We start from the raw sequence: 56,074 nt of genomic DNA, 5'->3' as shown, positions 1-56,074 counted from the left end.
GACTGTAGCAACAGGACAAGGGGTGATGGGTTCAAACTGAAACAGGGCAGACTGAGCTGAGCTCTTAGGCAGAAGCTCTTCCCTGTGAGGGTGCTGAGGCGCTGGCCCAGGGTGCCCAGAGAAGCTGTGGCTGCCCCATCCCTGGCAGTGTTCAAGGCCAGGTTGGACACAGGGGCTTGGAGCAAACTGCTCCAGTGGAAGGGGTCCCTGCCCGTGGCAGGGGTTGGAGCTGGAGGAGCTTTAAGGTCCCTTCCAACACGAACCAGGCTGGGATTGTGTGATTCTATATCCCACAAGCATCTGGAGGGGGTCAGTGACCGCAGAGGGACAGCCAGCCCCATGAACACACTCATGTATATTGCATTGTCTATTTCCTTCTCTTGTCCATGCCTGCCTATGGAAACTGCTCACACATAATGCTCAAGATGTACAGGTAGATTAACTCCATGCTGTGTTAACTTTTATGCCTTAAAGCAAAAAGATGTTGAAGCATGAGGGTAGAAGCTGTTAATATGAAATATAGCCGTGGCTGTAAGGGGAAGTTATCACAAGCCTCAGATTTAAAGAACAGATATTTGGTGGTTTGCTGACTGCAGTTAGAAGGCGCAGGGTGACAGTTTGGTTCATGATGGGTGAGAGAAGTTATAGAATCAGCCAGGTTGGAAAAGCCCTTTAAGCTCACCCAGTCCAACCCTTACCCCAGCCCTGCCAAGGCCACCCCTAACCCATGGCACTGAGGCCTCGTCTCCACGGGGTGTGAACCCTTGCAGGGACGGTGCCTGCAGCCCTGCCCTGGGCAGCCTGTTCCAATGCCTGAGCACCCTCTGGGGCAGGAATTGTTCCTCAGCTCCATCTAAACCTGCCCTGGTGCAGCTTGAGGCCGGTTCCTCTTGTCCCATCCCTTGTTCCTTGGGAGCAGAGCCCAGCCCCTCCTGGCTCCATCCTCCTCTCAGGCACTTGTAGGGAGCGATCAGGTCCCCCCGAGCCTTCTCTTCTCCAGACTAGTCTAAATTCATGAGGAAAGCTGCCACGGGAGGTGGGAATGGGATGAGTGGGCTGAGGTGACTGCCGAAGAGCTATACTACACGCCAGGGACCCTGTTTTATAACCTCGATGTGGTTACACCACGGCAAATACGCGTTTCAAGCAGGACTCCCTCAGCACACACCGCCACGGGACCAGTGTGAGAGCCCTCCCGCTCTGCCCGCCGCCATTTCCCTCCCGGCGTCCCCCGCGCAGCCCGCGGGGCAGGGCGGGAGCGACAAGATGGCCGCGCCCGTGTGAGGAGGAGGCGCTGCCGCCGCCGGCACCGCGCTCGCCTCAGCCGCGCTGCCGCTGCCCGCGGGGCCCCGGGCGGGCCGGCAGCCGGAGCCCGGCGCGGCGGGGGTGTGCAGTGCGCGTCCGTCCCGGAAATAATGAGGATATCGGGCCCCCATGTCGGACCACTCTGACGAGAGGGCGACGATGATTGCGGCCGGCGACCTGCAGGAGTTCGCCCCCCGGGGCCGCGAGCACTGCCGGCGCCACCCCAGCGCCCTCACGCTCCAGCTGCGGCGGCTGCAGCCCGCCTCCGAGCTCTGCTCCTCCGACGGGGCCGCCGGCCTGGTGGGGTCCCTGCGGGAGGTGACGATCCACGAGCGGCAGCGGGTACGGGGCAGCGGTGGCTGCGGCTCCTCGCTAAGCCGGGGCCGCCGAGCGGTAACCGGTTGTTGTAGCACATCCTGCACCTTTTCCTTACAAACCCGTGTTTTCCAGGAAAGCTGGCAGTTGCGGAAGGGCGCCAGCGATGTTGGGAAGGAGGTGGACTACGATGAAGAGCTGTACGTGGCCAGCAACATGGTTATTTGGAGCAAAGGAAGCAAAAACCAGGCGTCCACCGTTTATAAGGCTTTCACAGTTGACAGCCCCGTTCTACAGGTATGAAAACGGGGAGAGGTGGTGGCTGAATGAATGAACATCAGCTAGGAGGCGCTCAGCGGGTGTTTTGAGGCAGTGTTCTGAGGTGGGGTGTTCCGGGATGGTGAGCTTGTGCAGTAGCATCAGCTCCTTCTTTATGAACAATAACGCTGTGTTTGGTTCTAGGCCTTGTGGTGCGACTTCACTATTCCCCAGGAGAAATGTGACAAAGCTGATGGTGAGTTTCCTGCTTATTGTAATGGCAACAGATGCTTTGAGCTCAGCTTTCTTGGCGTGATGTGCTTATTTATCAAGGCTTGTGCTAAAACTGCCCCAGATTTACTTACTGTGTATGGGGGGAGTCTTAAGAAATAGAAACTTCACGGTAACTTGTTTTCTCCTCTAGTTTCAGGCAGTGGTGAAATAGTAGAGAAATGTATCTGCATATTGCAGAATTCCTGTATAAATGTGCATAGCATAGAGGGAAAGGATTACATTGCTGCTTTGCCTTTCCAGGTGAGTGCTGTCCTTTTCTTTTGGCCCACCAATAGGCCTCTCATCTGTTTGCACGCTGTGATGGGGTGGGGAGGTGTGTAAAGTGCTCCTGGTTCCGGCTGTCTGAATTCACAGAACCCCAGCCTGGTTTGTGTTGGAAGGGACCTTAAAGCTCCTCCAGCTCCAACCCCTGCCACGGGCAGGGACCCCTTCCACTGGAGCAGCTTGCTCCAAGCCCCTGTGTCCAACCTGGCCTTGAACACTGCCAGGGATGGGGCAGCCACAGCTTCTCTGGGCACCCTGGGCCAGCGCCTCAGCACCCTCACAGGGAAGAGCTTCTGCCTAAGAGCTCAGCTCAGTCTCCCCTGTTCTGGCAGGTTCAAGCCATTCCCCTTGGCCTGTCCCTACAGGCCCTTGTCCCAAGCCCCTCTCCAGGTTTCCTGCAGCCCCTTTAGGCACTGGAGCTGCTCTCAGGTCTCCCCTTCAGGAGCCTTCTCTTCTCCAGGCTGAACTTCAAAGTTCTTCACTCCATGGCTGGTATGGCTATGGCTGCTTTGTAGTCTGAGAGCCTGCTCCCATTTACTCTTCTCAAAAGAAAACAAACATCTTATTTTACTATAGTGAGATACTGAGACCTCACTTGGAGCATTGTGTGCAGTTCTGGTGTCCTCAACATAAAAAGGACATGGAACTGTTGGAACAAGTGCAGAGGAGGCCACGATGATGATCAGGGGCTGGAGCACCTCCTGTATGGAGACAGGCTGAGAAAGTTGGGGCTGTTGAGCCTGGAGAAGAGAAGCTGCGTGGAGACCTCAGAGCAGCTTCCAGTGTCTGAAGGGGGCTACAAGGATGCTGGGGAGGGACTCTTCATCAGGGACTGTAGTGACAGGACAAGGGGTAATGGGTTCAAACTGAAACAGGGGAAGTTTAGATTGGATCTAAGGAAGAAATTCTTTACTGAGAGGGTGGTGAGGCACTGGAATGGGTTGCCCAGGGAGGTTGTGAATGCTCCATCCCTGGCGGTGTTCAAGGCCAGGTTGGACAGAGCCTTGGGTGCCATGGTTTAGTGTGAGGTGTCCCTGCCCATGGCAGGGGGGTTGGAACTGGATGATCTTAAGGTCCTTTCCAACCCTGACTATTCTATGATTCTATGAAATACAGTCAGTACAATAAGTGTGTGATGCTTTTATTTGGTCATAACTCTGTTTGTTGGTTTTTTAGGTTGCAAATGTCTGGCCAACAAAGTATGGTTTGTTATTTGAACGCAGCAGTTCCTCACATGAAGTTCCTCCAAGTCCCCCCAGGTATGAAGCAGTTCATAGTTTTGTTATAGGCTATTTGCTAATCCAATGCAGGAGCTCAGGAGCTGAAGAGCAGGAATGAAATGATCCATGTGGTTGTGATGGGAGCAGGTGAAACCTGAGCTATTAATAGGAAAGGACTGCATACTGACAGCCCATGATGTTCTTCTGGTACTGTGTTAAGGATTAGTTGGAAGTGGTGATGCTGGGAATAGGAGCCATGATATGGGTGTTACCAGCCTGATTTCACTAAGGTTTGTTCTGGGGATTGGCTCCAGGCTGTGATGGATGACTGGGAGATTCACTGAGGGATTGTCATTGAGACACTTTCTCTCTGCTGCTTCTCAGGATGCTTTAAATCTATGGAGCATCCTCTTCCTCTTTGGGGAAGATCCTGGACCCTGTGCTCTCTGGCTGGGCATACAGCTGAGCAGCAGAGGAAGGAGTTGGATGGTGCACTGATGAATGGCTTTAATACAGCTGCTTGCTCTCTTTTGGGCTTTGTGTCCATTCCAAGCACTTGTGATTCTCTAATCCTCGGAAGAGTTGGGATTAGAAAGAGAGGTCCTGAAAATGATCGAGAGGGTACAAATATCATGACTGACCCTACTCAAGCCCGCCTTTGGTGCTAATTCTTCCTTTTGCTACTGTCACTGCCGATGGGTGGCTTGACTGCTGCTCTGTGATGGGTACAGATGATCTGTATCCATCACATACAGATGATGGCTGGCTGCTTGTCTGGGAGCTGTGGAACCTAAACTCCTAAATTGAGTCAGGGTTAAGGGCTTTCTCCTCTTCCTATTCCTCCTCCCAGCTCAGCTGGTGCCAGCTCTGTTCACTCAGACCAGCCAAAGTCTGTCTTGTGGCCACCAGGTGGGGTCATTCTCAAGTGCTCTGAGATGCAAACCAAGACCCAATCACCCTGTTTTGTACACCAGCCTTCGACTCTACTCTGTGAGTCCAGCAAGCTTCTGTGCATGGAATATCTGTCTCTGTTGTTAGATCTCAGGCTCTGATTTGTTAAGGTCTGAGGAGCTGGTTTGGGATCACAGCACCAGCTACAGGAGAGAACAGTTCTGCTTTTTAGCATTTGGGTTTGAACGTGCTGTGTTTGGTTTCTTTCTAGAGAACCTTTGCCTACGATGTTCAGCATGCTACACCCCTTGGATGAGATAACACCTCTTGTCTGTAAGTCTGGCGGTAAGTTTATGTCTGTAGCTGTATTGATTGGAGTCCGTCAGTGCGGTATCACATGCTCCATGTGCCACGTGGGCTTTGTCTGCATTACAGAACGTGCAGATAATGACACTTCCAAGACTCCAGAAGTGGGTGTTTTACCTGCTTCATGCACAGGGAAACTGCTCAGGGAAAAATCCCAGAGTGTGGAAGAGAGAGGATGTGAAAGATGCTAACCCTGTAATGGGTAACACTGCTGTAGAAGTGATCCTTGTGCCTTAACCTCTTCTTTAGCAGGCATATTTGGCTCTGCCAGAGTGCAGTATGTTGCTGATTATACCATGAGGATTGTGTTCCTTAACACTGAGCCTTCCATTGTGATGACCTACGATACTGTGCAGAGTTTACACACTGTTTGGGCTCTTCGGAGAGTGAAGCCAGAGGTACAACTTACTGCTTGCTAAATGACATTATAGGAAAAGCTGTGTGTATGTTTACGTGCCCTTATAGCTGTGTGCGTGTTACAAATGCCTGGTAATTGTGGTTTATTGTATTTATAAGAGAGTAAGAAATCTGTGGGTGGGTATGTTTAGGTTATTTGTTTTAACAGTTTCTTTCATGTATTTGCCTGGGCTTTTCTTTCTTTGCCTGTTTCTTTCATTTGTATTTGCCAGGGAGAGCACAGGAAGAGTCCCAGCCTGGTTTGTGTTGGAAGGGACCTTAAAGCTCCTCCAGCTCCAACCCCTGCCACGGGCAGGGACCCCTTCCACTGGAGCAGCTTGCTCCAAGCCCCTGTGTCCAACCTGGCCTTGAACACTGCCAGGGATGGGGCAGCCACAGCTTCTCTGGGCACCCTGGGCCAGCGCCTCAGCACCCTCACAGGGAAGAGCTTCTGCCTAACAGCTCAGCTCAGTCTCCTCTGTTCTGGCAGGTTCAAGCCATTCCCCTTGGCCTGTCCCTACAGGCCCTTGTCCCAAGCCCCTCTCCAGGTTTCCTGCAGCCCCTTCAGGCACTGGAGCTGCTCTAAGGTCTCCCCTTCAGGAGCCTTCTCTTCTCCAGGCTGCCCCAGCCCAGCTCTCTCAGCCTGGCTCCAGAGCAGCCCTCAGAGCTCAGAAGGATTGGACTCAACTGTTGAGTTCTACAAGGAAAATAACAAACAACTTAGTGCCATGGAAAGCATTGGAGTAGTTTCCATGTCTGTGGATGAGAGACCATGGTAGGTAGGAATAACTTCATAGGCTGAGTACCTAAGGCATAAATCGTTAACACCCAGCTGACACAACAACCTATTTGAGCACCTTGCTGGCTGTTCTCACCCATGTGCTGTTTATGCACACACAGCTCTGTTTTCTCCCCCAGGAGCAGAACATGGTGCTAAAGTTCTCGGAGCAGCTGGGCACACCACAGCACATGGCCACTAGCAGCTCTTTGACTGCTCATCTCAGAAGCTTCTCCAAAGGAGACTCTCCTGTGGGCTCCCCTTTCCAGAACTACTCCTCCATCCACAGCCAGAGCAGATCAGTGTCATCACCCAGCATGCAGTCCCGCTCGCCATCCATCTCCAACATGGCTGCTTTGAGGTGGGCACTGAACACAGCACATAGACAGATGATAGCAAAGAATATGAGCAATGGGATAGACGTCTGGTAGTGCTGTCTCTCTTCCTTTACTGTTACAAGTCTAAAATGCAGGTGCCTCTTTTATTATAGCACTTGAAAGCCCTCTTGGAATGCTCTTGTGGCATTTGGTGTGCTATTATTCCTATAGTATTGGGCCATAATTGATATGCCAGAGCCAAAGAGGCTGTTGTGTCATTACACAGCCAGTCTGTGGTGGAGTCGAGACCTGTCTGCAGGTTGTGTGAGTCCCAGGGGTGTTTTCAGTTAGCCTTTCTAAAGAAAGGCACATTGAGAGAGAAGAGATTGGGAGAGATGTCAGATAAAGTGGACCACACAACTTGAAATGTTGGTTTTCTTACTTTTGAAATCTCATCATTGGATTCTGACAGAGATGACTGGAAATTACTTGGAGAATTGTTCTCCTGTGCTGGGCTCTATTGCTAAAGGAAACCAATACTGAGCTAGCTACTGGTTTTGGTTTGGTTTTAAAGCCTCTACCAGTGTATGAGCTCCCTGGGGTTCTGCACCTGCTTTTGAAATCCACTTCTCAGCAGTGTCTTGTGTCTTTGCCTGCAGCCGCTCTCATTCCCCTGCTCTGGGAGTTCATTCTTTCTCAGGAGTGCAGAGGTTCAACTTCTCCGGTAGTGCTCAGTCACCGAGGAGGCACAGTATTACCCATTCACCCAACAGCACCTCCAGTGATTCCTTCCTTGTACCAGAAACAGAACCAATTGTTCCTGAGCTGTGTATAGATCATCTGTGGACAGAAACAGTCACAAACATGAGGTTAGGTGCTTGTGCTGGGATGTGGGAAGTTCCGGAGTTCCGTTGCGGGAGGGGAGGGGGTGGAATAAAATGACAACTTAGTCTGCCACCTTGAAGGAGATTCATGGGCTTGTACTTCCTAATTCCTTTTTAAATGATGCTCACTAGATGTTTGGCTTCCTTCCAAAGAGGATTGGGCACTTGGAATGCTTTAATTTCTTGTGTTATTCCTGGCTCTCTGAACATGGGAATGGTTTCAAGAGATCTGTAAAGCAAAGTAGGTTCTAACCTGGTCATTGCTTTGGGTATTTCTGATCTAGGGAGAGTAACTCTTTCTCTGTTACCATCAAAACGGGCAAAACACAGCATAAACCCTGAGACTGAACAGGAGAACAAAGCCAAAGAGAATTCTCTGTGTGCCAGAAAGTGGGGAATGTGAAGACTGGAGTGCTAGGAAATCAGTTTCAGGAGTAATGATTGAAACTGGTGCATTCTGTCAGCTGATGCACTGCAGATTGAAGGCTAGTGTGAGACTGTGTTTCCCAGTAGACCAAGTGAATGTGCTGATCCCTGTGTCTCTCTTACAGGGAGAAGAATTCCCAAGCATCAAAAGTGTTCATTACCACTGACCTTTGTGGGCAGAAGTTCTTGTGCTTTTTAGTGGAATCCCAGCTCCAGCTGCGGTGAGCATCCCAGTCTTGGGGACAGAGAGGAGCACTCCAGATATTACCACCTTGTTTTTACCTTACCAATTCCTCCAGCTAGTGGAATCTGTTGTGGCAGCATGTGGTACATCACTTGCTCTTGTGTGACATGTTCTTAACTGTGGTGCATTGATGGTTTAAGCTATTTAAGTAAAACTGAAGTTGCAAGAGAACATTCACTGTAATTTAAATGGTCTTCTTGTTTGTCTTCCTCTGTACCCTTTAGAAGTACATTTGGGGGTTTTAATTAGGCTTGCAGAGTAGAAGGAACTTGACTAGCAGGGCAAAACAAGCAAAGGAAGGAGGAAGGAACCAGGTATACCACAATAAAAGTAACTGCACCATGCAGTACTGCTGTAGTCCTCTGTCTTCATTCTGTAACAACAGCTAGGACAGTCCTTTCATGTTTCCTGTTGTTTCTCAAATCTCTAGGTGTGTAAAATTTCAAGAGAGCAACGATAAGTCGCAGCTGATCTTTGGTTCTGTTACCAATATTCAAGCAAAGGATGCAGCTCCAGTGGAGGTACGTACCTCTCCCTGGGGACTATGACATGTGGAGCATCTGCTTTGTCACTTATCATCCAACTGTTGTCTTCCTACTTGCATACAAGAAGCTGAACGTGCTGCTTGATTCTCACAGGGCATCGATACACTGCTGGTTCTGGATGGCAGTGGGAATCTGGTGCTCTATTCTGGAGTGGTTCGGGTAAGTAACTGCCTTTCTATCCCAAAATAGATGTTTGAATCTTTGGTTACAAGCTGGGCTGTCCACAGGGATCCTGTGTGCATCATACCCTGTGGTACAATCAATCTCTTGAGCTTGTTGTCAGTGATAGTGAAGTACTAAGGTAAGAAAATGCTTTCGAAGACAGAAAAAGTCAAAAACATGGAAAATAAGAATTGTTCCTGAGCAAAACACTTTCAAACTTCTGTAGCATGGCACATAGCTTTCGATGTCAAATTGTTTTGCTTTACCAAGGGCTATTGTTATATTGGTGCAGAGAAGGTACTTGGCTTTCCTTTGCTTTGTTCTTTTGAATATAAGTCTTTGAGTCTTTTAGCATTCATGTCTTCTCACCTATCATGTCAGATGGACATGGTTCATCCAAAATAATTAAAGCTTCTTCTTAAACTCTGTAGAGATGCGCTGTGCTCTCTCTGTGTATGCAGAACCTTGGACACTGCAGTTGGTACCTGTCTATGCACACACATTGGTGTGCAGGTGTGTGATGGTGTGTGTGTATATATATATATGTATATAAAAAAGGTTATACTCAGAGCTTTCTCAGGGCAGCCCTGCTAGAACTACTTCTAGTGGGAGTAGATCTGTAGTAATAATATACAATACTGATCATATATGGTAGGTTTTTCATCATGTCATCATCTGAAGACAGTAATTGGATGAAGAAGTCATTAATCTTCTCTTCAGAGACTTTAGCCACTTTCTTCACACTTTTCCTTTAAGATGTTAAATCTGATCGTGTCTGTATCTGTAAGCAGCCTATGGAAGCACAGGCATGAAACCCAACCGTGTGTTTTCCTACCTGTTGTTCACAAAAGGTCGGGAAGGTTTTTATTCCCGGGTTGCCTGCACCATCTCTGACAATGTCCAACCAGATGCCTCGGCCAAGCACTCCGTTGGACAGTGTCAGCACTCCATCCAAGCCTTTGAATAAGCATCTGGGGCCCTTGGAAGAGGTAAGGAGAAAGAAAGTCCTGCCTTAAAAAGGGTTTAGTTGGAACAGCTTCAAATGGTGGGTTGATTTTTAACTTTCAAGGCATCTTTGGAGTGAAATCTTTTAGTTTTCCTTCTGTAAAACCCCTGAATAAATAGAGTTTAAAGAAGATCTGTTTAGTGCTTCCTTATCTATTTATTTATGACTTCTGCAAAATCTCTGAGGCAGAGATGGGAAAGCTTTATAGTTGTTTTCAAAACACTAGTCCATTAGAAATGTCAATTTTAGCTGTCCTTTGCTCAGATCCTCTTATTTCAACAGCTCTAAGCCATCATTTACCCCTTTTCAGGGTGTGCTTCTGTCACCAGTTCCAGAACTAAGGGATTCCTTGAAGCTTCACGACTCCACTTACATTGAAGACTGTACTTTCCAGCAGCTTGGGACTTTCATTCATGCTCTGAGGGATCCTGTCCACAACAGAGTAACTTTAGTAGGTATTACCTGTAACTCGAGTCAGGACTTTGTTAGTAAAGCAAAGTGAGGCTCACATTTACTTCTACTGCACAGTGAGACTTTGCAGGTCCTGACCAACAGCAAAATATCACACCTGAATTGGTGGCTTCACTTCTTTCTGTCTGTAAAATACTCTTATTTCTTCAAGGGATTCAGCTCAAGATCTGTTTCAAGTGTTTCAGGGAACTAACATCTGAGGTTATGACTCTCCAGTGTAGCCAACAGCCAGGAATTAGGAATATGCTTCATACATAAAGGATTTCTGAGTTGGTAGAGAAAGACCCTGGCTTTACTTTATACATTTCATGATTTGACTCTTACCTGTTTTATCTCTTCAGGAGCTCAGCAATAACACAATGGTCCGGATTGCTATTCCTGAAATTGCCACTTCAGAACTGGGTATGATTCAGATCCACCACATGAAACATGTTCCCTAATTTTGAACTAGTTTCTGCATAGCTTGGACTGTACCACATATCCCAAGCTCTTACTAACTTATCTTTTATTGCTGGTACCATTTATTTAGGTGTGCTCTGTTGTTTTCAGTGCTTCCAGCCGCACTCTTAGAACTTCCTTTGTTCTTTAGACACTTTGTTCTCTACTATTGTTTGTATAATTGCTTGAGGAAGGGCTGAGATGCCAGTTCAGACAAAAGTTGGCTTCAGTAGTGAGCAAAAGGAACTCTTTTTCCCCTTGGTGTGGTGAATTAGAGGGGCTGTGCTCAACCTGCACTAGAGGAACCTAGTGTTGAAGCTTGCGTGATTGTCCTGTTGTGTGTTGAAGCTGTTGAAGGTTGTGAGATGTGGCTTTACTGAAAGAGTTTCCAGAGAGTTCAGAGTAGGTCTAGTAAGTGAGTCTGTAGAGATTTATACCACTGACTGAAGCACCAGGAGGCAAGATGGAAAACACACCGAATCCCTTATTTTCTCTTCTTTTGCAACAGTGAAAAGATGTCTGCAGGGAATCAAAGCTGTCCTGCCCAAGGAGATAGCTGTACAGATGCTTGTCAAGTGGTACAATGCTTACAATGCTCCAGGAGGACCAAGCTATCACTCAGAATGGAATTTATTTGTAACATGCCTCATGAATATGATGGGTTATAACACAGAGAGACTGTCCTGGACACGTAATGTAAGCAAGCGTGTATGTTTATTTTCCTAGTTCACTTTGAAGCTACTGATAACTCTTAAAGGTTCAAAATGGTTAGAGTCAGAACTGACTGAAATCGATTGTATATTATCTTAAATCACAAGATGCCATCAAATCAATTCTGTGTTCATAAATTTCTGGTATATATTTTAGTCTGTGTCTATCATGAAGCATATTTATCAGGTACTTACCATCTGTCTTGGTCAAATAAAAAATAACTATGAAGATTTTGCTCCAGTTCATAACTAACACTGGCGCAATTAAAGATTTGTTTCATCTAATCCGTGTTAAGCTGCTTCTCTCTAGAAACACAAGGTACCACTCAAATCCCTGTTTCCTAAAGAGGATTTTCTATGCAGTTTTCAAATCACAATGTTTAAAGTTCTAGGGTTTCTTTTTCAGCTGTTTTTGTTGAATGTATTTGGAGTTTCCTTTACTTGCTAGCAGGAAACACACTGAATTTGCAGTACTTGTAGGGGTCAAAAAGGCACCAAGTATATGTGTACAGCTGGAATGAAAACAGTTATGGTAGATCTACATTACTAGCATTAGTTCATACACAGTTTTTCCTCTGTCCTAGAAAATGCCAGATATTAATTAGGCAGTCAAACTGTGGAATTCAAGCACCATGCACTAGAATAACTAGCTGTGTTTAGAATAATCTATTTGCGAAGTGTAGAAGTACCTAACGCCATGTCCTGTAATACTGGGGTTGAATTCAGATGTTGTCATTGGAAATTTACTTATAGAACCTTGAGAATTGTAACTCTCAGTTACTTTTGATAATTTTATTTCTTGCAGCTTGATTTTGAAGGATCCCTTTCACCAGTTATTGCTCCAAAGAAGGCCAGACCGTCAGAAACAGGGTCAGATGAGGTAAGGAATGGGTCTATCTTAAAAATAAGAGGCAGGGGGTGGGGAAGAGGTGTTTGGTTTGATGTTTCTTTAAAGGCAAAGCATAGGAAACACCCTCTGAATATTGTATTTCATCTGAGATTACAAACCCCTGGGGGAAGAAAAGGTATTTTGCCCTTTGTAGTGGCTGCATCATGTGACCCATCAGGGTTCTGTCTTCTAGACAGGTAGGTTGGACTCAGGAATGAATTTGGTAGGGATCACAAAGCAATCCCAGATAATCTCCTGGCAATGTCACACTTCTCCTAGATGCTTCTTCATCTATTTAAAATGAAGTTCTCACTCCCCTGGCTACTCAAGCAAATAGCAAGTTAGGAACATCAGATTACATACCTCACTAACTGCACTGATGCTCACTGAAGTTAGTAGGGTGGTTAAGATTAATTCACTGAGCTCTACCTAGGCAGGAATAGGAAGGTTTGGCTTCAGGGAAAGTGAGGCTTATTACCATCCCATCCTAAGAGGCTTGTGAGTTGTGGTGGTCCTGTTGAGCTGTGGGCTAACAGTTCAATGAGCCCATGGGGTTATGGATTATGGTCTGTGTGGAATAAAGATCAGGATCTAATGCATGATGTTGAGCTGCGGCAGGGGAAGCTCCTAGGCTGGGAGCACTAGGTGAATGGTATGAATGCTCACTGAGGTCTTGTGCACAAAGTATTGGTACAAGGAAGGTACTTGTTTTGTCTTGTTCTTTTAACTACAAGTTTTGATTCTTTTATACATAATGTGGGGGTGAAACTTGAACAGTTGAACCTTTGGGTCTGTGCAGCACTTTTGCAATACAACAGTCACATTTGTATTGTTTTATGGGGAGAAAAACTCCTTTGAAACAGTACTTTGGAGTTGTCTTGTTGAAGGTTATGCTCACCATGAAACCTCTGTCTCTCTCCTGTTTGCTTGGTGTAGGACTGGGAATATCTCTTGAGCTCTGACTACCATAAGAATTTTGAGTCTCATCCTGTTGCCAAGGCTTTGCGACTGGACCCTCTGGAAGCTTTGGCGTCAAAGGATGACTTTTCACAGAGCCTTAGTTTGGATTCCTCAATGCTCCTTTTCACCCACATTCCTGCTATTTTCTTTGTTCTTCATCTCATTTACGAGGAGCTCAAACTGAACAGTCTAATGGGAGAAGGAATTCGTTCACTTGTTGTTCTTCTGGTTCAGCTGGCCAGGTATGTCCAGCTGACTGAAACTGCAGCTCTTTTGTATCATGCAGTGTCTCTTGTTAATTATTTTCATGGGGAATTTGGGGATTGCCCAAAATGGAGCAGACTTTCCATGGATCTGAAGAAAATGAATCCTTAAAACCTTACCCTGGTGCTGAAAGGGCTGGCCTGTCCTCTAGTCTATCATGCCAAAGAGAAGCAAGCCTGAAATAAGCCTGTGTCTCTTTGAGGCTGTTATATGCATTCATGTCTTGCAGATAACCCAGCATGTTATCTACCTACTCAATAGAAGATGTCACAAATGCAGGAAGGTTTTTGTCCCCTCTGATGTCACTCACCTCTTTCTCATTCTAGGGACTTAAAACTTGAGGCTTACATAGATTATTACTACAGAGACTATCCAGCCCTTGTCAAAACCTCCAGGCAGACTTGTGTAATTGATCAAGGTGAGTTGAAGGCTTTGCAAATCTGGATATTCAGTGATAACGATGTGCAAATGCAGTGATGATGATCTGCAAACTATCTGTGCTACCAAGCACCTTGGTAACTGTTCTCTTTAAAGCTGGTCAGGACTTAATCCCTATATGTAAAACTGTGCTCATAGTGCTGAGATTGTCCCTTTGTTTTTCATACCTTCCTAAGAAGCCTGGGATGAAATAAGCACAGTAGAACTGGTGCTCTTCACAGGACAAGGGCTTGAGAGAGGAATGATGGTTTCACCTTGGCAAATCTCAGGCTGGCTGAGAAACCTCAGCAGATGACTGGGGAAACCCTAGCAGTGAAATGTGCCTCTTGGGGGAAGTATGGCTGGGCTGGCAGGCTCTTGGGTTACAGTTGATAGAAACTAAATCAGAGCTAAGACCACAATACTTAAATTTAAATAAGGTCATTGATTGTCCATGCCCTTGTTTAGTGTCCTACCAGCTTGTATTTACTAGTCGTGTAAGAGAAACCACTGTTTCTCCTGACCCAAAAAAGTAATCTCATAGCTTTGCTACCCCCGTTTGTGGACAGGAGAGGCAGAGGTTGTAGGTAGGTTGTCTTCTCATGAGACCAATTTAATGTTGTTGAATTACAAGACTGTTCCAGTGAGGTTTGGGGGATTATTCTGTGCTTATTCCTTTTCATGGGCTGAGATAATTTTGTTCTTGAGAGTTTGGTGCCTCACATTTTTCATCACTGTCTAGCTATGAGCTCCCATCTAACAGGAGAGATGTGATCTGTAACCTGTAGGGAAGTGCTTTTTGTTGTTAAAAGAAGCACTTCAGGGTTTGCTTTGGGAATAGTGGAGGGTTATTGTGCATTCACCATGAACTGTGTCATGTCTGTTCATATGGTTATAGTCCAAACAGGTTTCATGCACCATCCTGCATTTTTCTCTGCTGAGCCGCCAAGTATCTTTCAGTGGCTGAGTTCCTGTTTGAAGGGAGAAGGAGTGCAGCCTTACCCTTACTTACCAGGGATCTGTGAGAGGAGCAAACTGGTAGTAGTGGTATGTACTGTAGCAAAACCGATATGTTTTACTCTGTCAGCTCTGGCTCCGTGGCCAGGGTTTGCTTCCTATGAGTGGAGCATCCCCAGTGCCAAACAACAGGGTTTGTCAAACAACAGGGTTTAATCGTGGTGTGTGGAGCAGTGGGGCCATGCTGGAGGAGTATTGAGCCTGTGATCAATAACTCTGCTCTAGCTATACTGCTGGAGACTTAAAATCAGAGGATCATAGAATGGCTTAGGTTGGAAGGGACCTTAAAGCTCATCCAGTTCCAACCCCTGGCATGGGCAGGGACACCTTCCACTGGAGCAGCTTGCTCCAAGCCCCTGTGTTGCTGCTCCATACCAAGACTCATCTACCTGCATGAAATCCTCTTGAGCATCCCCCAGATACAGTAAGGGGTACAGCATCTGACTCTCCTCAGGGAAAACAATCCATGTCTAGCAGAGAGAAATCCCTGTGAGCCCTCTCTTTTATTACTTGAGTATTACTGAAGGGTGTGGATGGGTTTTAGCAGGTGGGAGGAGGTATCTGAGGTTGGAAAGGAGAGCTCATGAGTAGCCTGTGCTTCACTGCTTATGTTTTTTTGTGGTTTGCAGTAGTGGCATGTGCAGAGTAATACTGTAACTCCAGGTTAACTGTAATTGGTGAGTGAGAATTTCCCTGCTCGCTTCTTGGGCATGTATCAACATAAATACTGAGTCGCATGAGTAGTTACAAGTGCTGATGTTATCTCCTGGGCAGCCTCCCTCCCTTATTCACAACGTATGAGGTGTTGAGCCTGAGGTGCCTGGAGAGGAAGAACAGGGAGGAGAGACTGCTCTCACCAGGCGTCCAAGATGAGTTGCAGAGTCTATGATAGGAGTTGCCAGGAGTTGGCCTCTCCTCTGCTTCAGTGTGGAGGCTTGAAGCAGGACTGAGGCAGATTAAAGTGCTGGCTGGCATAGCTGAGGTGGACCCTGCTTTGAGCGGGGAACAACTTCCCACTTGGAGCCTTCCTAAAGTAGTCCATATTCAAGATGTGGAGGAGACAGTGAAAAATTATGTCTGTAGATGATATATTTCACAAGAGAAATGAAATGTGAAAACCATGGGAAAGATGACCGGGAGCATGTGTTTCTCTCTCTTTTCTTATCTTTCTACCTTTGAAACAATTGTCCAGGAACATTCAGCTGATTGCTTCAGGATGAATGTTTTCCAAACTCCAAGATAAAAATCTGAAGCATAAAAGTTGAGTGGTTCAGTTGTTTCAGTCTCCCTTTATTAACAGTGTTTTCACAACAAACCCATCCCTCTGTCTAAGTTACTAAAGTTATCTTCTGCCTGTTTGGACCCTAAGTGACTGTATTACGATGTCTGTTTCCTATCCAGAGTGTGGCTCTGTATATACTTGGGGATGAGAGCGCTGTGTCTAATGAAGCCTCCCATTATTTGTACAAGATTACATCAGGTAATGATGCTTTGATGCCATGATACTATCTCCTGGTGTCTTGTGCTGCTTGTATGCTGGCCTTTTGCTTGGGGGATGTGGAATTAATGTGCCCTTGTCTTTCCTAGGCCAACGAAAGCAGCAAATGGAACAGGATGACAATAGGTATAAGGCTCTTTAGTATTTAAACTCATGAGGTTTGGACTTGCTGCTGACTTTTGGACTAGCTTTCATTGGCTTCCCTTTTATTTTACAGATGCAGTTTCAGACACAGCACATCTGTTTCCAGCCTGGCTGAGAAGTTAGTTATTTGGATGACTGATGTTGGTAAGAGCAGCTTTTATCATTGTGCAGAATGGTACAATCACAAGGAGCAGCCTTGTGCTTGTGCAGTACGAAATACACTTTATCTACTTTTGATAATAGCTTGTGTTTTCCTTGTTATTTTTGAGGTTTCACCTTAAGAGATCTGGAGTCTCTCCCCTTTGGGGTAGCTCTTCCCATCAGAGATGCAATATATTACTGCAGAGAGCAGCCTGCCTCAGACTGGCCTGAAGCTGTTTGTCTCCTTATCGGGCGTCAGGATCTGTCCAAACAGGCGTGTGAAGGGAACCTGCAGAAGGGTAAATCTGTGAGTATGGGCATCAGGGGATTTCACAACACTGGGGTTGGGCAGAGCACTCTGTTCTCCTCAGAGAACACCATCTGCTGATGCTCAGGGCATCAGAAGGTGCAGATTCAAGGTTGAGGGCAACGCTTACATGAATAGGAGGGTTTCAGTATAAAACCAGCATCCGGCACAGGAAGGCCACGTGCATAGCTGTGGAAACTGTCAGTATAAACCAGATTTTCAACTTCATTTACACATGATGCTCAAAAGCTTTGCCTACAGAGCTGTTTGATTGCCTCTGTAAGTCCTCTTCCTCCTCTGCAAAACAGCTGCGCCTTTAAGAGGTGTCAGAGAGGTTTTGGTACTCAGTCCAGAGACAAAACAGGAAAGCACAGGGAATCATAGAATCAACCAGGTTGGAAAAGACCTTCAAGATCATCAAACCAAGAGTGCCAAACCAAGGGCACCCCTAACCCATGGCACTGAGGCCTCGTCTCCACGGGGTGTGAACCCTTGCAGGGACGGTGCCTGCAGCCCTGCCCTGGGCAGCCTGTTCCAATGCCTGAGCACCCTTTGGGGCAGGAATTGTTCCTCAGCTCCATCTAAACCTGCCCTGGTGCAGCTTGAGGCCGGTTCCTCTTGTCCCATGCCTTGTTCCTTGGGAGCAGTGTTGAGGACACTGAAAGCTGACATGCACAGAACTGCTTTAATAGTAGCAGATTATAGCCTGTAGTCAAGAAGAGGAATTTATAGTCTCAAGTACATCTTGGCCAAGATCCTTTTTGCTGTCTTAGCTTTGGAAGTGATATTAGCATTACCCGATTCTTTATATCAGAGGCTTCATAACTAACATTCATAACACAGCAAAAAGTTAATCCATTGAGCAGAAAGATTGGAACATGGAGTTCATTTACCATGTGCCACCGTTCATAAAACCCTGTTTTGTTTTCTGCTGGGGAGGTTTTGCCCAACTGTAACAGTACTGAATCTTCAAATGGTGATAAATTGATTTTATCACTTACTTTATAACAATGCCTCGAATGTGCGTTACCTTAAAAGGAGAAAATGAGCTTCAAACACCAAATTGTTTGTCATTTCTCAGGAGGGCAGGGTGGAGTTTCCTGTTTCAGACCGGACGCTGCCTCTATGGGTGGTGCAGTTCTCTATTGAGATCTGGGGGGTATTTATCAGAAGAAATTGGGTTTCATTCATCAGCTGGTCATTTACTTGTGCTTTGGTGTCATGTGTTACCCGTGAGCCTTAGGAAGAGCCTGGCTTCAATCTGTGATTCTGTATCTTTCCAGCTTGCTGAGGTATAAAACAGGGAAAATGACCAGTTTAGGGAGAGGTGTGTGGGGTTTGTGCCTAGTTTTATCCTACCAGTAATTCTCAGTGCTTGCCTTGTTATTTTTTACATTAATCTCCCATCTATGACAGATGGAAAAGAAAGGAATATACTGGCCCACCTTAGGGGCAGTGTCCGGATTATTCTGTCAGACTATAAGGAAGCTACATTCAGGAGAGCTGATTTCTGCAGAACTCTAAAAATAAAATGAATCATAGCATCCCACCCTGGTTTGGGTTGGAAAGGACCTTAAAGCTCATCCAGTTGCAACCCCTGCCATGGGCAGGGACACCTCACACTAGACCATGTTGCCCAAGGCTCTGACCAACCTGGCCTTGAACACTGCTGGGGATGGAGCATTTACCACTTCTTTGGGCAGCCTGTGCCAGGGCCTCACCACCCTCATAGTAAACTTCTTCCTTATGATGCTTCATGCACTGTGACAGCCTTGTCTGAAGCAAGTGTAAGACAAGCAGATTGTGGACAGACTCTGTTGCATCCTGTGCTGTTCTTGTCCTATGTGTCGCTTGTGTGATGTGACTTGATCTTAAAGGTCTTTTCCAACCTGGTTGATTCTATAGGGGAGGACAGAGTCTTAAACAAGCATTTTGTATAGAAAAAGGGCTTTTCCTCAGTGCTCCTAAGTTATGAAGTCCTTCAGTGGGGTTTTTTCTGGTCATGTATGGATCTCTGGTGTGGAGGTTCAAAACCATTCTTGTACTGTGGTGATGCCAGGGTTGGCCAACAGCAACAGGCATTTGGAATTCACTGCCATGCAGGCTGACTTTATTTTAATAGGAACCTTGGTTTTCCCAAGGTGGTTGTAGGAGGGAATCAAAATTAAAGCTCTAATTCATTCAAATATCAATGATCAGTCAAATAACACAGGTTTCTGACCAGAGTGAACAGAACAGGTTGAGGGTCAGTAGGTACCGGCACTTCTAAAAGCAGGTTGTCACCATGGTACTGTCTCTGGAGTTTAACCTCTGGTTTAATACCCATCCAAATGCTCATTTGGGTTCTGTTTTTCACTCTGAGAAAACAACACGTTTTCATATCCATCATAGATAACTATTTGTGTAGGCAGGAGGGGAAAACCCTTACCTAGATAACTGACAGTTACCAACATCCATGTGCATTACCAGCAACAACATCTTCCTTTCCTCTTGCCCTTGCAGTCTGTGGGCCCAGTGCTGTCCTCTGATATTCCCTCTGGGACTGAATCAGAAGAGGATGAGGATGGAATGAATGACATGAATGAGGAGGTGATGTCCCTGATCTGGAGTGAGGATCTGAGAGTGCAGGAAGTGCGCAGGCTCCTGCAGAGTGCCCGTCCTGTACGTGTCAATGTAGTGCAGATGCCAGAAGCCAGTGACCATGAATACATAGAAGAGAAAGAGAACAGGTAAAGAACTCTCTCTACTTATATCTTTCGTGTTAGTATTTCACTCAGGTGAGAAATGGTGTGAGTATTGTTGTTGGCTTAATGAAGTATGTCTAATCACACAGTGCAATGTAACTTAGTCTGACCTGAATGTTAAAGTAGGCAGGCCTGAGCGAAGGACACATGGAAGAGGGTTTGATTTCATAATCTGAGTCTTTTAAGCTCAGTCTACATCCAAACTCTGCTGTATTTGAGTTGGAGGACTCCTGGGATTGGAGCAAGATACTGGAAAGACTTGTAGTTTGAACCCCAAGCAGCGTGTTGAGCTCAGTTAGGGTTTGAAGGCAGATTGTAGCATCTTTTCCTCAGAATGAAATACAAGCAGGGCCTACTCTGTAGATAAAATGCCTCTGTAGAGAGCAAAGCATCATCTATCCCCTGCCTAAAACCGGAGAGCCCTTTGCTCAGGGCTGATCCTAGTTCTGAGCATAGCTTGGGTCAGGGGACTTAATTCATTCTACAGAAAGCAAATGCACTGTCCCATCCCTCTTTTTGTTGAAACCTCATATTGGAGCCATTCTATACCCAGTGGCCTCACAATTATCCCCATCCTGCTTCTTTATTGCCTTATTTTGGGGGTATTAAAAAGTATCTGCTTTAAAAAAACAGAAGCAAAGCAGAGTGCAGAACATCAGTAACATGTAAAACACCCTGCAGAAGTCGGCAACTAAAGGAATGCATCAAACTACAAGCTGAGTAATTTAACAAGTCTAGAAAGTGTTTCCAGAGTAAATGACAGAGGGCTGTGGTCAGCATTCTTGGAAGCACATCATTAATTCAGTGTACAACTTGTTACTAGATGTGATCACAGTCATAGCAGGATCCCATACAGCAATCAGCTTGGTTTGCTTTCTCCTTTCACCTTGTTTCTGAGATGGCCGCTGAATTCTCCATAGCACGGATTTATTTAACAGCACCTACCTTGAAGGGAAGATTCAACATGTTGTCAGCTGAAGTATAGCATTGAGATTAAACTTTTAAGGACTAAAGATTTGGTTCAGAAGTTTGGCCTGCTAAAAAAGGAAGGATAGTATGTTATCTTATCAGGGAAAAAATGGTCTGTCCAGTGCCTGTCGTCTGTAGGTTCATTTTACGTCATGTATTTGGACAAATCTTCCATGTTGGCTTGGTCTTGCTTTCATCTCCCCAACAGGTTGTTGCAGCTCTGCCAGCGAACCATGGCCCTACCTGTTGGACGAGGGATGTTCACTTTGTTCTCATATCATCCTGTTCCAACTGAGCAGCTGCCTATCCCGAAGCTCAATCTAACGGGTATGTTGGTCAGTGGTTTAGAATCATGGAATGGTTTGGGTTGAAGGGAGCTTAAAGCTCATCCGGTTCCAACCCCCTGCCACGGGCAGGGACCCCTTCCACTAGAGCAGCTTGCTCCAAGCCCCTGTGTCCAACCTGGCCTTGAACACTGCCAGGGATGGGGCAGCCACAGCTTCTCTGGGCACCCTGTGCCATAACCTCACTAGTTTTCTTCCAGAGAAATTCATTATTTAACAGAATGTGGTGGAATTTACCCATTTCTTTCTGAACCTCTTGTAATTTTTGTAGTATCTTTCTGCAAAGGGTTTCATAGCTTAAGTGTGCTTTCTGTGAAGAAGTAGCTCTTTCTGGTTTTGAACCTGCCACCTTCTGCTTTCTTCTCCTGGAATGGTCAAGGCCAGTGTTATCAAACACTGAGATGTTATGTCAGGTATATTCTGAGAAGCAGGGAGAAGTGAAGCAGCTGGTCAGTGTTGGGGTCATACAGGACACAGATGCTGCAAAGTCATAGAATCATAGAATCAACCACGTTGGAAAAGACCTCTAAGATCATCAAGTCCAACCATTACCCAGTAATAACATAACCATTACGTTACTCCATGTTGGTGGTTTTCTTGCTGTGCTGTGCTGCTGTCTTCTGACGTGTCTAAAGATACCTGAGGCTGTCTCAGATCAGAACTGTTACCTCACAAGCTGTCAGTGTTCACTCACTTGGCACCCTCCTGAAGCGGAACACTATTTCTGAAGCAGTTTGGCTTAACTGACTGCTTTACTGGTTCTCTCACTGGCAGGCCGTGCTCCTCCCAGGAACACCACTGTGGACCTGAACAGTGGGAACATCGACGTGCCTCCTAACATGGCTTGCTGGGCCAGCTTTCACAACGGGGTGGCTGCTGGCCTGAAGATAGCACCTGCCTCACAGATAGACTCTGCTTGGATTGTCTACAACAAGCCCAAAATTGCTGAACTCGCAAATGAGTACGCTGGCTTCCTCATGGCTCTGGGGCTCAATGGGCATCTCACAAAGCTTGCCACGCTCAACATTCACGACTACTTAACTAAGGTGAGCCCTTCCTTCAGAAACAACAGAGAAATAGCTATAGGACTTGAATTCTTTAAAGAAAACAGGAAAGAAAAGTGAACAGATGTCTTGAAACACTGAGTTGGGAGATGACTGGTGCAGGAGGATGAGAGTTGCTTCATTAATGTCAAGTGCTGCAGGACTTCATTTCTGTTTAAAAGATTTTCAGCAGTTTTGTCACTAAATCACAGAATCCCAGCCTGGTTTGGGTTGGAAAGGACCTTAAAACTCCTCCAGCTCCAACCCCTGCCACGGGCAGGGACACCTTCCACTGGAGCAGCTTGCTCCAAGCCCCTGTGTCCAACCTGGCCTTGAACACTGCCAGGGATGGGGCAGCCACAGCTTCTCTGGGCACCCTGGGCCAGCGCCTCAGCACCCTCACAGGGAAGAGCTTCTGCCTTATCTCCAACCTGAACTTCCCCTGTTTCAGTTTGAACCCGTTACCCCTTGTCCTCTCACTACAGTCCCTGATGAAAAGTCCCTCTCCAGCATCCGTGTATCCCCCTTCAGACACTGGAAGGCTGCTCTGAGGTCTCCACGCAGCTTCTCTTCTCCAGGCTGAACAGCCCCAATGTTCTCAGCCTGTCTCCATACAGGAGGTGCTGCAGCCTCTGACATCCTCGTGGACTCCTCTGGACTTGTTCCAACAGCTCCATGTCCTTATGCTGAGGACCCCAGCACTGCACACAGTGCTGCAAGTGGGGTCTGACCAGAGCAGAGTAGAGGGGCAGGATCACCTCCTTCACCTCATATTGTGCACAGCTCGTTGGGATGGGTGAATGGGACACTGGGACAAGTGTTTTTCCTTTGCTGAACACTTCTGATCTCTTTGGTTGTTGCTCTTTGTTTCCTTTCTCAGGGCCATGAGATGACAAGTATTGGCCTATTGCTTGGTGTGTCGGCTGCCAAGTTGGGCACTATGGATATGGCCATTACGCGCCTCCTAAGCATCCACATACCTGCCCTGCTACCACCAACCTCCACAGAGCTGGATGTCCCCCACAACGTGCAGGTGGCAGCTGTCATAGGAATAGGCCTTGTCTACCAAGGCACTGCTCACAGGCACACAGCTGAGGTTCTGCTGGCTGAAATAGGTACGTGCTGACACTGGCAGAAATGGGGTGGACACTGGGGGAGTCACAACATGTGAATGCACAACGCATCGGGGAGATGAGCATTTTAGCTGTGCATTTCCCACCACAATATTCACCTCTCATTTTCCAAACCTCATCTTTTGTTTTCAGAGGAGCAGAAGTTACTGTGACCTGTGTGTTTGTGTAGCATAGAACAATCATTGGATTTAGTGGAAGAAATATGGCAGCAGCATTGCTGGACTTAGATATTTTTCCATCTGGAAATGTTGTCTGATCAAAGGTGATCTGGAGTGCCAGAGACTTAGTAAAAGGAGATGTGTGACTACACATTCCTCCTGACCCAGATGCCATATCTGCAGAGATCCTGACCCCTGCAGCTTTTGAGCAGACCTGTTGTACACTGTATACCCAACACATCTGATGCTCCCCAGACATCTGTTGTTTCTCATGTCAGTCCGTGAGGTGGCTGCCACTGTAGAAACCAGAGGTGGAGGCACCGGGTGAGGGAAAAATGCTTTCCTCTTGCAAAGCCAAGTCCTTTTGGCTCACTAGGGTGGTGGAAATAGAGCCATGATGTCCTAAGTTCTCCTGTTCTGAATTCTGCTCCCCAGGCTTTCTAAACAGTAGTCAATAAGAGTTGATTCTGAACAGTAAATCTGATCCGAATTGTGTCTTCATTCTGTGCATAGTTCTTCTGATTTTATTTGTAACACTTAAGTTCTTACTCATGTCTATGTGTAACTTTAGCTGGAAGAGGCTGCATGGTCTATTAAATAGAGAATGGGATAAAGATCAGGGTGAAATTGTATCTGCTATGATTCTGGTCATTTGATCTGTGCAGTCTTTTCTAGCAGCAGCTTTTGAACTCTGCTGACAGCATTTGGGTAGGTTTAGAGGTCTTAAAGTTTGCATGGTTGTGACATGGTATTTTCACTGTGTCTCTGAATTCCAACCATACCATTTAGTGACAAAACCTGGTTCTGGAGGGTTTGCCTTTTTTGAATTAAGTGACAGTTACTTGTAATTCCACTGAAAACTTTCCTGACTTTTTCCTCATTTCATTAGGAATATAGAGCTTTTTTAAACACTGTTACTTGGCTGAATTCTAGAAGATGAATTTCAGTGGTTTGTGTTCTCCAGGCCGTCCCCCTGGACCAGAAATGGAGTACTGCACTGACAGAGAGTCCTATTCCCTTGCATCTGGGCTAGCCTTAGGCATGGTTTGCCTGGGGGTAAGTGTCTGAATTGCAACTGCAGTTAGTAGAAGAATCATTATACGTTGAAGTGGGGTGATAAGAGCTGTTTCATCCTTGACTCCCAGCTGCCTTGGACGAAAAGCATTTTTATTCCTCATGTAGGAAGGCATTCCCATATTAATTCTTCTCCTTCTCTTCATCCCTTAGCATGGAAGCAATCTGATAGGCATGTCAGACCTCAATGTTCCCGAGCAGCTTTACCAGTACATGGTAGGGGGTCACAGGAGATTCCAGGCAGGGATGCACAGAGAGAAGCACAAGTCTCCCAGTTACCAAATCAAGGTGTGTGTTGATTTTTGCATGTTTAAGCTGAAGACAGCAGTAGTTGGAAGTCTGAGAGGTCTGTGTCTACCCCAAGTGACTTTGAAAGTCTACATCACTACAGGTTTTGCTGCTCTGAAAGCATGTGTTGTGTTTTCATAGGAGGGAGACACCATAAATGTGGATGTTACTTGTCCTGGTGCCACACTTGCCCTTGCTATGATCTACCTAAAGACTAACAACAGGTACAAACCTTGGAATTGCTCAGACGTGTGGCAGTGACTTGTGATAGCAGTTTAACCTGCTGTTATGTTGGCTCTGCTTTGTGTGGCTTACTCAGTTTTGTGAGCTGCTGAAATCTGATGTGGAAACCCAATTCCTTCACTGTGCTCTGCAGATCCATTGCTGACTGGCTTCAAGCCCCAGATACCATGTATTTACTGGACTTCGTAAAACCAGAGTTCCTTTTATTGAGGGTAAGATTTTCTTCTGTGTCATTTCTCAGTCTATTTAATGATACAAAAACTGTATTACTTGGGTTTTTAAATCCAGCCACATCCAGAATCCTTTTGAGAGCTGGTAACCCTGTTGCTTGCCAACCAAACTAGTACCTTCACTGTCTGCTTGTAGTAAGCCGCTTGTCAGACAGCACTAGAGACAGAATTTATTGAGGAAATACTTGAATGATACGTTTTATGGGATGTTTAAATGTTTAAATGTTTAATAAGTTTAATTAGTTAAATGTTTAATAAGTTCTTATTGCTTTTCCCATTAATTATGAATTAATTTCACAATAGAATATAAGTTAGGGCTCAGCACCTAAGCCCATAGTGAATTTTCATCTCAGTTTACCACCTAAGGATACAGACTTCGTTATACAGGATTTATTCTGTGGTTCTTTTCCCTGCAAGCAGAACTTGCATCTCTTAAAAGCTACTTTGTCATTTCTGACAGGAAGGTTGAGAAACAGTGAAAAGCTGCTAGCGAGTGGCTGGATTGTCTGTGGATGCAATCAGCACATTAAAATATACCATTGATGTTTGTGTAGCTTTATTTCCTTCCTTATGTCTTTGGCTTTCTCACTTGTTTTCAGACCTTGGCTCGATGCCTGATCCTGTGGGATGACATCTTGCCCAACTCCAAGTGGGTTAATAGCAACGTGCCTCAAGTAGGTATTTATGTTTCATGTGTTTCATTCCCAGTTTTCATCTCACTGGGTTGTTCTGCGTGTGAACATTCCCATAGTACATGAGCTGCCCAGGAAAATGTATGTTGTGTTCACATGGCAAGGATGAATGTTACATCGGATTCCTGAATCATTAGGGGAGCACTGAGGACTCCCATGCCATCATCCTAAAAAGGAAAGGGTGAAGGAGGGATGAAGCTGCTCAAGACAGAAAATGGTGCCAGAAAGAGTTTAAGCTTATCTCCACACTGACCAAGCAAGAAGTGAGGTGCAGCACTGCTTCAGTTTCAGTTGAGCATTAGGAATAGCTTTTCAGCAGTAAAATTCCAAGATATGTTGTATGGAATTTTAAAGAGCAAATTAGGTCAGTATCTATCAGAAATACAGGATGCTGATGGTCTATATGGCCTCTTGGGGTCTCATCCTGTTCTGTTTTCTCTCATATTTGAGTACATACAGAAACACAAATCTTGCCATTGTTTTACAAATCTTTAAGGGACCAGATCCAGCAGCAGTGAAGGGTGTCCCTTTGGATCAGAAGTACAATGGAGCAATAGCATATGGGGGGAAAAAACCCAAACAGCTTTATATGCCTGTGAACAGACCTGCTTTGTATCCCTTATGAACCCTTGATACCCAGTTTCAGTTAGTTAATCACCTTCTCTGGATTAGTGTCATTATCTCATATCTTTCTATAGATCATAAGAGAGAACAGTATATCTCTTCAAGCAACAGAGCTGCCTTCATCTGAAGACCTGAGTTTAGAAACCCTGGCGTAAGTAACATGGAAAAAGTTATTCTGCAAAATGCAGCTGAACTCTATGGAGATACCACCATGAAAACCCCTCTCCCTTGTTATTTAGGGGATTTTACTCTGTTTTCTCCAAAGGATAAGTCTGTCTCTTCAATCTTTTCCTCTTTTACTACTTCTAAAGGAGTTTGGGATGTGTGTTCAGATGAGGACAAGAGAAGCGTTGAGTCATTTCTTGCTTGTGTTGTTTCTTAGGCAGGCTCATGTCTACATCATTGCTGGAGCGTGTTTGTCACTGGGATTTCGATTTGCTGGGTCAGAAAATCTGGCAGCATTTAAGTGCTTGGTAAGAGGGTTTATTTTCCCCTTCACTTTCCATTGAACTATAACTTACCTTTTGTGGCTATATTTAATATGCATTTCTCTTCTTTCCAGTACAAATATGCAACAGATTTCCTCAAGTGTTTGTCAGCACCAACAGCTTCAATAGTAAGTTCTTTCCAGTTTTCTCTCGGTGAAAAGGAGGAGGTTTTGCTGTGTAATGCACTTCGATAAACCTCACCAAAACCTTAATGGAAACAAAACCATCCCTTTTACTTTTCAATATTACTATCGAATGTGGCAGGGCTATGAATCATTTTTAAGGACTTTGCTGGTCTTCACTCTCCCTCTCTCTGTAGAATGTGGTTTTTGAACTCTGGGGTAGAAAGCAGTGTATTAGGTCAAGCAGAAGTGTGTGTTTGACCGCAGAAGTGTAATAATGCTCTCCCTATTCTGCTTGAAGACAGGTCACTATAACCTTGAAACATGCTTGAGTGTGCTGCTGCTGGCTCTTGCAATGGTGATGGCTGGCTCTGGAAACCTGAAAGTCCTTCAGCTTTGCCGGTTCATGCACAAGAAGACAGGTGGAGAGATGAACTATGGGTTCCATCTGGCTCACCACATGGCTTTGGGGCTGCTCTTCCTGGGAGGAGGAAGGTAACTTCCCATTTCCAAAGACAAGGGTTTTATCTTTCATCTCTCCTGCAAAAGCTTTAGCAGTGGGTACTTCACTTGATTTAATAACATCTGGATGCATAAAGACATCGAATCATAGAATCAACTAGGTTGGAAAAGACCATCAAGTCCAGCTATCTTCTGTTGCAAATGGAAGTCTTGTTTTCTTCTAGATACTGCATCACTTAAATGCCATAGGAATGTTTCTGGCTTGTGGCTTGTGTTTATTTCCTGCCACTACATGGTTATTTTGGCTGCTGTAGGAGCACACTTGTAACTTCCTTACCTATATGTACTTTACAACTGTTCTTCCCTTCCCTGGGACACCAAAAGACTTTGAACACCTCTGGCCAGTGTTTGTTAGCCCAGAAACTAATAGATAATGTTGTTCTACAGATACTCACTGAGCACTTCCAACTCCTCCATTGCTGCTCTCCTCTGTGCTCTGTACCCGCACTTCCCGGTTCACAGCACGGACAATCGGTAAGAGTTTGCAAGGGTTCATGTTTCCTGCAGCTCAATCATCTTACAAAGCTGTTATCTAGAGGCAAGTGATCCAGAATTTGTACCTATGTGCTCTGCAAATTAATGTTTGGAGGTTTAAACAAAAAAAGAAGTGGAAAACAGAAGAAATAAGTGAAGATACAAGGTGATGGTAGTGATCTTTGAGCAGTGAGGAACTGCAGGCAGGTTTCTGCAGGCTCTAAGGTGTGCTCCTGGGACTTGACTGTTCCAGTTTGCTCAGCTGAAAAGATTTTCATGCAGGATGTGTTCATCTGTGACTCTGAATTGGTTTTAGTTATAATTTGTTACTCCCTGTTCCGTTAGCTAACGCATTAGAGAAATACAAAGCCTACTGTATTACTCCAGGTTTCTCTGCTGGATTTGGCTATTGAGGTGTGGAGTTGATGTTTGGGGGTTATTCCCTGCCTGTTCTGCACAGTGCTGAATTCCTTATTCCCACACACAGGTACCACCTTCAGGCTCTGCGTCACCTCTATGTGCTGGCGGCAGAACCGAGGCTCTTAACGCCCGTTGATGTGGATTCAAACACTCCTTGCTATGCACTGATAGAGGTGACATATAAGGTAAACAGTCTGGAGGAGTGAGGGCCTTTGAGAAGGTGGGGGAGACAGCTGAAGGCTCTCTGCCAAAGGCGTGCTCTTCTCATTGTTGTGGTCAGCAGTCTTGGTTTGTGGTCAGCTTGTGGTGGAGAGGAGCCAAACTCTACGCAAGTAATAGAAGGGTCATACTCAGCCCACTCAAACCTTATGTGTGCTTTGATGTCACCTTGAGAGCAGAATACAGGGCAAGGAGAAGGCACTACAAAGTCTTTAAACAGTCAATTGTGTGATGACTGACCCAGTATCCTCTTTCTAAAGAGGAAGGGCTTTCAAAGGCACAGAGGTGGTTGAAGCCATCCGTGGTTTGAAAAGCCTTCTCCTAATGCTGCTGGAATGGGCAACTTGGCATTTGTCCGTGGTGTTTGGCTGATGTGTCTTTTAGGAAAGGTTCGTTTTTATGGGATCTATTTTGTACAGGCTCATTTGAGACAGATGATGCTTATAAAAGGACTAAAAGGGATTTCAGGTGAGAAGAGATGCAGCATAGATCCCTTGTGGCTCTGGCAAAGAGTTCTGCATGTTCAGGACATAGTTTATTATTCAAACGTTCAGATTTCAGTTGAAGTGTGCCTGACTTGCACAATGTTGTGTTGATACATTGATGGGAAATACCTTTAGTTTAGGCTTATGTTTCCTGACATAAAGGTAATGCTAAGTCATGTATTTACTCAGAACTCAGGAACAGAAACTGACTGAAGCTGCCAGTGAAGTTGTTGAAAATGAGATGAAAGTTTTCTTTCTTTTCACACAAAAATGAGCTTTACTAATGTGTGAACACTGGTGTTTTGAAGGGCACACAGTGGTATGCAGAAGCCACCGAGGAACTGATGGCACCCACGCTCCTTCCAGAGCTTCACTTACTGAAGCAGGTAAAGGAAGTCTCCCTTTAATGAAGGACTTAATCACCCACTTTGTGTCACAAGCAGTGCAAGAACGGATTGAGTGACCTTTCTTTGATTCCCTGTCCAACCTTAGCCACACTCTGGACAATGCTGTCCCATAGTAATGACTCCAAAGACAAGTCTGTCACTGTGGAGCATGTGCTCAATCATGCCACATGCTTCTCTTTGGTCTTTATCATAATGCTTTCAAGATCTGTTGTAGCAGGGAGTTCCCTGTGCCAGCAAGCTTTGCTGTGGGACAGCAAAACTAGGTGCTCTTCTTTCTGAGTTTTCTGGGTGGGCAGCACTGCAAAAGGGCACGTGCTATTGTAAGGGCTGAGGAACTGTAAACTTGTGTACAAACTCTTTCATTTAATGATTCTGTCTATATCTAGTAACAATAATGCTTCCATTGACAGATCAGAGTGAAGGGACCACGGTACTGGGAATTAGTAATAGATCTAAGCAAGGGAACAAATCATCTGAAGTGAGTATTCTTTATAATACATTATAGTACAATGCTTAACTGACTAATGACCTTGTAGTAATAGTTTTCAAGTGCTTTTTTAAAGCATCCTGTACTCGTAACACCTACAGTTTAGAAAGAAATCTGGTTTTGATGGCTTCACTGTTGTGCATTTGACAGCATTTCAGGGTGAAAAAAGAAACTGCGTAGTTGGTTTCACCTCTTGATGTGAATAACTCATGCAAAAACAGAGCAGGGGAAAACCTGATAGTAGAAACCGCAGCTATTGGGATTGAGTAGGAGCAGAAACCCTCTTCAACTCATGCTTTTAGTTTAGTTTTGAGTTGATGTGATGTCATATTTCCCAGACTGTTGATACAGTGGTTCAGTAACTGTTACTGCTTTTCTCACGTGAAGTATACAAAGTGCTGCTGCTGCCTTTAACCTCTATGTTTAAATGTGTGGCAACTGAAAAACAGAAGTCTTACCAGAATACACTATCTGTGGGTAACATCGTTCTCATCTTTGCCTCTAACAGCCTACAGCGTAACTTGCTGCTGTGAGTAGTGCTGAGAAGCCAGCTGCATCTTTCATCAAAAACATGGGTTTTCTAGTTCATTCAGATGCTTCTACTGAGATGAAATTAGGCACCACAATGCAGCATCTCTGGGTCCTGCCTTTAATGATGACAGGCAGGACTGATGTAGAATGCAGATTCCTCCAGATCAGGAGGCACATATGGATTCATTTGCTGCACCAGAGCTCCAGCAGCCAGCCTTGTTCTGCTGGCTTCACTTTACCATACTTGAGTGCTTGTTTGTCCAAAAGAGCCTTCCTGTGCCACAGCAGAAACCGGGGTAGGTGACTGAAGAGCTTGCTGCTTTTGGGACTTATCTGTTCTTACCTGTTCTCCAGCTGCTTTGCATCTGTCACATCATCTCCTCAGCCCATTAGAGCAGTAGGGACCTGCCTGGCAGTGTTTTGGAGATAAACACGTGTGAGAAATAATTTTCCCTATCTTACTACCTGTGAATTGCTCTATATTGTTATGTTAAGCAGTTTCAGTACAAACAGGTTAGTTATTTTAAGGATGCCCAGTGCCTACAGTTTATGGTGCAACTGATACTCCAGATGAGGTAAACATGCAGCTGCTGTGCAATAGTGTCACTCTGAGCCTGAGCTGCTGCACACTTTTGTTGTTGGCTTGGTCAGGAATAGTAGTGTTTGTTGCGTTTCTGCTTTTGGGGGTTTTTGGTTTGGTTCTCAATGAAGAAAGGACCATCACCTGTGGATACCGGCTTGCATGGTTTTCCTTGGTGCTGGAGCTCATCCTAGAGGAGTCTAACAGGAACATGCAATGACTTCAGGCAGTTATATTCCTTATACCAGTAAGGCTTATCCTTTTTTCATCACCAGTGTCTGCCAATACATCACCACTTGACAGCAGCCTGTCCTGCAGATACCAAGTTTTCTATGTATACATGACTGAGGCAGGGTTTAAATTATCAGGACAAAGCCTACGTGGGGATACGGGCCTCTTGAGGGTTCCCAAACACAGGAGGGACGTGAAGCTGTTGGAGCGAGGCCAGAGGAGGCCATGGAGATGCTGCGAGGGCTGGAGCAGCTCTGCTCTGGAGCCAGGCTGAGAGAGCTGGGCTGGGGCAGCCTGGAGAAGAGAAGGCTCCTGAAGGGGAGACCTGAGAGCAGCTCCAGTGCCTGAAGGGGCTGCAGGAAACCTGGAGAGGGGCTTGGGACAAGGGCCTGTAGGGACAGGCCAAGGGGAATGGCTTGAACCTGCCAGAACAGGGGAGACTGAGCTGAGCTCTTAGGCAGAAGCTCTTCCCTGTGAGGGTGCTGAGGCGCTGGCCCAGGGTGCCCAGAGAAGCTGTGGCTGCCCCATCCCTGGCAGTGTTCAAGGCCAGGTTGGATACAGGGGCTTGGAGCAAGCTGCTCCAGTGGAAGGTGTCCCTGCCCGTGGCAGGGGTTGGAGCTGGAGGAGCTTTAAAGCCCCTTCCAACACAAACCAGGCTGGGATTCTGAGTCTATGATATTATTGTATCTAAACTGTTGGAGGTCACATTTCCTTCACTGTGTATGTGTACTGATTTAAAGCAAGCACTGTTGTTATTGCAGATCAATTCTTTCCAAGGGTGGTGTCCTGTACGTGAAGCTGAGAGCAGGGCAGCTCTCCTACAAGGAGGACCCAATGGGCTGGCGCAGCCTCTTAGCACAGACTGTCACTCACCGCAACTCAGAAGCTCGGGCATTCAAGGTATTGGTCCCAAAGTGCTTTCCTGCCAGGAATGCTGCCTCTGGGAAGGCTGAGGGAAGCACAGCAGGTCCTGCTGTGTTCTTTACCTCCAGCATTTGGCTCTGCCACATGATTATGAGTAAGAAGGTACTTGGCTTTGCTTGAGGGAAAGGAAGTGTGGTGGCTTTCACAGAGCATGTAATGAGCTTGAGCTAAGAATGGATGTTTGCTGTGGGCAGACAGAAGTGTTGGACACAGTTTGCTTACAATGTGCTTTATGTTGGTTCCAGTCTTGTCACTTGTGTGCTGGGGAAGGAAGGATTGGGTATAAATCGCTACTACATTTGTGCAGTAAACCCAAAATGTTCGGTTTATGTGCGTTTTGATCTCTTTTTTAGCCAGAAGCAATTTCAGCTTTCACCTCTGATCCTGCTCTGTTTTCATTTGCTGATTACTTCTGCAAACCAACTGGGAACATGGGCCAGGTATGGTGCCTACGTGTGGACTAGCATGGTTTCTTGTTTGCAGGAATAACAGGTGGGAAAAACCTACGTTAAACTGAGGAACAGAATTCATTCCTTTGGGTCATGCAGATGGGAATATTCTAAGGGATTTTTTTATAACATGAAGGTGTAAAACAATACTTCTGGTTGGCATTTTTTATATGACAGTTGCTGCTAGTTGTGTCCAATAGTTGTATTCATTGCATAATGTGTTTAACAAATACTGAAAGCCCAGTTCAGTGTCCTGAAGCATTTAGGTGAAGTCACTGCTTGAAGGGTTGGGCTGTTTTACACTCTATTTCTTTGCGCTAAACAATTTGAGGGAGTAAAATCCAACTACTTTAGGCCTACTTTTAATAAGCCCAAGAATGAAAGTGAGCTGTGTAGCATTGTCAGCTACCACTCATTGATGCAGTGTCAGTGCATGGGTTAACTTTAATGGAAGGAAATGTGAGCAAAGCAAGAACCTGAAATCAAGTGTCGCCAGCATGTGCTCTGTGTTAAACATGTGTCTTTTATCAGAAACAGGAAATCCTGGATCTTTTCTCTTCAATTCTTTATGAGTGTGTTACCCAAGAAAATCCAGAGATGCTGCCCACGTACATAGCCATAGATCAGGTGGAGTAAACTCTTGCTTTCTTAAAGCTATGCTTGGGCAAAGAGTATTGGGTTTGCATGTGGTTTTATAGAGGACAGAAAGGAAGAAGGGGAGACATTAGTGATAGCAGAGATTTTAAAAGCTGGAACATAGTCTAAGGTAATGAGAACTGAAACTGCACAAGAAGCATTAACTGGCGGCTTCTCAGTAGGTGCTGAGGAGGGGGGCCCTTGCAAGGTGGGGTTTGAGGATTCATTTACTTGGTGTCTGAGACAGCCCTGAGCAATATCGCTTCCCTCCTCCACTTCACGCTCTCACAGTCACTTTGTGTCTGCCCTCCACTAGGCTGTGAGGAGATTAGAACGAAAAGAGATGTCTGAGACGTTTGAGCTGTGGCAGATAAAGCTGGTGCTGGAGTTCTTCAGCTCCAGAAGTCACCAGGAGAGGATGAGCAGGAATCCCAACCGAGGACTCTTCATGAACTCCGAATTTCTGCCCGTGATGAAGTGCACTATAGATAATACATTGGATCAGTGGCTTCAAGGTATAGAGAAGAAAGCTTTAGTCCTCCAGCCATGGTTGGCATTTAGTGTTCTTATCTTCTTGCTGATCAGGGTTGACTTTTTTGTCTCAAAAGTACTGAAAACTGATAACTGAAGGGAAGGCACTTGTGTGTCAGCATAAACCAACATGGTTTCAGTTTTGTGCATTTGGTGTGAAGCATTGACTACTGGGGGGAAGGTTAGTTAATGTGGAAGGTTTGGCTTCCCAGAGAAAATGCTTTCCTGATATCACACTGGGAGAACTTTCTAGAAGCAAAAGCAAGGGATGATCACAGCAGAGAGCAGGGTGGCCATGGCAGGAGGAGGAAGGTTTGCGAACAAACCCTTTGCTCACCTTCTGTGGGGAGATGGAGACTCTTTTCCGTGGGCTTTTTCTGTGGAGATAGTGTTGTCTTGCCTCTCTGCTCCCTCAGTTTCACCAGGACATGTTGTGTGTTACAGCTGGAGGGGATGTGTCTCTGCATTCCTATCTCAGCGGGCAGCCCACAGAGGAATCTCAGCTCAGCATGCTGGCTTGCTTCCTCATCTACCACTCTGTCCCCACGCCAGGCCAGCTGGCTGCTGGTGGCTTGGAAGGTAAGACTGGGGTGACAGCGTCCTCTGAAAGCTGGTCCATTGATGTTTAGTCTTTAATTGTCTCAAATTAAAGGTACAAACTTTATGCAGGGCTAAAGAAGCCAGAATTAGCTTAGATACAAAAAGCCTCAGCTTTTTCCTGACCTGCAGTTAAGGATGTTCTTGCAGGCAGCAGTTAGAGAAGCTGTGACAGGGGGAAGTGTTCTTTTTGTTGAGCTGGCTGTATCCTGAATGTCCTTAAAGCTTTCCTATAAGCACCTATTCAGGCAGTCACCAGCTCCTCTATGTTTCCTGGACCCTTTCACTAGGCAGCTGTTCCTCTCTCCCTCCCTCAGCCCAGGCTGGGGGTGCACCAGTCCTCTGCTTGCCTAAGGCCTGTCAGCTTGTAACAGAAATGCAGCTGCACTTTGATTTGGGGAACTGAGGCTTGCTTAGGGCTGTGAGAGGACTGTTCCCACCTCAGTGGTGAGAGAAGGCTGAGGCTGAAGGCTTCCTGCAGGCTACAGCCCCCCAGCCTGGAGAGTGGCACCCTGAGAGTACAGGAGGTCTCATCTTGGGTGATCTCTAGTTCGGATTCTCTGTTGGGCATTACACCCTGGACATGTTCCTTTTCCTTCCTCCTTTCTTCTCTTTAGGAAGCACAAACTTCTCTGAGCTGCTTCTGAAGTTCAAGCAGTTGAATATGCCAGTCCGTGCGCTACTGAGGCTCGCTCCTCTGCTCCTCAGAAACCCACAGGCCATGGTGCTGTAGCTGCAGGAGGGCAGAGCTCCATGCTGGTCAGTGCTTTTCAATGCCAGGTAAAATGTACTTGATTTTGTAGCTTCCCAAACAACGTCAGCTTCAAACCTGTCCCTGGATGTGGTGACTGTGACCAGGAGTTATTTATAAATTGTTACAATGAATAATTCAAAAGAAATTGTAAAAGTGAACTAAGAATAAATTTACTTTTGTAACTAAGGGGTCTTTACAACTGTGTGGGGTTTGATGGGTTCTGGAAAGCCCTTGGCTGGGAACTGAACAATTTCCTTGTTGTTGTAAACCCTTTGCTTGTCATTTATCCACCTTCATGAGGGGCTGTAGATTGCAGGAGAGAGGCAGCTCAGGAGGCTCTTGCACAAGAGGGACGTGGAGCTGTTGGAGTGAGGCCAGAGGAGGCCATGGAGATGCTGTGAGGGCTGGAGCAGCTCTGCTCTGGAGCCAGGCTGAGAGAGCTGGGCTGGGGCAGCCTGGAGAAGAGAAGGCTCCTGAAGGGGAGACCTGAGAGCAGCTCCAGTGCCTAAAGGGGCTGCAGGAAAGCTGGAGAGGGGCCTGGGACAAGGGCCTGTAGGGACAGGCCAAGGGGAATGGCTTGAACCTGCCAGAACAGGGGAGACTGAGCTGAGCTCTTAGGCAGAAGCTCTTCCCTGTGAGGGTGCTGAGGCGCTGGCACAGGGTGCCCAGAGAAGCTGTGGCTGCCCCATCCCTGGCAGTGTTCAAGGCCAGGTTGGACACAGGGGCTTGGAGCAAGCTGCTCCAGTGGAAGGTGTCCCTGCCCGTGGCAGGGGTTGGAGCTGGAGGAGCTTTAAGGTGCCTTCAACACAAACTTTTCTATGATAAAGTGCCAAACGTGCTTTTTCTCTTGGGTCTCCTGCTGGAAAGGTAAGGGAACCACCTGCCCTGCTGCTCACATGGTGCCCAGTGCGCTCTTCAACATCTGGCATCATCTTTCAGTCTCATTCATGGGATTTACTATATTTGTGAGTCTCAAGCCTACTGTACATCCTCCGTAAGCACATAACACCCTGTAAGCACGAACTGCTCTGCTCTACTCATCACTACACACTCACTACTGCACTGTTTATGTCTTTGTTTCTTTCCTCCTCTTTGTTCTGCAATTAGTCAGTGGCTGCTGAGCAGGCACCTGCCTCCAGCACGTTACGTTGTGTCTGGGCAAGGGCTGAAACTACAGACACACCACTTCAATAACCGGGCACTCATTTGGGTTCCCTTCATCTCCGCTCGCTGCTGCCTTCTGTGTTCTCCCGAGCACTGAACTTGGAGCGGGGCTGGTTCCAGGTTTGCTCGGGGCAGGCCAGGCACTTAATTTGTCATTAAAGAGGTGGAGTTGCTCCAACAAAAGCAGCCAGGGGCTGAGTGATCACTACTGGAAGAGCAGCCAGAGCCAAGCTTTTGAACTGCTTCTTCCTAAGTCTCAAGTTTGATCTTATGCTGCAGGACTGCTGCTGATGTTCATCCCCTTTGTGTTCCCAAACCCTCAAGTAGAGGAGCCAAAGGATGTTAGGGATGGAGGAAGACAACCAGGAGTGATTACAAAGAAAGCAGAAGTGCCCTGGAGATGATGGTGTCCCACGTTCTCCTGCTGGCTCCAGGTCAGGACAAGGGTTACAAGAAAGGATGAGGCCAGCACACAGTGTCCTCCTGGGAGGAGCAGTGAGTGCAAGAGGAAAGGGATGTGTCCTGAGGGCAGTTCCTGTGCAGAGTGCACCGGAGACGGCTCAATGCAGGGGGAAGGGGTTTGCATGTGAGAGGTTGGGGGATGAAAGGAGTACCTGCAGTGCCTCTTGGAGCCTGCAGCCATTGGCTTTAATCTTTTAAACACAAACCATGGAACACCTACTCCATAGGTACCGTCTTTGCTGTGTGAATTAAATCAAGCCATTAATGGCTATGGAACACCCACTTGTGCCCTGGGGAGCCACACGGTCCCCCCTGCAATGGGACACAGCTCCTGCTGCGCTCGGTGTCCCCGCAGCTCCCTTGGTGCAGTTTGGGGACGTTGTTTTCTTCCTCCTAAATTGGGGAAACACGAAGCGTTGAGCACTCAGTTCCCAAAGCAGATGGAGCTGCTTTCCTCAGCTCCCACCCGGAGGAGAGGCAGGGGTTTAGCCTCCCAAAGCCCTACCCCACACACACAAGGAACTGCACAAGTTCCTCTGTGCTGTTTGTGCTGTGGGAGGAAGAGCAGGAAATGCAAACGCTGGATTTTGAATGAGAAGCTGAGAGCCCTGCACTGGGGGTTGCAAACCGCTGGGGAAAGGGTTTGGGCCCCATCCAGAGCTGTTCTGGACCTCACTCCAGCACCGGGGCTCCACGCTCCTGCGAGCACCACCTTGTGCTGCCTCGTGCCTCTGCGAGCTGGAAGGTGAAGATGCGCTTGAGCACAACCACGGAGTAAAGCAGGGTTGAAGCCAGCTCCTGCGAGCTGCAATGTGCAGCTCCCCGGGGGCTGAGGGGGCCCCTCTGCCACGCAGCGGGGCTGGGATGCTCACCAGTGCCCAGGTCCCTTCTCTCCCACCCGGCCGCATCCTGCTGCCGTGGCCGCAGCCTCGGGGGTAGGAAGGGAGCCGTGGGGCTGTGCGAGCCTCCCGAGCTGCACCGAGAGCACGAGGCTTCCTGTTTCCTTTCTGAGCCTCAGGAGCGTTTGAACGCAGCCGCCGCCGCCACCCGGACCAATGGTGTGGGCACAGCATCGGGAGCCTCTGCTGGGGGTGCCTGCGCCCGTTGCCATCCAGCTCCAGCCGCCCCAGCCTGCCAGGGTAAGGTGCTATTGAGTGGGGCGAGCCGGGCTGCTCGGGCTCTGAGCTGCAGGCAAGGCACAGGCGCTGGGTCCGCATTGCCTCGTGCTGTGGGTGTCGCTCGGGGCAGGCTCTCGCAGGGTGCGTGGTTTAAATCTTGCCCGTTTGAACAGTGAGCACTGGGCCGGGCTCTGCCTCATCCCTGAGCTCCCATAGAGCCACTGCTGCCCCTGGGCTGGGGAGCCCTGGCTGTGGTGGGGAAGGAGTTTTGGGGGTGCTCTGGGGAAAGGTAGGGGCAGAGAGCAGTGAAGGGTCCCCCGGAGCATCACTGCTCTGCCTCTCTTGTGTGGTACCCCATGCCCAGCATCCCAGCACCTCAACGTGTCCTTCAGCTCCTTTGCAGGCTCTTGCTTGCTGACCATGGTTGGGTGAGCACCCCCTTGGAAATGGGACCCATGCAGCCCCTCTGGGTACCCCCAGGATTTGGGGATCCTTGGAGCAGCCCTGGGACCTGCTCTGGTCTCTGCCTGTGGGCAGTCACTGGTGGGAGCTGGGATGCTCAGCCTTTGAGGGGGCTTTGCAGAGGGCAGCAGCTTTGCTTGGGCACAGCATGGAGATAGGACATGGCATGGAGATGGGACATGGGACACGGCACGGAGATGGGACATGGATGCTCTCTGCAGCACCAGCACCCCTGGGTGCTTACATCCCACCCCAGGGTCCCCCACACAGGTAACTGTGGGCGCAGCAGTGGCCGGTGTCGCGGCTCTGTCCCCGCAGTGCCTAATGCTGAGTCACCTTCGGGGGTTATTTCTGGCTGCCCTCACAGGCTGCTGCAGGCTCTCCCCTGGGCTTTGAGGGAGGGAGGCAGCAGTGGGGTGTCCTCCACACACGCATATCCTGCCGTTTTTGCCATGGGAAGCAAATGCATCCCAATCCACCGCTTCCCAATCCACCGCTTCCCAATCCACCGCATCCCAGTCCATGCTCGCTTGGGGTCTGCTCCTGTTTCCTTATCCCTGCAAGTGAGAGGCTGTGGGAGGGGTTTAGCAGCCCAAGGGATGGATGGAGCCTGAGATCCCCCCTCCTGCCCCTTTCCCTCGCTCAGTTTTCAGCCCCAGGGATATCCCAGGGCAGCACATTCCCATTCCAGCCCCACGCAGAGACAGTTTCCTTCCCTCATCGCTCTGCTTTTGCCGGTGATCTCAGTTGCTGACCCCCTTAGAGGTCCCCACATGGCCACGGGGCAGAGCACGGCTTCTCAACCCATCCTATGGATCTCAGCTGCCCCATGCATCACCCCTGGGCTCTGCCTCCGGTGCTGTGCATGGGAACTGGTTCAAATCCGGGCCTGCCCCATCCCGGAGTTCCCTTTTCCATGTGGCTTGTTGGCACCAGTGACCTCTGTTGGCACCACCATGGGCCTGGTGCCACCAGCTTGGCCCTGGCTGCATCACCAGCATCCATCACCCACCACCTCCCTCCTTCATCCCATCCTCGGCACAAACGGGGTCATCCCTTGGTTAATCCCTCCCAGCACTGCCTCCAGCCCCGGCCACCTCAAGGCAAAGCCCTGCAGGTCCTGCTGTGTCCCAGTGAGCCCGTGGACAGGGAGGGGGCTCCAGCCCTGCTCAGAGCGGGATGGAAGTCACTGAAAGGGCTCCTGAGGACACCCCAGAACCCGGCGGGGATTCAATGGGAGGCGTGTGGCCAACTCCTGACTCATGTAAATAGAGATGCTGTGAGCAGTGACTCATCCCAGGAGCGCTTTCTGTGTGTGTTTCATCTCCCTTCAGTCTCAAATGAGTGTTCCGCACCATTTAGAATAATAATAGTAAAAAACACAGGTGATTTGTACAGCGAAGGGGGAAGGAAGGGGCTTGGGAGCGGGTGAGGGGGCTCTCGAGTTGGTTGGGCTCAGGGCAGGATGCTGAGGTGGTGGCACCGGTCACTGCTCCTCCATCCATGAGGCACTGGTTGCTCCCCAGCGTGGGAGCTTTGCCTCCGGGAAGATGCTCTTCATCTGTAGCGATAGGACAAGGGGTGATGGGTTCAGACTGGAGCAGGGGAAGCTCAGGTTGGAGATAAGGCAGAAGCTCTTCCCTGTGAGGGTGCTGAGGCGCTGGCCCAGGGTGCCCAGAGAAGCTGTGGCTGCCCCATCCCTGGCAGTGTTCAAGGCCAGGTTGGACACAGGGGCTTGGAGCAAGCTGCTCCAGTGGAAGGGGTCCCTGCCCGTGGCAGGGGTTGGAGCTGGAGGAGCTTTAAGGTCCCTTCAACACAAACCACTGTGATTCTGTGAACCTGTGCAGGGCTGATTCCAGCAGCCCCACGTTACCTCCTCCTGAGTCATCTCTGAACTGGAGCTGAATGAGGAGCAAGCCCTGCCGGTAAGGCTGAGCTGTTCTCGGGTCAGATCATCTTGAAACACCAGAATCATGCTCCAGGCCACGCTGAGCCCCTGCCAGGCACAAACCGAGCCTGAAAACCCCAGGAGGGGACGCAGGAGGGTGGCAGCCACCACCCTGCAAAGGGAGAGAGGGAAAGGGCTTGGAGTGGGGCTTGCCAGAGCTGTTCCCTGGGAATGGGATGGTTCCCATCCCCCCCACTTAGCATCCATCCTTTCCCACGAGGTCTGCAGGGAGTCCATGGGTTCTTGCAGCCCATCGGATGGGGATGAGGGGAAAACCAGAGCTCCCCAGCGGGCAGGCTGGGAGAGCATCCCAGTGCCTGGGAGCCTGGGGATGCATGGCCTGGCCCAAAGACCGGCCAGGGGCCACTCACCAGAGCCTCCCACTGCCCCCTGGGACAGGGCTTGGTGCCTGCATCTCATCCCATTCCCAGGGGTTTGGCTGCAAGCCCTGGGAAACGAGACCTTTCCCAGCGAGGGCCCTTCCCAATGAGGGTATCCGATCACTTTGGGAGAAGCGGGAATGGCTGCTGGCCGTGGGAAAATCCCCCTTCCCGTGTCTCACTGGGGATGATGGGACTGTATAAACCCAACAGCACATCCCGGGCTGGAGCTGCAGCGAGGAGAGGAGAGGCCAGGTAGGATGCTGGATGGATCTGATGTGGACTGAGAGGTGCAGGGGTTCAGTGCTGGCATCGGGAAGTGTTGTGGAGGGGTTTGATATGGGGGATGCACTCGTGTATGGGAAGTGGGGTCTGTGGTGAGAGGGGATGCTGGTACCCAGACAGGAGATGAAGTGAGGCTGCATTTGAAAGGGCTACAGTTTGCTCTGGCTGGGGGGCTCCCAGAACACGTGCTCTCCTTTAACTACTGTGGGCACTCATGTCCATAGATCACCAATATCTATGGAATCATGGAACGGTTTGGGTTGGAAGGGACCTTAAAGCTCCTCCAGCTCCAACCCCTGCCACGGGCAGGGACCCCTTCCACTGGAGCAGCTTGCTCCAAGCCCCTGTGTCCAACCTGGCCTTGAACACTGCCAGGGATGGGGATTATATAGCCTAGCTTTCCTCTGTTCTCCAATATTCTCCCCATTATTTCCATTAATACTTAATATTTAAGCTTCATCAATGTTTAATATCTAAGCATTAATGTCATTCAAGCAGGAACTGCAGGTTTGGGCTCCGGGCTCTCCCTGGAGAGCTTGGTCTTAAACCCTTGTCATTAAATGCCTGTAAAAAGGGAAATGTGGGAAGTGAAGGGATGAATCCCTGGGTCACATCCCCAGTCCTGCATCCGGCATTCCCATTCCTCCTAACGAAGCTCATTCGTCCATAGGTGATTCCCTGGCCCTTTGCTGATCCACAAGAAACGGAGGAGCTTTTCCAAGCAGCATAAATGTTAAAAGAAGCCCATTTCCCCCCAGGGCATCGGATCCTTGGAGGAGCAGCAGCGGGTGAGTCAGCAGGAGCACAGATGTTCCGCTGGGATTGGGGATTGAGGGGAAGGGGGGCTCTTTTTCCCCTCCTCATTATTTGGTCATCACTTGCTGGTGGGAAACAAGTGACATTTGTGCCCCTGCAGCCAGCGCTCGTGAGGGTTTAACCCATTCCCATTAAACACTCCCAGCTCTGGTGGGTTCTCTCCCATCGCTGGCGCTGGCTCCAGATGCGAGGGTTCGGGTGTCTCCATGGGATGAACGGCACGGTTTGGGATGGGTGGCTTGAGGCACCCAGAGCTCCTTACTTCAAAGTGCCTGGTCCAAGCTGGGGTGCGGGGTGGGTGCTGCGGGGTCCCTCCAAGCGCATCCCGGCTGCTGGAACCATGTGCTTTGGTGGCTGTGAGTTCCAGTAGGTGACAGCGGAGCCGCCGCGTGATGAGGGTTTGGTGACTGGCACCCCCCTGACAAAGAGCAAAGGGAAAAGCACTCCCCGGAGCGATGGGAGCTGTGCCTTGTGTGGGCTTCGCTGCCCCAAAATGAGCCAGCAGCAAGCGCGGTGCTGAGGAGAGGGGAGAGCGGTGCCATGGGTGCTCTTCTCCTGCTGCTGCATCCCTCTTGGTGCTGGTGCTGCTGCTGCATCCCTCTTGGTGCTGGTGCTGTCGGTGATGCTGGTGTTGTCGGTGATGCTGGTGCTGTCGGTGATGCTGGTGCCGTCGGTGATGCTGGTGCCGTCGGTGATGCTGGTGCCGTCGGTGATGCTGGTGCCGTCGGTGATGCTGGTGCCGTCGGTGATGCTGGTGCTGTCGGTGATGCTGGTGCTGTCGGTGATGCTGGTGCCGTCGGTGATGCTGGTGCCGTCGGTGATGCTGCTGCCGTCGGTGATGCTGGTGCCGTCGGTGATGCTGGTGCCGTCGGTGATGCTGGTGCCGTCGGTGATGCTGGTGCCGTCGGTGATGCTGGTGCTGTCGGTGATGCTGGTGCTGTCGGTGATGCTGGTGTTGTCGGTGATGCTGGTGCTGTCGGTGATGCTGGTGCCGTCGGTGATGCTGGTGCCGTCGGTGATGCTGGTGCTGTCAGTGATGCTGGTGCTGTCGGTGATGCTGGGTGCTGTCGGTGATGCTGGTGCTGCTATGTGGTGCCATGCAGGGATGCAGCATCTCACTGGGCATCAGCCTCTGCTCCACTCTCCTTGTCCTTCTCCTGCAGCAGAGGAGCAGCCCGATGTGGGTGCTGCTGAGCCACATGGGTGCAAATGGGGAGCCCATCCCTGTGGCCTTTGGGGAGCCCCAGCTTTCTCTCATTGGGTGCCCCCACACCCGTGTGGCAGGGGAAGAACCATGACAAGAGCCAAGGTGTGGGCTCATCGCGGCGTCCTTCAACCACAAAACCCTCTTTGAAGCCCGAGCGTGCGGTTGTGTTGTGCTGATTAAAGGGGTTAGTGGTGTCTATGGGGGTTTGCCTCCCCCATCCCTCTGGACTGGCACCGGGGATACAGCTCCACATGGGGTATCCGGTATCCATCACCCGAGTCACGCTGCAGCCCCGGGGCTGGGAGCGGGTTGGTGCTCCCGGGGCTGTACCCCCGCATCTCCTGGGGATCTCGGTCCACCGGGAATTGAACAATGGAGCCCTGAGCGAGGGCCTTTTGTGAGGCCCTGGTTTCCCGTGGGGCTGCAGCAGAGGAGGGCCGAGGGCTGGGTCCGGGTCTGGGCAGAAACCAGCGCGGTCATGGCTGGGGTGGAGAAACAGGAACTGCTCCTGCGTGAGAGCTCACAGGGAAATGGGTTTAAAGAAGTGGGACAAGCCCCAGGGTTAAACCCAGGCAGGGCACTGAGGTTGAGCTGGGGACACAGCATCACTGAGTCAGCCAGGCTGGAAAAGCCCTTCAAGCTCATCCAGTCCAACCCTTATCCCAGCCCTGCCAAGGCCACCACTAACCCATGGCACTGAGGCCTCGTCTCCACGGAGTGTGAACACTTGCAGGGACGGTGCCTGCAGCCCTGCCCTGGGCAGCCTGTTCCAATGCCTGAGCACTGCCGTGGGCAGTCTCCCTGCTGGCTCCAAGCATTGTGTCCACTGTATCCAGCCCCGGTTTGAGTACTCCAAGGGTGCCAGGTCCATATTTTGTGTGGCTGGGTTTTAGCGCCATTCCCAGCACTGGGTGATGGCTCATCCCACTCCCTGGGTTGTAACCAGGAGTAAAGGCATCAGCATCGCTGCATGCGCCAGAGAGCAAGGGATGCAGGGAGCTGGTTCCGGCTGGAAACCGGCCCGTGCTGCCCTGCATCCTTGGGATGTGCCACCCTCCAGCCCCAACATGTACCACTGTGCACCCCCAAGGTGCAAGCTGCCTGCTTGGGCTTCCTGGGGGCTCCAGGCTGGGGCTTCCTAGCAATTCCCACCCAGATTTTAGGGATTGATTTATTTATTGGAACATTTGCCGCTCGGGACCGTAATCCTGGAATCTTCATCCCCCCCACTGCACTCTCTGGGCTCTTCCACGCACAGCATTGACACAGCACAGGTCTATTCCCAACTGTTGCACTGTTAAGAAACTAGTAAATGTGCTCTTTCCTACCTATGTAGAACATTTTCCCTATTTTCATGCCATTATTTCATGCCCCATTTTCCAAACTCACACTTATCCACCCCTTCTGCGGCAGGTTTGATGGTCATGTATCGGCAGACAGCAGTCATTTCATTCCCATTCAGTGTATTTGCTTTAAATGGGCTGTTCCACATGGGAATCTTCTTCTTCCACATGGGAAGGAATTCCCAAGCCACCCCAGCAGCCCATTCCCAAAGCAGGGCAGTGGCAGAGCGCCGCGCAACCCCCAAAGCACTTGGGTTTTGCTTTCGTTATCACTCCGAAAGCAAAGCAAGGCACAGGATGCACATGAATCAGCAAACCCCCCCCAGCTCCGGCTGCTCATCCTGCCAGCCCCACAGCGGTCCTGTGCCCTCTGTGAGCCATGGTCCCACAATGGGGAAAGCCAGAGGCACCCAGAGCAGCACATCTGGCTTTTCCCACAGGAGGTTTATTGCTGCTTTATGGACTCACACAGGCGATGAGACCTGTCCGTAGTGGTGCCCTGCACTGAGTTATCCCCTTCATCCCCTGAGAGATGAGTTATTTCATTTCCTGATGTATGTGCACATACACGTGTTCTGATAGAAGTATTTTCTGATACACGTTTTCTGATAGACATAGAGATGTAGACACAGATACAGGTGTAGGTATAAATGTAGATGTAGGCATATTGATATGGGTATAAAGGTATATGTGCATGTAAATGTAGACATATGGATATTGAGATATAGATACGTAGATGTAGACATATAGATGTGGAGATCTAGAGGTAGATATGTATATACAGGTATGGATATAGCTATAGGTATGTATATATAGAATCATAGAATCATAGAATAGTCAGGGTTGGAAAGGACCTTAAGATCATCCAGTTCCAACCCCCCCTGCCATGGGCAGGGACACCTCACAATAAACCATGGCACCCAAGGCTCTGTCCAACCTGGCCTTGAACACTGCCAGGGATGGAGCATTCACAGCTTCCCTGGGCAACCCATTCCAGTGCCTCAGCACCCTCACAGTAAAGAACTTCCTCCTTATATCCAATCTAAACTTCCCCTGTTTCAGTTTGAACCCGTTACCCCTTGTCCTGTCATTACAGACCCTGATGAATAGTATGAATATACTATATAGAATGAATATAGAATGAATATATATAATGAATACAGATATATATAGATGTAAATATGCAGATATAGATATGGATATCTAGATACAGATGTACACGTGTAGATGTAGACATAGAGATACGGGGATCTAGGTGTGGATCTAGCTGTAGATATGTATATATAGCTATAAAAATGGATATAGCTATAGATATGTATATATAGATATACAGATGTAGATATGTAGACATATAGATATCAATATAGATATCTCGATGTACAGATGTAGATTTAGCTATAGATGTAGATATTTAGATCTCAATACAGGTATATAGGGGTAAGTACAGGCGACTATGGACGTAGAGATACAAGATTTAGACAGATTCAAGTCAAGCTGGCAGTGCAGGAGATCTTCCTTGGGTGCATTTTGCTGGCTGCCCTCACTCGTACCACACTGTCAGGTCTGGATGCTCTCTCCTGTCCCCACCGGTCTCAGTCACACACAAGCTCCTCTGTATTCCCCCGAGGAGAAGCTTTGGACTAAGGGGCTCCGGGCCGCGCGTTGCAGCTGCAGGGATGGAGGCAGCCGGGGCTGATGTGAAGGCAGGAGGAGGAGGAGGACGGGGTTGTCCTGGCCATGGAGAGGGCGGCGGAGCCGCGCTGGGATCGATGGGGTTCGATGGGGCTTGGGCTCCGCTGCGGCTGAGCCCCGGTTCCAGCCCGTTCCGCGCGGGGCAGTTCCCGGCCGGGGCTGCAGGGGGCGGTGGTGGGAAGGAAATGGCCCGGCCCGCGGCAGAGCCCCCCCCCGCTCCTCGCGCACCCGCGGCATCGCCAACGTCGAGCTTAAACCCTTCAGAGGCTGGAGGTTTCCAATATTCCCTCTCTTTCCATATTGCTGTATTTTCACTCTTTTCGTTATCTTCATCACTTTCCACATTTAAAGTAATTTTAATACTTTCAACATATCTGTAATATTTCCCTTATTTTCCACATTTCCATTCTTTTCCTTGTTTTTCCCTCTGCAGCAGCAGGAAGGAGCTGCCTGTTCCCCGCTGCTGCTGCTGCTGAGATGCAGCCGCATCCCTGGCTGGGCTGGGAAGCACAGAGCCCCCCCGGAACCTTAACCAGGATCCATCTCAGGCTGGGCACAACCTCAGCTTCACCACTGTGGCTGTTAGAATAGCAATAAAACCGGGAAAGGGGAGGGCCGGGCACGGGGAGGTTTTGTCATAGAACCCAGCCTGGTTTGTGTTGGAAGGGACCTTAAAGCTCCTCCAGCTCCAACCCCTGCCACGGGCAGGGACCCCTTCCACTGGAGCAGCTTGCTCCAAGCCCCTGTGTCCAACCTGGCCTTGAACACTGCCAGGGATGGGGCAGCCACAGCTTCTCTGGGCACCCTGGGCCAGCGCCTCAGCACCCTCACAGGGAAGAGCTTCTGCCTAAGAGCTCATCTCAGTCTCCCCTGTTCTGGCAGGTTCAAGCCATTCCCCTTGGCCTGTCCCTACAGGCCCATGTCCCAAGCCCCTCTCCAGGTTTCCTGCAGCCCCTTCAGGCACTGGAGCTGCTCTCAGGTCTCCCCTTCAGGAGCCTTCTCTTCTCCAGGCTGCCCCAGCCCAGCTCTCTCAGCCTGGCTCCAGAGCAGAGCTGCTCCAGCCCTCACAGCATCTCCATGGCCTCCTCTGCCCCTCCTTTTATCAGCAGAACTGAAACGATGACTCAGGACTCCTCAGGGCCCAATTCCCATCCAGTATCCCAAAACATTTCCTCCTCTCTTGTCCAGCTCTCTTTCTCTCTGCACCCTTCTGGAGCTGTCGGGGGTTGGTGTCTCAGTGCCCTGAATAAAACCCCTTTATTAAACGTGGGTGCCCAGCAGGTCACCAGCACCCTTGGGTGTTGCAAGGAAGGGAGGATGCCTTGGGAATGGAGACATAAGGTGCTTGCTGGGCTTGTGTGAGCTGTGCTGAAGTGATGCTCCCTTTGGAAAGGCGGTGGGGACCCAGCTCATGGGCTGAGAGCTCAGCGCCTGCTTGAGCTGAAGGGTTTGGGTACTTGGCGAGGGTGTTCTCCTGCAGTAACAGCAAATCCAAGTGGAAAGGGGCCAGCAAGGCCCGCTCCCGGCTGACAGCAGTGATTTGTAGCTTCCAGCTTCCAAACCAGCACAGCAGAAATGCTGAGCAAGCGCTTTACTGCAGGCACTGAAGCAAGGGAGGGCTCCAGAGCCGCGCTGGCACGGGGAGGATGTCCCCCCCCCCCCCCAGCAGCTCTCCCCTGGGTTAATGCAGCCCCTCTCTGGGTCCCTCCTGCTCCCCCTTGTGCTGTGAGCCGGGGTTAGGTCTGCGGACGGGCCCAACGCCGTGCACTGATGCTCTCTCCTGGGCTGTGGTTGGACTCTGGTGGGAGGGTTTGGGCTGAAACACCAGCGGTTCGCATGAGCCTTGCCTGAAATGAGTGTTCCGGGCACCCCAGGCACCCACCAGAGCCCATTCGTTGTCACCGCACGCATCAGGGCTGCTGCTGCTGCTGTGGCTGCCAAGGCAACGGCATCAGGGGACCGGCAGCAACAGGGGCACACACCCCTGCCCCACGGAGCATCATATCCTGCTTCCCGAAAGCTCCTGCCAGGGCAGGCTGCGAGCCCTTTGGGACAGGGAGCATGTCCCTGTTCTGGGATGGGGATTCAGGAGGGATGCTGGTGGTGTGGGAGGGATGCTGGGAATGCAGGAGGGATGCTGGGCATGCTGAAAGAATGCTGGGGGTGTAGGAGGGATGCCAGGAGTGCAGGAGGGATGCTGAGGATGCACGAGGGATGCCAAGGGTGTGTGAGGGAGCCTGGGGGTGCAGGAGGAATGCTGGGGGTGCAGGAAGTATGCTGAGGATCCAGCTCATATGAGACCCTGTATGCTGAGCATGCAGGAAGGATGACAGGGGTGTGGGACGGATGCCAGGGGTGCAGAAAGGATGCTGGAGATGTAGGAGGGGTGCTGCGGATGTGGGAGGGATTCTGGGGATGCAGGAATAATGCTGGGGATGCTGAGGATGCAGAAGAGATGCTGGAGTTGCAGGAGGGATGCCGGCCGTGCAGGAGGGGTGCTGGGGATGCAGGAGGGGTGCTGGGGATGCAGGGGGGATGCTGGGGATGCAGGGGGGGGGATGCAGGGCAGATGCCGGCTGTGCAGGAGGGGTGCTGGGGATGCAGGGGGGAAGCTGGGGATGCGGGGGGGGGATGCAGGAGGGATGCCGGGTGTGCAGGAGGGATGCTGGGGATGCAAGGGGGGGGTGCAGGAGGGATGCTGGGTGTGCAGGAAGGATGCTGGGGATGCAGGGAGGGGGATGCAGGAGGGATGCCGGGGATGCAGAGGGGGATGCAGGAGGGATGCCAGGTGTGAGGGATGCTGCCGAGCACAAGCTGCAGTTGCAGGTCCAACACTTCAGGACCTCAGGGGCACCACTCGATGAGAAGGTTTCAAAGCTGATGTTGTGTTCCCCTGAGCTCGGTGCTGCTCCTCAGGGCTCCGATGCAGGAGGGTACCAGGACACAGGGAAATCTGAGCTCCGGCTGGCCGGGAGCCCGTGCCTTGCAGGGACCGTGCCAGCCTCTGCTCTAAAGGCGTTTTCATTGTCTGTGCGCTGAGCTCTCAGAATGACTCAGAACAGAGGGAATCGCCTTGCTGAGAGACACCACCGGGCCGGGGCAGGGCGCTCCCCCGGAGCTCCCCATGGTGTGAGGCCAGGCAGCAGCGGGCACAGCACCGCAGGAGCCTGGATCCCTCCGGCTGCCTTGTTGGGAATGGGCAGCACCTTCTCACCCTCTGTTTTAGTTTGGAAAGCAAAGAAATCGGTGCTTACAAACAAAGAGATGCAAGGCAAACAAATACAAGCCTTGGGAACAAATGCAGTCATTGCAAACAAATGCAGTCACTGGAAATAAATACAGCCCTTGCAAATTCTGTGATCCTGATTCAAATAAACGCAAGGATCGGAAACGAATATAAGTACAATACAAGTCCACTTGTGTTTGAGGTGTACGTCACGGTGCCAAGTGAATGAGCAAAGCATCACCCTGGCAGGAGGGGAGCTGCCAAAGCCTCCTTTGGTTGGGTTTTGGGGCTGTGTTTTTCTGTAAGCTCTGCCTGGCTTTGGGGGCTGGAATGTAAAGAAATGGCTTCGGCTCCTTATCTTATGCATGCCTGGGAGTTAACTCCTCCTGATGGCCCCTGTTTGTCCCTTTGGTGAGCAAGGAGATGGGGAGATAGCACAAAAAGCCTGCCTAAACTGAAGCTCCCATGTGGGGCTCGGCGTGGGGAACACGTGAGGCTTAAATGTCAGGGAGCTCACAAACACCTTCTCTCGCCAGCCCCGAAGCTTTGCTTTGCTTTTAAATCTGTATTTTTATGTAAATACCTTCTTGTCAAACCACAAGCTGCTTCTCAGTTTTGTTTTCAGCCAGCTTTGATGGTGAGATTGGCATCTCCTGGCTCAGAGACATGAGCGATGTGCTGCGGGTGCCTGGAGCGCACAGGAGGGACACAGCCCGAAAGGGAATGATGCTCCTGGAGCACGGATGGGATTTCCTATGGGATCCCCTCCTTGCTGGGGCCAAGGAGGAGAAAACTCCCCTTTTCTGCTCCTCAGCTGATGGCAGTGACGAGCCCCCAGCATCCTTCTTGGGGCTGGTTTATTAATATTGCTTAATTTCAGATCAATTCTCAAAGAGGGAAATAAATGGCCCAAACCCCACCTCAAATCCATGTGGTTTTCCAGGCAGGATTCATTTCCAAGCCAGATGTTACCATTTCACTGGCTTCAGTTTAAACCCATCTCTGCCAAAGCAGGAGGTGATCCCCTAAAGAGAACAACGGTGATGATGGAACAAAATCAGCTCAACACGAGTTCATTTCCCCCACATTTCTTCCACCCAAATGATGCTCAAACAGCGGCAAAGCAGAGGGGAGCCTGTGGCTGCCTAAAGATGCTGTAAATTCACAGCTGAAATGGCCCAATATTCTGGTTCCTTCACGTGTAGCAAGCGGCGCAGTGAGCCCTGGTGAGCAGCCCAATTTCAGGGCTCTCTCTGTGTTTCACTCTTTCCACATGAGTCAAACTAGAAGGATTTTTATTCACTCTTACATTACTCTTGATGCTCCCTTCGCCCAGCTGCAAATGTTACTGCGCCCGATGGGACGCGGTCTTTAATCACGCTGCAGAGAAATAGATGAGTCAAGACCCGAATTTACCAAACCCTCCTTTTTTTAGCTGCTTTTGGACTCTGGTTTTCAATCGATGACGTGGGGAGAAGGGGGGGGGGGAAGCGTTTGACTTGAAAATAGTGAAGTGGAAATTCACCTTCAGCCTGACATCCAGCGCTCCGCGGGCGAGACTTAAATCAAGTGTCTTTAGATGTGATTCTGTGATGCTGGTCCAGCCCTGCAGCCCCAGCCCCATCCTCAGCAGGGCGTGAAGGGGTGGGGAGGGTGCTGCGGGGCACAGAGGGGTGCTGGGGTGCGGGGTGGGTATTTTTGGGGTGCTTTTGGTCATTATTTCTCAGCGCTCGATAGAGGAAGAATTGAGTTTCAAACGAGGCGAGTTTCGTGTTGTCACAGGAAGTGGAGACGGCATTGGGAGAGCCCTGAGAGATTGGCTTAAATATAGAGATAGATGTAATTCTGCCCCCCAAAATGGGGTGGGTTTGTGTCTGGTGTGGGCAGGGGATGAAGCCGGATGCGGGCAGCCGGGCTGCAGGACCCCCATCCCCGAGCATCCCGGTGGGCAGCGCCCGGAGGCTGCGTGGATTCGGTGGCCGAAGGCAGCGCTTCCCATGGGAGCAGCCACGAGCCGTGCCCCGCAGCGGGGAGCCCGAAATTGTGCCGGCCCCGCAGCGACGGGGGAGCGCCCGTCGGGAGCCCCCGCGTTGGGAAACCGTTGGAGCTGCTTTTCCGGGCAGGATCCTTGCCCCGGCGCTGCGGGCGGCGGCAGCCTCGGGAGCAGGAGCTGCTTTCACATCGCCTCATCCCCCCCGCGCCGGGCGGCCCGGCCGGGGCCGGGAATTCCATGGAAAACCCCGGCATTGGTTAATGCAGAGCCGCTGATGGGGGGGGGGGGGTTCGCAAGGGGATGATGCGGCGCAGCACTTCCCTCTCCCGCACCGCGGGACAGCATCGCGCTGACCCGGCTACAGCGGTGCTGAGCGCGGGGTCGGAGCGGTCTGAGCCGTCCTTTCAGCTTAAACACCCCCAAGCCCACCGCTTTAACCTCCCCGCTCCACCGGCGCTGAAGTCGTGTCCCACACTTCACCTTTGCTCGCCGAGCCCTCGCCTGACTTTCGTTTTATTTCTATTAATAATGCCTCCATCCTGCGGTATTAATTTGCTTCGCTGGTTTCAGTATTAATATTGAAGAGGTTTTGGATCAGCAGCGTTTGTTTTCGGTGGTAAATAACAGCTCGAGTGATTGAAGCCACGCCACGCTTAGGAAAGGGGGGGATCGGCCACCACGGCTGGGATGGCTTCGTGCTGATGGCTGGGACAATACAGTGGGAAACGCTGTTTGGGATGGGGGGAAATCCCATCGGGTTGTGTAGGGCTGGGTTTGCCTCTCCCAGGATGGGGAAATGCAGATAACTCCTGTTAAAGTGAGGCTGCTCGGACAGGGCACAAAGAGTGGGCTGGGGCTGGCTCAGCGCTGCCCTGGGGCTCAGCCCTGCCTTTGGGACAAGAATTTGGCCAAAGGCTGGTTTTGGGGTGAAATCTGCCCTTTTTCTCGTTGTGCTGTGGCTTTTCTGTGCCTGTGTGCGAGGAGGCTGAGCCGGTGCTGAGGAGCTTGCAAACAGTTTTGGAAACAAGATGTCTGCTTCAAGCATGACAGAATTGGCCACAAATTGCAGATGAGGCTGATAACAAAAGCCAACAACATAAAATAAGTAGAAAAACAAGAGGGCGAAGGCTGCGTGACCACTGACGGGCTTTCTGGTGTGTGCGTGCTCGTCTTAACCAGCTCCTGGTGATGGAAGTGAAAACACATGAAAAGAGAAATGCCTTTAGTACAGTTCATGGCTGAAATCAGGTGCTCCTTCACCAAACCATGGCTAAGGGCAGCGGCCAGGCTGGGCAGCGCTACCAGCACCGCTCCTGCCTGTACCTGCCCTGGGTGGCTGCATCATCCCACTGCCCTTTGGCTGTTAAGGCTTCATTTCTGCACCCAACGAGGGCAGGTGAATGCTGGCTCTTGGCTTTTCTGTTAACCTTACATACACATCACATGAAGCACATCAGTAACTCAGGGTTTTCCTAAGCAAAGCAAAGGGGAAACCAACCCACAGGTACCCGCTGGTGGGCGAAGTTCTTGGGGTGAATAAATGAGGCTGAGCTCAGACCTGAGGATGGGGGTGGCTTTTGGGGGGTATTTTTTCCTTTGTTCTACTTATTGAATCTTTGTTTTTATAAATAAATACAAATAAGTCAAAGTGAAACTCGATGGCTTTGGTGATAATAAAAGAGCAGCCCAGGGGGAAATTTTCTTCATGAGCATGTTCTTTCACAGCCCACACTCGGGGTTTCGGGAGGAAAACTGCTTAACCTTTGCAGCAGCACAAGCAAAGGCTTTTTGAAGTCCAGGCACCCTGAAACACGGGTTCACAGCGTGAAGCTGGTTGCGCATCATCGAGTTTTGCCTTGATTTTAAGGGCCACAAATAGAGACGAAATTAACCCCCAGCAGCACAAGGCCTTTTAGCCCATCAAATCTCCGCTTTTCCCTATGCCAGGAGGGAAAATATGACCCCAAAAAGGAGAAGAAACAATGAATTCCCCCCTCAAGGAACTATAACCCCCCCCAACTGCTTCTCTGTGGTGTTGTTTTGGCTCTGTGGGGCAGCTCCGTGTTCTACCAGCTCTCTTACAACACAGCAGGTTTAGTATTTGCAGCTCACTTCCTGTATGAGGTTAGTTTGTTTATCATAAAAACCCCTATTTTTAAACCCATTTCTGCCAATAAGTCATTTGAATGTCAATGTGAGGGCTCGTGGCTGGGCCTCTTACGGGAGGACATCGGGAGGGATGGGTGTCACGGGGACATGGGGAGAACTGGGGGCCCCAGCACCCCCTGTCCCCATCCCTGGTGCTCGGGGGGTGGGGCTGTGTGTTTCAGAAGGGGAAAAAAGGGGATTTAAGGAAAACCTGGATCTTTTCACCATGGGGCCATGAGCAGCCATGGGAGCACAGTGGGATCACAGAACCACGGAATGGTTTGGGCTGGAAGGGACTTTAAAGCTCATCCACAGCTTCTCTGGGCACCCTGTGCCAGCGCCTCAGCACCCTCACAGGGAAGAGCTTCTGCCTAAGAGCTCAGCTCAGTCTCCCCTGTTCTGGCAGGTTCAAGCCATTCCCCTTGGCCTGTCCCTACAGGCCCTTGTCCCAAGCCCCTCTCCAGGTTTCCTGCAGCCCCTTTAGGCACTGGAGCTGCTCTCAGGGCTCCCCTTCAGGAGCATTCTCTTCTCCAGGCTGAACAATGCAATGCCCTGGGATGCAATGAGGAATAGCTGCAGCTCTCATTGCCCTTCCCCTTTGCTCTCCACATCCTTACATGCCATCCCCCAGCCTGCATCATTACAGAGATGCCATTTAGGGCCAATTAGTGCTGGAGCCGTGTGCTGGTGTGGGCAGTGGGGGGGATGCTGCGGTTTGCTGCCGAGCGCATTCCCCCCTTAGGGAATGGCCGTGGTGCCATCTTCCAACTGTATTTCCCCTAATTAATATCCAAGATAATTATGCCTTTGTCATAACTATTTCCACTCGGCACACGACGTCCTTAATCGTGCCGGGATGAAGCCTGTTTTAATTAACGGCCCATGAGGTTGGGAAAGGAACAGTCCGTGTGCATCCTCTTGGGAAAACTAACGGACGAGCCTGTCAAAACGCTGGCGAGGAGAAATCCATCAAACCCAGGAATAAAAGGCCCTGTATCCCCGCGGGGGTCCCTGCCCTCACACAGTCCTGGCTCTCAATGAGCCATGCTGCAACATCCAAGGTCTTCTTGGCTCCATGGGACCATAGGCACGGCAGAGGCACCAACAGGAATAACCCCGTAGCCTCACTTCTGCAGAGCAGCTTAAGCATTGCAGGGCTTCATCTTTAAAACTCCCCTCCCAGAAAGGCCCATAATAGGTTTGGGATGCTCAGGAAGGGCAGCAGAAGGTGGCTTTTGGCTTGCAGGCACCTTGCAGAGCCCTTGCTGATGGGCAATGGGAAGGTCCCTTTGGTCCACCCATCCTTGGGCTTGTCTTACCCCATATAAATGTATGCTCAGCCCCGTTATAGCATCTTTAATGCCCCCTTATCGCTCCTAGGGCCCTCCCTGGCCTCACGCTGGGGCTGCCCGAGCCGTCTCCCATCCCTGTTTATGCTGGCTTTGCCCAGAGGAGAGGTCACCCAAGGGAAGAGGAGGAACGGTGCTGGAAGCAGCGAGCTTTGTGGCACCATGGAAATGAGATGCAAAGCGGGGGGGGGTATTTTTAGCCCTTTAAGGCTGCACAGGTGTTTGAAAGGTCAGAGGCGAGTCATTGGAACAAAAGCTATCTTGAGACCCTGGTGCTGCTGCTCCCATGGCGCCCATTGGACATTTGGCTCTGCCGTAACCGTGATGTTCAGCCCATGACTGATGGGTGCTTGGTGCTGTGTGACCCCCAGGCCCTCCTGGTGAGCCCAGCACAACATTAGCACCCAACAGGGACCTCATCGGTGGTTGCTCAACCCCTGCCTGCCTCAGGGCTGAGGTGGGAACTCCCCAGGTTGGGTCGGAGCTGGTTGGGCCATGCTGAGCTCTGTGTGTCCTTAACTGTGTGCACGAGGCCATCATCCCAGGTTGGACACAGGGGCTTGGAGCAAGCTGCTCCAGTGGAAGGGGTCCCTGCCCGTGGCAGGGGTTGGAGCTGGAGGAGCTTTAAGGTCCCTTCCAACCCAAACCATTCCATGACTCTATTATGAGTGGCTGGGGAGGAGGCGAGTGTAGAAAGGCTTCCAGTGGTGGTGAGGCTTTCAGATGGCTTTTTCCACAAGGAATTTCCCTCCCCTTCCCCCATTTTCAAGGAATAAAGGAAGTTTGTCATCCTTAAAGCACATTTCATGTGGTTCTAATTAGTTCCTGAAGCAGAAATTTAAGGGCACAGGAAGAAGGGGCTGTCTCTTGGGAAGGACGCCGGTGATGTCTCTTCGGTGTAAACCTGGGCCATGACCACCCTGGGACTTGGCCATGTTCAACCTCACCTTCAGCTTGGCCATGACCAACCTGTGCCATGACCACCCGCAATCTTGGCCATGGCCAACCCAGGCGTGGTGCTGCCCAAGCACACGGCCAGAGGTGGGATCCCACCGGTGCTCGGCACCGCTGCCTGTTGCCCGTGGGGCGGTTTTCCTCTTCCCTCTCTTCGCACCAAGGTCACTGGGTTGGGGCAGGGATGAGCTCCTTCCGAAT

At 49.7% G+C, this 56,074-nt stretch overlaps 1 protein-coding gene across 4 annotated transcripts; it reads left to right on the top strand.

Moving 5' to 3' along the window:
• The first annotated feature begins 1,256 nt into the window (after window positions 1–1,256).
• ANAPC1 (anaphase promoting complex subunit 1) lies at window positions 1,257–35,419 on the top strand. 4 transcript variants are annotated; one of them, XM_080615552.1, is made up of 47 exons: window positions 1,257–1,647; window positions 1,756–1,917; window positions 2,083–2,134; window positions 2,303–2,412; window positions 3,613–3,695; window positions 4,819–4,892; window positions 5,166–5,311; window positions 6,228–6,448; window positions 7,064–7,273; window positions 7,840–7,935; window positions 8,389–8,479; window positions 8,597–8,662; window positions 9,517–9,654; window positions 9,982–10,122; window positions 10,484–10,544; window positions 11,089–11,276; window positions 12,096–12,170; window positions 13,116–13,381; window positions 13,730–13,821; window positions 14,719–14,867; window positions 16,239–16,317; window positions 16,425–16,461; window positions 16,553–16,623; window positions 16,749–16,927; window positions 19,430–19,656; window positions 20,849–20,967; window positions 21,759–22,030; window positions 22,908–23,142; window positions 24,283–24,374; window positions 24,546–24,680; window positions 24,822–24,904; window positions 25,057–25,135; window positions 25,753–25,827; window positions 26,544–26,620; window positions 26,852–26,942; window positions 27,032–27,085; window positions 27,381–27,574; window positions 27,989–28,075; window positions 28,563–28,680; window positions 29,508–29,585; window positions 30,017–30,084; window positions 32,197–32,335; window positions 32,713–32,799; window positions 33,340–33,435; window positions 33,761–33,959; window positions 34,420–34,554; window positions 35,190–35,419. In XM_080615552.1, exons 1-47 carry the CDS (start codon window positions 1,435–1,437, stop codon window positions 35,303–35,305), a joined length of 5,856 nt encoding a protein of 1,951 aa, XP_080471678.1. In that variant the 5' UTR covers window positions 1,257–1,434; the 3' UTR covers window positions 35,306–35,419. The 4 variants fall into 4 exon arrangements, 3 of the variants coding, with proteins under 3 accessions (XP_080471678.1, XP_080471677.1, XP_080471679.1); XM_080615551.1 differs by having other exon boundaries at window positions 5,163–5,311; XM_080615553.1 differs by lacking the exon at window positions 24,546–24,680 and having other exon boundaries at window positions 5,163–5,311.
• Window positions 35,420–56,074: the final 20,655 nt, after the last annotated feature.

Source organism: Psittacula echo (assembly GCF_963264785.1).
Source record: "Psittacula echo genome assembly, chromosome: 4".
NCBI lineage: Eukaryota > Metazoa > Chordata > Aves > Psittaciformes > Psittacidae > Psittacula > Psittacula echo.
This window is presented reverse-complemented; position numbering and strand designations above follow the sequence as displayed.

Excerpts from the sequence above, each read along its gene's own strand:
- ANAPC1 (XM_080615551.1), top strand. The coding sequence starts at position 1,435 with ATGTCGGACCACTCTGACGAGAGGGCGACGATGATTGCGGCCGGCGAC. Across the intron at positions 3,696-4,818 it reads GTTCCTCCAAGTCCCCCCAG|AGAACCTTTGCCTACGATGT; the intron begins GTATGAAGCAGT and ends GTTTCTTTCTAG. Across the intron at positions 14,868-16,238 it reads GGAGCAAACTGGTAGTAGTG|AGTGTGGCTCTGTATATACT; the intron begins GTATGTACTGTA and ends TTTCCTATCCAG.